Here is a 72,089-nt window from a genome sequence, read left to right on the forward strand (position 1 = left end):
AGGTAGAGGATACCTATTCTTGGTAGTGACCTTGTTCAACTGTCTGTAGTCAATACAAAGTCTGAGGGATCCATCCTTCTTTCTAACAAAGAGCACGGGAGCACCCCAAGGTGAGGTACTAGGGCGGATGAAACCCTTATCTACCAAATCCTGCAACTGCGCTTTTAATTCTTTTAACTCTGCTGGCGCCATCCTGTAGGGAGGAATAGAGATAGGTCTGGTACCTGGCAGCAATTCAATTTCAAATCCTATCTCCCTATCAGGTGGGAGTCCTGGTAAATCGTCTGGGAACACATCGAGAAACTCTCGGACTACTGGTACTGCGGCTGGTTCCCTCACCTGACTGTCTAGCTCTCTCACATGAGCTAGAAACCCCTGACAACCCCTCCTAAGCAAACGACGGGCCTGAAGGGCTGAAATCATACCTCTGGGTGTACCTCTCCTGTCTCCTCTGAAGACACACTCGGACCCATCCTGGTCCCTGAGACTAACTATCTTCTCTCTACAGTCCAAGGTAGCACTATATGCAGATAGCCAATCCATCCCTAGAATGACATCAAAATCGGTCAAGTCTAGAACCACAAGGTCAGCTGGAAGGCATCTACCCTCTATGAACACTGGACTGAAACGACAGACTGACACTGCCACTTATGGGTCACATTTAGGTCCACTGACCCAGAGAGGATACTCTAACTCAGAACTGATCAAACCCAATCTCTCTATGGCTCTCGAAGCAATAAAGGAATGAGAAGCACCGGGGTCCATCAAAGCATACACATCTGAACACCCAATGATGAGATTACCTGACACCACTGTGTTCGACGTGTTAGCCTCCTCCTGTGTCACAATGAAAATCCGTGCTGGGGCTACCGGATTTCCACCTCGGGAACTTGCTGCTGAAGTAGAGGCTGTCCCTCTCCCTCTACCTCTGCCACTACTCTGAGGCATGACTGGAGCTGCTGGCCGTACAACTGGCTGTACCCCACTGCCTGAACTCATCTGCTGGGATGGTGCAAAAGTCACCTGAGGACAATCCCGAGCAATATGCCCTTCCTGTCCACATCTAAAACAAGCTGTAGATCCCAACCGACAAACTCCTCCATGTGGTTTTCCGCATCTTCTGCATACTGCAACTGTGCCAGAGCTTGAGCCACTACCTATTCCCAGACCTGACTTGACTTTACTCCAGAACTTACTCTTTGTTCCTTTTGCTCTATCCCATCTCTTGCTGCCTGAACTGGGGGCTTTAGAACCCGAAGCCTGTTCCTTTGACTGTTTCTGAATATTGGCACTAGCTTCCATTTTCCTGGCTGCGTCTACTATAGTGTGGAAACTCTCCTTTTCTGCTGGAAGAATCAAGGAAGAATACCTGGGATGCAATCTCATAGTATATCTCCTTGCCTTCTTCTGATCAGTATCATAGGCTTGACCCACATACTGAAGCAAATCCAGGAACTTATATACAGATGGACTCAAATGAGGGACCAAACTAACTCAAGACCACCTTTATTAAACTCCCCAAGAATCCCCTGAAACTCACTCTAACATCCATACAAAGCATGCAAAGGAAAACTGGACAGGACACTTTCGGCGGCAGGTTCGGCGGCCGAAAGTCCTCTCCAGAGACGAAACTCAAGCACCTTCGGCGGCCGAATCTCTACTTTCGGCAGCCGAACCCTTTCGGGGGCAAGTTTCGGAGGCCAAAAGGCACTCCAGAGACGAAAGTCTCTAACCTTCGGCAACACCTTCGGCGGCCGAACTTCCCTCCAGAGCCGAAAATCCAAAAGCTCGGGGGCAAGCTTAGGCAGCCGAAGCTACCTCCTCATGGGTTCATCAGCAGATGAATGTACCTTCGGCGGCCGAACCTGAGTTCATCAGCAGGGCAGAAACTTGCCCTGCCTCTCGCCAAATGCACCAAACTCCTCTCCAACTTCACACCTCACTTCCTCAACTTGCATACACTCATGTATATGCTCAAAGGGGTCAGAAACTACCTTAAAACCCCAAACACACAACAAAAACAATACAGAAACAAGCTCTATGCACAAAATCATCAAACACTCACAACTAACCCTATTCATGCACCTCTCTCCATAAACCCCATAAAACCTTCAGAAAATATAAAAACAAGCTCAGGATCTTCACTTACCTCTTGAAAACAAGTAGATGAACGATCCTAACGTGGAGTTTTGGAGCAACACGCCTTCAAACTCGCCAAACTTCACAACTTTGAGTTTTTAGCTTAAAACCTTCAAAATACCATAAAAACTAATCAAATCTTTGCATGATTCAATGAAAACTTGAAGAAATACTCACAAAGGACAGGGTTTCACCTCAGAAGACAAAAGAAACGGTGCTTGCACCGCTTCAACCGACTGAGGGCCATTTATAGGTGGCTGGCCAGACCACCTTCGGCGGCCACACGTGAAACCGAAAGCCATGCATTGTAATACCCGGCTAGACTCCGGTATCGGAATTCCTACCGTCCGGTGGAATCTCGGATGTCGGAAACCTCTAGAAGGGTAAAACCATGTTTTATAAAATGTTTTTAATGTATTTTATGTTTTTAAGCAAAAAGGAAATTGAGTTTTGAATGAAAAAGACCAAAGGAGGCTTTGCCAGGTTCGGCCGCCGAAAGTGAGGATCGGCCGCCGAACATGGTGGGGTTTTGGGAGCGCTTTAGGCCTCCGAAAGCCTTGTTTGAAAGACTCAAGGTTCGGCCGCCGAACCTCATGTTCGGCCGCCGAACATGCATGAGATGTGGGGGCACGTTAGGCCGCCGAAAGGTGACAGAACCTGCCCTATAAGAGACCCCGTGACCGAAACAGGCGAGGTTTTCTCTCCCATTTCGGCCGACGGTAAGCTTTAGCCCTCCTATGGTCATTTTAAGTGTTTTCCCTCAAATCCTTTAGATCTTAACAAGTTACATCTTGTTTTTGAAGAGTTTCAAAGTTTAAGCAAGTTTTGGAGCTTTGAGGTTCAAGAACTCGAATCTCCCCATCTTCGAGCTAGGATCGTTTCTCTCTCGATCTTCAAGAGGTAAGAGCCGATCTCTAGTTCTATATGTGTTTTAAGTAAGTTTTATGCAAGTTTTTGGGGTAGAAATGCATGAGTAGGCTTGATGGGTTTTTATGAAAAATCCATGGTTTTAATGTGTGTTTATGTGCAATGTGGCTTGCTTGTGTGTTGTAGTTGGGGTTTAAGCTTGTTGGAGACCCCTAGGAGCTTGTATGCTTGAGTATGCTTGTTGTAGAATAGGTTTATGCATGTTTGATTGTGTTGGGGGTTGTTTTGGGCATGAAGAACCAAGTTTCTGCCCTTTGGCAGAAACCAGGTTCGGCAGCCGAAGGTACTTTCGGCCGCCGAACCAGCTTGGGAGGCAGCTTTAGGCTGCCGAAGCTTGCCCCCGAAAGTTTGAGTTTCGGCCCTGTCCGAGACTTTCGGCCGCCGAAGGTGCCGCCGAACATGCATGAGTTTCGTCTCTGTCTGGGAGTTTCGGCCGCCGAAGGTGCCGCCGAACCTGCCTGACTTTGGCTCTGGAGGGACTTTCGGCCGCCGAAGGTGCCGCCGAAAGTGCCCTTCCCAGCCTTTTCTTGCATGTTTTCTAGGGATGTTTTGAGGTGTTTTTAGGAGGTTTTTGGGGGTATGTTTAGAGTTATGTTCTTGTTGTTTGGTGCCTCATTCGAGTCCACCTGTGTAGGTTCGGACCCGAGGACCCGAGACCCCCGGTTGTGAGATAGTCTTTCAGAGTCCGTCGTTAAAGCTTCGGTCACCAGGTGAGTGGGATCTTTCCCTAAGTTTTTAAGTAAAGAATAAATGAACAAATGAATGAATCTGATAGCATACTCATGCATCATTAATGCCATGCGATGTTTCAGGATGTTTGCATTAGAAATTCACGAATATGTTGCATTGCATAATTTGATGTTGATGTGGATGGTTATTGGGTGATCCATAGTCCTCTAATGTTATGTTATGATGATATGTTATGGAAGACCAGTGAGGCCCATTCTACGCCCCTGGCATTATGTAAGAGAAAGACCAGCGAGGCCCATTCTACGCCCCTGGCACTTTGGAACGTTATGTTATGTATGTTATGCAAGAGAAAGACCAGCGAGGCTCATTCTACGCCCCTGGCACTTGGAGATGTGAGGACTAATGGTGACAATACCATCCTTTATGTGATTAAATGTGATGTGTTGCATTTCATGAAAGCATGTAAAGTAAAAGTTATGTTATTTAATGTTATTAATAAAATGAATAATAATATACCTAAAAAGTGTGGAATTAAAGCAAATGCTAATATTAAAAATGGAGAATAAATTACCTAAAAATGGAGGAATTAATATCATGTTTTTACTTTTTGCTCACTGGGCTTTTTAGCTCACCCCTCTCCCCTAACCCCAGTCTTGCAGGTACCGTGTAGATAGAGGAGTCAGAAGAGTAAGAGAAGTTTATGTAATAGCATAGCTGTGGACATGGTTATTTCATAATGTAAAAGTATGTTATGTAATGTAATGTAAGTTTTATAGTGTGCTTGACTAGAGTCTGTTGTAATCCCTTAAATACATGAGATAAATGTTTTATGATGTTTATGTAACCCAAGCCTGCTATATGTTATGTACCCCATTGGAGTAATTGTTGAGAACTCCACTGAGGGGTTTATGTTATGTTTATGCATGCTCAGGCTAGGCTGGGTAAAGAAATGTATGAATGAAAGAAAAGTTTAAATTTTTATGTATGTTTTGGTTTATGTATGGGATTGAACAGGTTCACAGGATGTATGTTTGGCTTGCTACGGGTTCCGGCGGCCTTAAGCCGACCTGGATTCTAGCGCCGGTAGCGGTCCGGTTTCCGGGTTGTTACAGAATGGTATCAGAGCCCTAGGTTCATATGGTCGGACCTAGAGTGTCGGGCTCATAGATGTGATAGAATGGTCAAGCACAATAGGAAATCATGTCCACTAGGATAGGATGTAGAGTCCTGTCTTGCATGAAAGTATGTATGCCATGAGATATGATGTGTATATGATGTGGGTTCATGTGTGTCCACATGAACCATTTGATGCTAATGTTTTGTTATCTGTGCTGTTTTTCAGTAAACAGAATGCGAGGAACTCGTCGATCAGCTAGATTGACTAGAGTACCACCGGAGGATGAGGGCACGAGCGCCCGTCCCCCAGCATTGCCAAGAGCAATGTCAAGCAGGTCCAACAGGGACAGAGCAGTGAGGGACCCTAGAAGGTCTCTGGATCTGGGTAGAAGCAGATCAGTAAGGGGTACAGTTCAGGAAAGGATGTCAGTTGATGAAGAAGAAGAGATGGATGTGGAGCAGAGGAGGGATGGTAACCTTGGTGTAAACATGCCAGAAGAAGGCATGGGTGAGTCACAGGGAGGCACTCAGGCCTCGGGGTTTGTTCCTCCACCCCAGTACCCGCCTTTTTCACCATACCCCGGGTATTCGATGGGAAGTACATCGGATTACCCCAGTTTTAATCCTTACCCTTCTCATATGCCATATCCACCTTTCTACCCACAGTATCCACAGTACCCTATGTACCCACCTCCATCCTTCCATCCAGGCACGGCAAACCCTATCCCAGGGGATGTCGCACCTCCACCACCAGCAGAACCCACAGTTCCAGAAACTCAAAGACCTCAACCTACCTCATCTGGAGGGAGCAAGGCCAAGATGACCGACTATATGAAGTTGGGTGCTCCCCAGTTTGATACCGGTGATGATCCGTTTGTGTACCTGGAGAAGGTCAGAACAATTACAGATGAGATAGGTGCTGATGATAGTAGAGCCATTCAGATGGCTGGTTTCACCCTGAAATGCAAAAAGGCCCGTGAGTGGTTCAAGGGCTATGTGAAACCAAGGGTGGACAGTCTTTCATGGGAGGAGTTTGCGAATGAGTTCGCAGGATGGGCTTTCCCTGACAGTTCAAGGGAACTGAAGATGATTGAGTTTGAACAGCTGAAACAGACAGATGAGATGGGTGTCGATGAGTACACCGATAGATTCTTAGAGTTGTTGCCGTTTGCTGGGCAACATCTGGAAACAGATTCGAAGAAGTCGAGGAGGTATACCATGAGGCTCAATTCCAGGTATTCCTCTTTGATTCAGTCAGCCGATAGAGAAAGTTTCCATGCCATTATAGACATGGCCAGGAGAATGGAGGCTAGTGCCGTAATAGAGGGAAAAGTCAAGCAGTCAGTGGCACAACCTTCTGGTTCTAAGACCCCAAGTGGGGGAAGGATAGATCCTTCATCCTTGAGTTCAGCCAGTAAGAAGTGGAGCAGTACCACTAAGAAACCAAAGAAGAATAAGTTCTGGAGCAAGATCAAGTCAGGTCTGGGACTAGGAAGTGGCTCAAGCTCTGGTGCTGATAATGCAGTATGTGCAAGGTGTGGTAAGCTACACAGAGGGGTATGCCGTTTTGGGACAACAGCCTGTTACAGGTGTGGGCAGGAGGGACACATGTCCATGGAGTGTCCTAGAGCAGTTCCTATGGCGCGGCCCCAGCAGACTACTTCAGGTAGTGTGGCACAGCCAGCAGCTTCAGCCGCGACACAGGCCAGTGGCAGAGGCCGAGGGAGAGGGTCAGCCTCTTCTTCATCAGCTTACAGAGGGGAAGGTCCGTCAGCTCCAGCACGGATCTTCACTATGACACAGCAGGAGGCAAACGCATCCAACACCGTGGTGTCAGGTAATATCATCATTGGTTGTTCAGATGCTTATGCCTTAATGGACCCGGGTGCATCCCATTCTTTTGTTTCTCCGAGAGCGGTCGAGAGGTTGGGTTTGATGGTCTCTGGGTTAGAGTGTCCCCTATGGGTCAGTGGACCCAAGTGTGACCCGTCAGTGGCAGAGTCAGTCTGCCAGTACAGTCCAGTTTTCATTGAGGGAAGATGTCTATCCGCCGACCTTGTGGTTCTAGACTTGACAGATTTTGACGTCATTCTAGGGATGGATTGGCTATCTACCCATGGTGCTACCTTGGATTGCAGAGACAAGGTAGTTAAGTTCAGATGTCAGGATGGGTCAGAGGTTGTCTTTAGAGGAGACAGGGGGAGTACACCTAGAGGTTTGATATCAGCCCTACAGGCTCGTAGGCTGCTCAGGAGGGGTTGTCAGGGTTATCTAGCTCATGTGAGAGAGCTAGAAAGAGATGTCAGAGAGCCCGCCTCAGTGCCTGTGGTTAGAGAGTTCTTAGATGTTTTCCCAGACGAACTGCCAGGTTTACCGCCTCCGAGGGAGATAGAGTTCGAGATAGAATTGATGCCAGGAACCAGACCGATCTCTATCCCTCCCTACAGGATGGCGCCAGCAGAGCTGAAGGAGCTTAAAGAACAGTTGCAAGAGCTGGTAGATAAGGGTTTCATCCGACCGAGTACCTCACCCTGGGGTGCTCCAGTGTTGTTCGTGAAAAAGAAGGATGGATCCCTTAGACTTTGTATCGACTACAGACAGTTGAACAAGGTCACTACCAAGAACAAGTACCCGTTGCCTAGGATCGATGATCTATTCGACCAGCTAGCAGGAGCAGGTTGTTTCTCCAAAATAGATCTGAGATCTGGGTATCATCAGCTGAGGATCAGAGATGAAGACGTGCCAAAGACAGCTTTCAGAACCAGATATGGGCACTATGAGTTCCTAGTGATGCCGTTCGGGTTAACAAACGCCCCTGCAGCATTCATGGACCTCATGAACAGAGTATTTAGCCAATACCTGGACCACTTCGTTATTGTCTTCATAGATGATATCTTAGTGTATTCCAGGAATGCAGAAGAGCATGCCCATCATCTGCGGTTGGTCTTGCAGACTTTGAGGGAACATGGCTTGTATGCCAAGTTCTCTAAATGTGAATTCTGGCTGAGGAGCATTTCGTTCTTGGGGCATGTAGTGTCAGAGAATGGTATTGAGGTGGACCCCAAGAAGACAGAAACTGTGGCTAACTGGCCTAAACCCACTTCAGTGACAGAGATTAGAAGTTTCTTGGGTTTGGCTGGTTACTACAGGAGGTTCGTTCAGGACTTCTCAAAGATAGCAGCTCCTCTGACCAGGTTAACCAGGAAGAATCAGAAGTTTCTGTGGACCGACCAGTGCGAAGAGAGTTTTGAAGAGCTTAAGAAGAGGTTGACTTCAGCACCAGTTTTAGCTCTGCCATCTAGTGATGAGGACTTTACAGTCTTTTGTGATGCATCCCGTGTGGGACTGGGTTGTGTATTGATGCAGAATGAGAGGGTGATTGCTTATGCTTCTAGGCAGCTGAAGAAGCATGAGTTGAATTACCCCACACATGACCTTGAGATGGCAGCAGTAATCTTTGCACTCAAAATGTGGAGGCACTACCTCTATGGGGTAAAATGTGAGATCTTTACAGATCATAAGAGCCTGCAGCACATCCTGAGTCAAAGAGATTTGAATTTGAGACAAAGAAGATGGGTAGAACTGCTCAGTGACTACGATTGCAAAATCCAGTATCATCCGGGTAAGGCTAATGTAGTAGCTGATGCCTTAAGCCGGAAATCACTCGGCAGTCTATCCCACATCACAGCAGAACGAAGACCAGTAGTAAAGGAGTTCTACAAGCTCATCGAAGAAGGGCTGCAGTTAGAGTTGTCGGGTACAGGTGCCTTGTTGGCTCAGATGAAAGTGACACCCGTGTTCCTTGAGCAAGTTGCTCAGAAACAGCATGAGGACCCCGAGTTAGTGAAGATTGCCAGGACTGTTCAGTCAGGCAATGATAGTGAGTTCAGATTCGACAGTAAGGGGATCCTCCGCTATGGGAGTCGATTATGTGTACCAGACGACATAGGGCTAAAAGGAGACATTATGAGAGAGGCTCATAATGCAAGATACAGCATTCACCCCGGAGCCACCAAGATGTATCAAGGTTTGAAGAAAGTTTATTGGTGGCCAGCAATGAAGAAAGAAGTGGCACAGTTCGTGTCAGCCTGCGAAGTGTGTCAGAGGGTGAAGCTGGAACATCAGAAGCCAGCTGGAATGCTTAACCCGCTACCTATTCCAGAATGGAAATGGGAAAATATAGCTATGGACTTCGTAGTAGGGTTACCGGCGGCGTCCAACAGAGTGGACTCCATATGGGTGATTGTGGACAGACTCACCAAATCTGCTCACTTCATTCCTGTCAGGAGTGGCTATTCTGTGGACAAGTTGGCGCAGGTATATGTGGACGAGATCGTCAGGCTGCATGGGGTTCCCGTTTCGATAGTGTCAGATAGAGGGCCCCAGTTCACCTCCAGGTTTTGGCGGAGTCTGCAGAATGCCATGGGTACTAGGTTGGATTTCAGTACTGCCTTCCACCCCCAGACTGATGGACAGTCAGAAAGGACCATCCAGACTATCGAGGACATGCTCAGAATGTGTGTGCTGGACTTTGGCGGTTCTTGGAGGCAGCATCTACCTTTGGTGGAGTTTGCCTACAATAACAGCCATCATGCTAGCATCGGGATGGCTCCGTATGAAGCTTTGTACGGGAGGAAGTGCAGATCACCTGTTTGCTGGGAGGAAGTTGGAGAGAAGGCCTTGGCAGGGCCTGAGCTAGTAGAGATTACCAGCAGGGTGGTACCCATAATCAGGGAAAGAATCAAGACTGCTGCAAGCAGACAGAGGAGTTATGCAGACATCCGCAGAAGACAGTTAGAGTTTCAGGAGGGGGATCTGGTATTGCTTAAGGTGTCTCCAATGAAGGGAGTGGTTCGCTTCGGGAAGAAAGGTAAAATAGCCCCACGATACATCGGACCCTTTGAAATCTTGCAAAAGATTGGGAATGTGTCGTACAAGCTAGATTTACCTGCTTCAATGGCAAGAATCCATCCGGTCTTCCATGTTTCGATGTTGAGGAAGTTTGTGTCAGATCCGAGCAAGGTTCTTAGTGAGCCTGATGTGGAGGTCCAAGAGGATCTCACCTATGTTGAACTGCCAGTACGGATCATAGACACGCAGATCAGAAAATTAAGAAACAAGGAAATCCCAATGGTGAAAGTCCTGTGGAACCACCACAACTTGGAAGAATGCACTTGGGAGACACGGGAGTCTATGCTCCAGCAGTACCCTCAGCTCTTTTAAGGTTAGATCCCTATGTGTTGATGTGCTTAGTATGTATGTTATATGTTTGCCATGTTATGTGTTGTTTGGTGAACATTCGGGGACGAATGTTCTTAAGGGGGGAAGAATGTAATACCCGGCTAGACTCCGGTATCGGAATTCCTACCGTCCGGTGGAATCTCGGATGTCGGAAACCTCTAGAAGGGTAAAACCATGTTTTATAAAATGTTTTTAATGTATTTTATGTTTTTAAGCAAAAAGGAAATTGAGTTTTGAATGAAAAAGACCAAAGGAGGCTTTGCCAGGTTCGGCCGCCGAAAGTGAGGATCGGCCGCCGAACATGGTGGGGTTTTGGGAGCGCTTTAGGCCTCCGAAAGCCTTGTTTGAAAGACTCAAGGTTCGGCCGCCGAACCTCATGTTCGGCCGCCGAACATGCATGAGATGTGGGGGCACGTTAGGCCGCCGAAAGGTGACAGAACCTGCCCTATAAGAGACCCCGTGACCGAAACAGGCGAGGTTTTCTCTCCCATTTCGGCCGACGGTAAGCTTTAGCCCTCCTATGGTCATTTTAAGTGTTTTCCCTCAAATCCTTTAGATCTTAACAAGTTACATCTTGTTTTTGAAGAGTTTCAAAGTTTAAGCAAGTTTTGGAGCTTTGAGGTTCAAGAACTCGAATCTCCCCATCTTCGAGCTAGGATCGTTTCTCTCTCGATCTTCAAGAGGTAAGAGCCGATCTCTAGTTCTATATGTGTTTTAAGTAAGTTTTATGCAAGTTTTTGGGGTAGAAATGCATGAGTAGGCTTGATGGGTTTTTATGAAAAATCCATGGTTTTAATGTGTGTTTATGTGCAATGTGGCTTGCTTGTGCGTTGTAGTTGGGGTTTAAGCTTGTTGGAGACCCCTAGGAGCTTGTATGCTTGAGTATGCTTGTTGTAGAATAGGTTTATGCATGTTTGATTGTGTTGGGGGTTGTTTTGGGCATGAAGAACCAAGTTTCTGCCCTTTGGCAGAAACCAGGTTCGGCAGCCGAAGGTACTTTCGGCCGCCGAACCAGCTTGGGAGGCAGCTTTAGGCTGCCGAAGCTTGCCCCCGAAAGTTTGAGTTTCGGCCCTGTCCGAGACTTTCGGCCGCCGAAGGTGCCGCCGAACATGCATGAGTTTCGTCTCTGTCTGGGAGTTTCGGCCGCCGAACCTACCTGACTTTCGGCTCTGGAGGGACTTTCGGCCGCCGAAGGTGCCGCCGAAAGTGCCCTTCCCAGCCTTTTCTTGCACGTTTTCTAGGGATGTTTTGAGGTGTTTTTAGGAGGTTTTTGGGGGTATGTTTAGAGTTATGTTCTTGTTGTTTGGTGCCTCATTCGAGTCCACCTGTGTAGGTTCGGACCCGAGGACCCGAGACCCCCGGTTGTGAGATAGTCTTTCAGAGTCCGTCGTTAAAGCTTCGGTCACCAAGTGAGTGGGATCTTTCCCTAAGTTTTTAAGTAAAGAATAAATGAACAAATGAATGAATCTGATAGCATACTCATGCATCATTAATGCCATGCGATGTTTCAGGATGTTTGCATTAGAAATTCACGAATATGTTGCATTGCATAATTTGATGTTGATGTGGATGGTTATTGGGTGATCCATAGTCCTCTAATGTTATGTTATGATGATATGTTATGGAAGACCAGTGAGGCCCATTCTACGCCCCTGGCATTATGTAAGAGAAAGACCAGCGAGGCCCATTCTACGCCCCTGGCACTTTGGAACGTTATGTTATGTATGTTATGCAAGAGAAAGACCAGCGAGGCTCATTCTACGCCCCTGGCACTTGGAGATGTGAGGACTAATGGTGACAATACCATCCTTTATGTGATTAAATGTGATGTGTTGCATTTCATGAAAGCATGTAAAGTAAAAGTTATGTTATTTAATGTTATTAATAAAATGAATAATAATATACCTAAAAAGTGTGGAATTAAAGCAAATGCTAATATTAAAAATGGAGAATAAATTACCTAAAAATGGAGGAATTAATATCATGTTTTTACTTTTTGCTCACTGGGCTTTTTAGCTCACCCCTCTCCCCTAACCCCAGTCTTGCAGGTACCGTGTAGATAGAGGAGTCAGAAGAGTAAGAGAAGTTTATGTAATAGCATAGCTGTGGACATGGTTATTTCATAATGTAAAAGTATGTTATGTAATGTAATGTAAGTTTTATAGTGTGCTTGACTAGAGTCTGTTGTAATCCCTTAAATACATGAGATAAATGTTTTATGATGTTTATGTAACCCAAGCCTGCTATATGTTATGTACCCCATTGGAGTAATTGTTGAGAACTCCACTGAGGGGTTTATGTTATGTTTATGCATGCTCAGGCTAGGCTGGGTAAAGAAATGTATGAATGAAAGAAAAGTTTAAATTTTTATGTATGTTTTGGTTTATGTATGGGATTGAACAGGTTCACAGGATGTATGTTTGGCTTGCTACGGGTTCCGGCGGCCTTAAGCCGACCTGGATTCTAGCGCCGGTAGCGGTCCGGTTTCCGGGTCGTTACATGCATGTTCAGCGGCCGAACCTCAACTTCGGCGGCTGAACCTGGCTTTTCTGCCTTGGTTCATTTCACTCAAAAACTCATTTCCTTATGCTTTAAAACTTGATAAACAGATCAAAACATGATAGAAAAACATAAATCTAACCCTTCTTAGAGACTTCCGACATCCCGGACTCCACCGGAAAGTAGAATTCCGATGCCGGACTCTAGCCGGGTATTACAACTGGCCTTCATTTTCCGGGCCATATCCACTATGGCATGGAAGCTCTCCCTATCTGCTGACTGGATCAAGGAGGAATATCTGGAGTGGAGTTTCATGATATACCTCCTTGACCTTTTCTGGTCTGAGTCAAGGTTTTGCCCTGCAAATGGCAACAACTCCAAGAATCTGTCTGTGAACTCCTCTACACCCATCTCATCAGTCTGCCTCAACTGCTCAAACTCTATCATCTTCAGCTCCCTTGAACTATCTGGGAAGGCCCATCCTGCAAACTCGTTTGCAAATTCCTCCCAAGACATGCTATCCACTTTCGGGTTCACATAATTCTTGAACCACTCTCGTGCCTTCTTGCACTTGAGTGTGAACCCAGCCATCTGAATGGCTCTACTATTATCAGCCCCAATCTCATCTGTGATCACTTTGACCCTCTCAAGATACACAAACGGGTCATCCCCTTTTTCATACTGGGGAGCACCCAACTTCATGTAGTCGGTCATCTTGACCTTGCTCCCACTGGCTGAGCTAGGTCTAGAAGGTTGAGCAACTGGGGCTGCTGGTTCAATAGGTGATGGAGGTGGTGCAACATTTTCTGAGGTAGGGTTTGCTGGATTTGGATAGTAAGGTGGGGGTGGATACATTGGATACTGTGGGTATGGTGGATAATAAGGTGGGTATGGCATCTGTGTGGGATAAGGGCTAAAGCTATGGTAATCCGATGTGCCTCCCATCGAATACCCAGGGTTTTGTGAGAAGGGTGGGTAGTAAGGTGGCTGAACAAATCCCGAGGCCTGAGTGCCTCCTTGGGATTCTCCCATTCCTTCTTCTGACATGCTAACTCCCAGACTGCCATCCCTCCTCTGCTCTACATCCATATCATCCCCCATGTCCTCTGACGCTCCTCCCTGAACTGTTCCTCTGACTGATCTGCTTCTACCCAGATCCAAAGACCTTCTAGGGTCTCTTACTGCTCTTTCTCTGTTAGACCTACTAGACATTTCCCTAGGCAATGCTGGAGGACGGGCGCTCGTGCCCTCATCCTCAGGTGGTACTCCAGTCAATCTTGCTGATCGATGAGTTCCTCTCATCCTGTTTTCTAAAAAAAAATAGTACACATCACATAAACATTAGCATCATATGGTTCATGTGGGCACACATGAACCCGCATCACATATCATAGCATATCATTAATGCACATGCATATAATCATGGCATTTCACATCATCATGTAAGACAGGACTCCACATCCTATCCTAGTGGACATGATCTTCCTATTGTGCTTGACCTTCTATAACATCTATGAGCCCGACACTCTAGGTCCGACCATATGAACCTAGGGCTCTGATACCATTCTGTAACGACCCGAAAATCGGACCGCTACCGGCGCTAGGATCCAGGTCGACTTAAGGTCGCCGGGACCCGTAGCAAGCTTGACATGCAATCAGTAAGCCTGTGTAATCCCATACATGATCAACAACATACATAAAAATTAAAACTTTTCTTTCATTCATACACCAAACTCAACCTGTGCATGCACTGAACATAATCATAAAACATGATCCCTCTGTGGGATCTCATCAATGCCCCAAAAAGGGCGATACAATCTATGTTGAGTTGGTTTACATAAACTTCATAAAAAGATCTAGGATCATGCATTAAAAGGGATACCTTACACATAGGGTCAAGCACAACCTCTAATCCTCAATATCATTACATTACATAACTATTCATAACTTTACAATTTTATCATGTCCACATTCTATCTATTGCATAAAAAAAATGACTTCAATACTCTTGCTGACCTCCTGGTCTACCCTGTACCTGCAAACCTGGGGAATTTGGGAAAGGGGTGAGCTACTAGAGCCCAGTGAGCAGAATAATAAAACATTCAAAAACATATGATAACATGAAATGCATCACATCACAACTAATCATATCAAGGATGAACTTGTCACCATCTAGCCCTCTACATATTCCAATCATGCCAGGGGCGTAGTGCATGCCACACCTGGTCTTTCTCTTATGCATAACATAACATACATAATCCATAGTGCCGGGGGCGTAGTGCAGGACACGTTCGGTCTTTCTCTTACATAGTGCCAGGGGCGTAGTGCAGGCCACACCTGGACTTCCATACTATATCATCATGTCATAACATATGAGGGCTAATGGATCATTCAACATTCATCCACATCAACAACATATTATGCAATGCAGCATATTCGTGATTTCTAATGCAAACAACCTAAAATATCACATGGCATCCGTGATGTATGAACATGCTCAAAACCGATTTATTTTACTTGAAACATAAGGAGTTATTCTACTCACCTCTGGCTAGCTCTGACACTGACTGAAGCAACTGAATCACTGCTGAGGTCCTCGGTTCCTAGGGTTCCAACCTACACAGGTGGACTCAAATGAGGGACCAAACAACTAGAACATAACTCTAAAAACATCCCCCAAAAACCCCCTAAAACACCTTAAAACAATCATGCAAAACATGCAAAGGAAGGCTGAACAGGGCAGGTTCGGCGGCACCTTCGGCGGCCGAAAGTCCCAGACAGAGACGGAAGTCTCTTTTCGGGGGCAACTTCGGCAGCCGAAAGGCCTGCCTCCCAGGCAGGTTCGGCGGCCGAAAGTCCTTCGGCTGCCGAACCTGGTTTCTGCCAGAGGGCAGAAACTTGGTTCCCTTTGCACAACAACCTCTCCTTCTCATTCCAACATGCATATAACTCATTCAAATCATGCAAATAAACATACATTGGCTCCTAGGGGCTTCAAACTATCTTAAACCCCAACTACAACACACAACAATAACACATTGCTCAAAATCACCATATAAGCTCATAAACCTAACCATAAGCTAAACATGCATTCTACCTCATAGATCTTACATAAAACTTACTTAAAACATGCAATGAGCTTAAGATCGGCTCTTACCTCTTGAAGATCGAGAGAGAGACGACCTAAACTCGGAGATGGGAGAGATTTGAGTTCTTGGACCTCAAAGCTCCAAAACTTGCTCAAAACTTGAAAATCTTCAAAACAAGATGAAAACTTGTGAAAATCGTGAAAGATTTGAAGGAAAAGCTCAAAGATTGGTGAGGAACGGCGGAGAGCTCACCTTGGCCGACAATGGGGAGAAAACTCGCCCGTTTTCGGCTAAGGGACCCTTTTATAGTGGCTGGCCAGGCCACGTTCGGGGGCCGAACGTGCCTCCGCATGCAAGCCATGTTCGGCGGCCGAACTTGAGGTTCGGCGGCCGAACCTGGACTTCCCTCACTTATGCCTTCGGGGGCCTAAGGCACACCCGAAATGCCTGCATGTTCGGCGGCCGAACTTTGAGTTTCGGCGGCCGAACCTGAGTTTTCCTCCAAGGTTGTTTTCATGCAAAAACTCATTTCCTTTTCACTTAAAACCATGAAAAACATTAAAACATTTTATGAAAACATGTTTCTACCCTACTAGGGGCTTCCGACATCCGAGATTCCATCGGACGGTAGGAATTTCGATACCGGAGTCTAGCCGGGTATTACACCAAAGGATGCCACAGAGGCCCAAAAGGACAAAAGATAGATTAAAGCAATGGAGATCGAGATGGATGCGTTGGAGAAAAATAAAACCTAGGAGAAATGCTGGCTACCCAAGGGAAAACGACCAGTGGGATGCAAATGGGTGTTTACTGTAAAGTATAAGCCAGATGAAATGGTGGATAGATATAAAATCTGACTGGTAGCAAAAGGATACACTCAAACCTATGGAGTTGACTACTCCGAAACGTTCTCTTCAGTAGCAAAAATTGATACAATACGGGTCCTATTCTCCCTTGCTGCAAACCTAAACTGGTCACTTCACCTATTTGATGTGAAGAATGCTTTCCTGCACCCAGTGACCTGAAAGAGGAAGTTCACATGGATGCTCCACCAGGGTTCACGAGTGGATATAGACGGGGAGAAGTGTGTTAATTAAGGCGAGCCTTGTATGAGTTGAAACAATCTCCCAGAGCATGGTTTGGGAGATTTACCCAAGCAATGAAGAAATATGGATATCGGCAAAGTAACTCCGATCACACCCTATTCTTGAAGAGACGAGGAAGAAAAATCACGTGTTTGATTATATACGTAGACGACATAATTATAACAAGAGACAATGTGGACGAGATCAAAAGGCTGAGGGACAACTTATTCCAAGAATTTGAGATGAAAGACCTGGGGGGTTAAAATACTTCCTTAAGATTGAAGTTCTCAGGTCAGACCAGAGAATCCTGATATCACAGAGAAAATACATCCTTGATCTGTTAGCCAAAACAAGAATGATGGACTGCAAGCCAGTTGATACTCCAGTAATGGTCAATCATGAGTTGAGCAAAGATTCAGAAGAAGGACCAGCAGATAGGGGGAGGTACCAAAGACTGGTAGCAAAGCTGATTTACTTATCACACACCAGACCAGACGTGGTGTATGCTGTGAGTTTAGTAAGTTAGTTCATGCACGATCCAAAACAAGAGCATATGAAGGTAGCATTGAGGATTGTTCGATATCTGAAAGGAACAGCTGAGATGGGCATGTTGTTCAAGAAGAATGGTCATCTCAGTATCAGTGGATATACAGATGCTGATTGGGTAGGAGACCGTGCCGACAGACGATTCACTTCAGGATATTTTACCTTCGTTGGAGGTAACTTGGTGACATGGAAAAGTAAGAAGCAAAAGATGGTGGCATTGTCCAGTGCTGAAGCAGAATTTAGGGGAATAACTAAAGGATTTGCAGAGCTACTATGGATCAGAAAGTTGATGTTTGAAATTGGATTTCCATCAGGGGATGTAGCTGAACTTCGTTGTGACAATAAGGTAGCAATCAGCATTTTCAAAAATCCTATTCAACATGATCGAACAAAACATGTTGAAATAGATCGACATTTCATCAAGGAAAAGTTGGATAATGGTTTGATATCATTACCGTTTGTTCGATCGGAAGATCAGTGGGCAAACATCCTAACTAAAGCAGTTGCTGGACTAATATTCCATAAAGTTTTGGGCATGTTGGGTATGTTGGATCCACATGAACCAACTTGAGAGGAAGTGTTGGAAAGAATATTCTGTCATAATTATAATTAATCAGTGATTAACATTACCGCAGTTAGCATAATCCTATCATGATTCTAGGCGATAATTGATAGTATAATCATAGGCATAATTGATCATATCTTATATTACATAATCCTTGTATTATTACACAGAAAGCAAGAAAATAAAAATATTTTTCTTCATATAATTTTAAAATCAGAACAACAAAAGTTTTAATAAATTATTTTAGTAAACAATTTGAAAATTAATTGCATTATTCAAATTTCTGCTTAATTTTTGTCCTTCAATCAACCGGTTATAGTTGACGATTTTTAGGAACAATTTATTAAACTTCAGTCTAAATCTTTGTTTATAAAGTTTATGTCTTCAAATGTTATTACCAAAATATAAGATGTGCATCTCATTAATAAATAATAATAAAAAAATACATTTAATAAGCTTTAATACATTATTCTTTAATAATTAGAAATTTTCATTATAAATGTTTTAATAAAATGAGAAAAATATTGAACCGTGCAATGTTACTACTTCAATGATAAAACATTTAGTCTTTGCACCAAAAAACTAAATAAAAGAACAGATTATGAAAATTAGCAGAGAGCATAAATCGGTTTGAATCGAAAAATCGAATCAAACCGATTAATTTCGGTTTAATGGTTCGATTAATCAAAATATTTGATTTGGTTCGGTTAGTATTTTTCAGCTTATTCGATTTTCAGTTCGGTTCATTTTAAACGTATTAAATAACGGACAAACCGAATAACCGATTTTATACATACTTTTAGTATGTGAAACACTAATTTTATATGTATTTTTAAATTTTACATGAATTTATATGAATTTTTTAAGTATTATCATTAGGATTTAGACAATATTTATTGATAAATTTATGTGAAATATTTATTAAATTATTCCACTGAAATTAAAAGCAGAAAATTAAAAAAATTACAGATTTCGGTTTGAAACAACCGAATCAAACCGAATCGATTTTTATCAATTCGATTCGATTCGATTATATTTTTATAATCGATTTTTTCAATTTTTAATATTTTTACAATTTGGTTTTTGATTTTTTCGGTTCGGAACCGAACCGACTGATTAATAAAAATACATAGTACACTATGTTTCGTACAAAACAATACCAATTACCAACCAAACACCTTAACTCAAACACAATCTTTTAAGTGTTGCACATGATATGTCAATATATTCTTTTAAGCAGCAAAATGATATTGTTTATTAATAAAAATTACTTAATCAATTTCATTCAAATGGCAAAATAAAACTCCAATTTCTTGACTCACTTCAATTCAAATGAATGCAAGTCGAGCGAATGCGCTTTCTTTTGCTCACTTCGACTCATATAAATGCAAGTTTCAATAATGCGTTTTCCCTTCTCATTTCAATTGAAATTAATACAAGTAATCTAAATACGAATTTATTAACTCAATTCGACTCAGATGAATGCAACGAATTCAATAAGAATATTTTATAATTTGAATTGTAATTTATTTTAGGTAAAATTAGAGATTTTAGGCATGTTTTAGCCTTTTTCTATAAGTGTGCCATGTGTAAGCTTTTTTCCATAAGTATTGAATTTTTTTTAATTTAATAAATATTTTATTAATTTAACATGTTGTTCACACATTTCTGCTATTGGGTGTAGGAGGACTTAATTAAATGAGGACAACTTAAGTGTTTATTGAACGAAAATTTCAAAGTAAACTTATTTAGCCCTCCATCAATACTACATGAACTTATTTAAATTTATTTTTATTTAAGAATTAGCTCAAAAAAATAACTTATAATTTAAGATGGTTAAAAAGATAATTTCTCGATAGGCTGAATATACACCCGGTGCAAGAATTTTCCTATATCGGGAGATGAAATGATAAAATACTAGGGAAGCGTGCCTATTAGAAAAGTAGAATAATTGCTTGCCTTATTTAACTAAAACTCCAAACTGGTCCCGCCCCTTTTGTCTCCTTCAGCAGATAACTACCACCGCCTCTTGCCGCGTAAACTTGACCTTCACCTCCACCTCCACCTCCATCTCCACCTCCTCGCATTTTGAAAAAGAAAATCCCCACTATGGCAAGTGATCGGAGAATAGGCGTTCTGGCCAGACACCTTGGTGTGGAGATGGACTCTCAAAGCCACTCCGCTAATGTCATCTCTGCTTCCCCTACTTCCGGCTTTCAAGCCAACTCTGTTTTCTCTCATGTTGTTCGGGCCCCTGAGGACCCCATCCTCGGTGTATTTCTCTCTCTCTCTCTCTCTCTCTCTCTCTCTCTCTTCGCTTCTGATCGGTTAAGAGCTGAGAGCTCTAATGATCCGGTCAATGATCTCTCTTTTGAATAATTTTTGTTTTGCTGGCTCTTAATTTGTTTTAACGTGCTTTCTGTCGTGGTGGTTCTGATGAATAGGTAACCGTCGCGTATAACAAAGATCCCAGCCCCGTCAAGCTGAATTTGGGAGTTGGCGCTTATCGAACTGATGTTAGTTTTCCTCGTCTAATTTTTGTTTTATATCATGTGCGTTCGATCACGCCCAAAATTAAACTTACAGGCGTTGATTTACTTGCTGGAGTTTTTAAGAAGTAGAAAGAACCAATTTGCAATTGGTCAATGAGATGTGAACAAATCATATATATATATATAATCCTTGGTTGTCCCTATATTGATCATGTCATGTATACAATGCATGGGTTTGGCAGTAATTGTCAAACAAATCTATTGGCAGTAATTGTGGAACAAAACTATCTACAATGACAGTGGGTTATTTTTGTGTTGTGCAATAGGAAGGAAAACCTCTTGTTCTGAATGTAGTGAGAAAGGCTGAGCAGCAGCTTGTTAATGACAGGTGAGCTTTGTTAAATATTTTTAGTTGCCTTTTGCATTCACAACTCTATGTTCATCCATGTCCTTATTTACCTCTAGTGTTACCTCTTTTATTTAGGTCACGTGTAAAGGAATATCTTCCTATTACTGGATTGGCTGACTTCAACAAATTGAGTGCGAAGCTTATTTTTGGTGCTGACAGGTGCAAATCTTTAACTGCTTATGTGATATGTTTTTGTCTAATTTCGATTTCTCCACAGTTTGTGCCACATTGGATTTTACTTTTCATGCTAAGTGTTTTACTGATTGCTTGCTTTTTCTTGCTTCAAATTAGCCCTGCTATTCAGGAGAACAGGGTTACTACAGTTCAATGCTTGTCTGGCACTGGTTCTTTGAGGGTTGGAGCTGAATTTTTGGCCAGACATTATCACCAAGTAATTATTTAATGTTTCACATTCATTTGTATTGAATATCTTAACTGAAAATGATATACTCCTTGTCCTTACTGGTTTGCACTTGTCATGTTCTGCAGCGCACCATATACATTCCCCAGCCAACATGGGGAAACCACCCTAAAGTTTTTACTTTGGCTGGGTTATCTGTAAAAACTTATCGCTACTACGATCCAGCAACACGAGGGCTGAACTTCCAAGGTTTGGAACTTTCTATTATATAATCTAGTAACCATTTAACCCTTCATTTTTCTGTTCTATGAAGCATGCAATTTTAGTTTTGCATCTATGACTGAATATGAATTTTCTTTGTACGTCCTGTGATTCTGCTTTCCTGAGTCACAACTGATTAATTTTCAAGAATTTGTTGTTTTTCTTATGTATGGTATTTATTTTAATTTGGTTGATAGGCTTATTGGAAGATATTGGTTCTGCCCCATCTGGAGCTATTGTACTTTTGCATGCATGTGCTCATAACCCCACTGGCGTTGATCCTACTCTTCAACAATGGGAAAACATCAGGAAATTGATGAGATCTAAAGGGTTATTGCCTTTCTTTGATAGTGCCTATCAGGTAGACTACTTTGAATGCAAAAACAATAGTATGCTTACTAGGCTTTAGTTGGCAAAATGACATTTCATGTGAAGTCATGATACTAGTTTAAATTATTTTCTTGGCATCCTAGGGTTTTGCAAGCGGAAGTCTGGATTCTGATGCAAAGCCTGTTCGCATGTTTGTTGCTGATGGCGGTGAACTCCTTGTAGCTCAAAGTTATGCAAAGAACATGGGCCTCTATGGGGAACGAGTTGGTGCCTTGAGTATTGTACGACCCTGAACTCTGAAGATCAGTTTCTATGAAATGAATTTTATGTACTTGATTTTTCTGAACTCTGAAGACCTTTTCCATAAAGAGAATTCTTATTACTTGATTGTTCTGGCAAGAATTGTTTCTACATCCTTTTGTGTTCACTGCATATATTAAATCTACAGACAGGTGTATAAATCTGCAATACAACAAAGGTTTCCAAATTTTGTGGATGAATAGTATCTATATGTAAAATTAAATGGCTAATCTTTTACTTTATTGGTACCTAATTTTTATCTTCTGTATGGGATTCATAATTTTACAGGTTTGCAGGAATGCTGATGTTGCAGGCAGGGTTGAGAGCCAGCTGAAACTTGTGATTAGACCCATGTATTCAAACCCACCTATTCATGGTGCATCTATAGTGGCCTTTATCCTAAAAGATAGGTAACAATGTGATACATTATCTACTGGCTGCTTTGTGCAAATCTGGGAAGGTTTTATTTTTATGATTTGTTTCAATACAATTCCTTCCTAACCCTTGATTCAAAGGAAGAACTAACAGAGCCCTAGGCACTGGAGGTGGATTTAATGCTCATAGTATATTTGTGGATTGCTGCAGGAATTTGTACAATGAGTGGACCATTGAGCTGAAGGCAATGGCTGACCGCATTATCAGCATGCGCCGGCAACTCTTTGATGCATTACGTGCTAGAGGTTTCCCTGTTTGATGATCTCCTTATGTTCTTCTTTTCTTGATGTCCTTATCTAGTTATCGTTCCACTAATTATTAATATTTTTGTTAATTTGGGGCAGGTTGTGGTATTGAGTGTTAATTAGCTCTCACTTGGTTGATTTTGACCTTGGTGTGTAATTTCAATCTACTGCTGCCCCTGGCAACAGTTTTGTTGGGCCTCAAATCTCAGGGGCGTATGGAACATTTCTTACTCATGTGAATGAACTAATTAATGCCTGGTTGCGTATGCCTGATTATATCTGCATGTGCTTTCCAGGGCATGCTTTCTAATGTGGCTCTTACTGAGCTTGGCCATTTCAAAAATTATTAGATGGGAGCTAATAACCTTGTAGTTGGAGAAATTAGGAAGGGATGAATAAACTTTTAAAATAATACTAAAAAATTTTGTATATCTTGCTCAATCTTGGAACTCAAAATGGGAGTTGCTGACTTGTTGGGAGCATGCATCTTATGGCACGTTTATGGCTAATTTTCCATGCTAGGTGTAGCTAAACATATTTGAATAAGTGGCATTATTCTTGAACAGAAATATTATGTTCATATCCATTTCATTTTCTCAATTTGGCAGGGACACCTGGTGACTGGAGTCACATTATTAAACAAATTGGAATGTTCACTTTCACTGGACTGAATTCTGCGCAAGTTGCCTTCATGACTAAAGAGTATCACATCTACATGACATCTGATGGGTAATGAACTCTGTTCCTTTTATAAAACAATAGGAATATTTGTTATGGCACTGCACATTTATAGTTATGAAATCATTTCTGGGTTCATCATGTGAACCATGGATTTTCATAAGATTTAACAGATGTGGACTTGAAAATTCTGATAAGAATGCGAATGTTGTATGCAGGAGGATTAGCATGGCTGGTTTGAGCTCGAAGACTGTTCCTCATCTAGCAGATGCAATACATGCTGCTGTAACTCGAGCTGCATATAACTAGAAATCTGGCACTTCGTTTTAGTTTGACTTCTGTCTGGAACATCAAATTGGTGGATTTTCTATGCGTTTTTTAGCTATTGTGGCATAATAATTGTAGTCCCTTCATGTAGAGGATGAAAACGAAAAGCCTTTTTCAAATAATTTTACCTGGGGCCGAGATATTCACAATCACAGAAAATTTGTGTTTTTGAACTTTACGTGAAATATATTTTAAGAAGTCATTTCTGCAGATTCTATGGCTTCTTCCCTCCATAAACTTTGTGGAACTTAACGGGGTGATGAGATAAATCTGCGTTGCGGTGGACAATTCTAGTAACAAGTGTACAAACAATTCTTCTTTACACAGATCTGTTGTTTAGATGATGAATCTCATCGTTCCATCATCGGCAGGCTCAGACTTCCATAAAGGGAATTGTTAAAATTCCCTTTTTAGTGTTTGTGTGTTTATAAACAAGGTCATCTTCGGACACATCTCTCGCTTTTGTTTTTCTCCACTCGATATGAAGCCAAAAATTCATGGTTTGGGGCTGGAAACAAAGATGTCGCTCATGGTGCCAAAAGCACCAAACGAAACATGTTAAAGAAAGCTATGTGAAATAGCACCAAAAGCACTCCAACTCTCTGCCTTGCTTCTGAGAATAATGCGCCTTAGCACACCATTGTAGCGGTAAAAACAAGGCATCCGCGAAAATCTGTAAAAATCATCATAATTGAACTTGATCTAAACTAAATTTAAACTCATTTTATAAACCATTGGAACCCAAACTCAGATGTTACTCTCAGAATACAAAAAGTGTAAAATTTTATATATTTTAATTAATAATTTATACAAAATATATTTATAATTTTAATTTTAAAAATAACATTTCTAAAAAAATAAATTTTAATTTTTAAATAAATATAAAAATTTTAAAATATAATTTTTATATTAAATTAATTATTTATATAAATAAATTTAAATAATAAATATTTAATCTATAAAATTTGAACTCATATGTATATTAATTAAAGATTTCAAATATATTAAATCCGGTTATATATTATTCAAATCTATTCTAATAGAATTTAATTGGATGATATTTAAAAACGCCCCATTCCTTATCATCCTATTACATTCACGTTACCCTAAAATCCATTGATGGTTGACAGGTTGAGGACTAGAGTTGGCCAAATATTCCATGGCGGAATCAGTTGTCTCTGCCTTTATGCAAGTCGTGTTCGAGCAATTAGCCTCTCCAATTGTTGAAGAATTTGGATTGATTCATGGCATTGAAAAACAGCTCAAGAAACTTTCTCGAATGCTTTCAAGGATTCGAACTGTGATCAGTCATGCAGAGCAAAGACAGCTTCGTGAATAGGCAGTGGGATTATGGCTCAACGAGCTTAAAGAAATCGCTTACGAAGCTGACGATATTCTAGACGAGATGTCAACTGAAGTACTGCGTTCACATTCACAGGTACAAGGGTTCTTCTCTTCCTTCATACCTAGTAAAATTCTTTTTCAATTTGAGATTGCATCAAGAATTGGTGAGGTTATAGAGAAGTTGGAGGAAATAGCCAAGGAGAAGGAAGATCTTCATTTGAAAGAAGAAGATGTAGTGATGGGTCATAGGGCTAGAAACGAGAGATTACAGACTGGCTCTTTGGTTGATGAACACAGTGTGTGTGGAAGAGCCGGTGATAGAGAGAGACTAATTTCTCTATTACTGTGTGATGGTAATAATGAAACAAGGCTGTAATTCCTATTGTTGGATTGGGGGTGTGGGAAAGTCCACAATTGTTCAACTTATTTATAATGACAAGAAGATTGAGAAGCATTTTGAGTTAAGAATGTGGGTCTGTGTGCTTGAGGAATTTGATCCGAGGATGATCACAAAAGCAATCATAGAGTCTGCAACTGAGGCTAAATGTGATCTTTTGGACATGGATTTGATGCAGCGACGTCTTCAACGAGTGATCAAGGAGAAGAAGTACTTGCTTGTATTAGATGATGTGTGGAGTGAAAGTTGCAGTAAATGGGATGTTCTTCGGGTTCCTTTATATGCTGGGGCTAGTGGAAGTAAGATCATAGTCACTACCAGAAGTGAAGTGGTTTCTTCAATTATGGCTGTAGGCAATATTCCTGCATATCACTTAAAGGGTTTATCAGATAGGAAGCGTGGTCATTGTTTAATAGTCGTGCATTTCGACACTCAAGTTCTGATGTGCCACAAAATTTGGTGAAAATGGCCAAGAGTGTTGTAAACAAATGCCAGGGGTTACCTTTAGCTTTAAAGGCTCTGGGTGATCTTCTAAGTGCTCTCACTGATGAAAATGAATGGGATACTATCTCAAAAAGTGAAATATGGGAGTTACCAGAAGACAAGATTGACATCTTGCAGACATTGAAATCGAGTTATCAACATCTGCCATGTCATCTGAAACAGCGTTTTGGTTATTGTTCAATTTTCCCTAGAGATCATTTATACAAGAAAGAAATCTTAGTTCTGTTGTGGATGGCGCATGGATTTATCCAACCTAAGGGACTAAAGAAAATGGAGGACATAGGAAGAGATGCTTTTGATAGTCTTTTGTCCAGGTCATTCTTTCACTTCCTTCATGTCGATCCTTTGGATGGCCAACCAAGGTATAGAATGCATGGTCTTATTCATGATCTATCACAGTTGGTAACTCAAGGTGATTGTGTTACAATAAAGGCAAACATGGTCTGCTTCATGTCTAAAAAGGCTCATCATATCTCTATTTTATGTGATTCTCCTCATCCAATAGATTTTGCATTTGTAACTGAATCTAGGACAGCGCGAAGTTTGCTGTTTTTTGGTGAGTATAGATACACAATCAAGAAAATCCCTCAAGAATTATTCTTCATTTTGAAATCTTTACGTGCATTGGATTTGAGTCATACTTGCATCACTGAGTTACCAAGTTCAGTTGGGAATTCAAAGCATTTGCGGTTTCTGGACCTCTCTTGGATGTATGTCCAGAAACTTCCTGAAACCATTGGTGGTCTATGCAATCTACAGACACTGAACTTAATAAAATGCCTTCAGCTCCGTACTTTGCCTGAAACTATGAGCAGCTTGATTAATCTACGGCACTTCAACATTTCCCATAGGACAGCTTTACTAAGGATACTTCCATTCGCTGATCGAAGGCTTTTGGACTTGCCCAAATCCATCAAGAATGATATTAATCTTCGTGATATTGATATTTCCTGTGGAACAAGATTTCTGAACATCCTGCCTTTCCCTGAAAAGTATTCTTGTATAGATTCTCTCTCTTGAATGATTTCTTCACCACCAGGGATGGGAAAATTAACACACATACAAACATTATCCAATTTTGTGTCAAGTAAAAAGTGTGGATGCGGAGTGGAAGAATTAAACAGTATGGTGGATCTTAGAGGATCACTTTGTATCTCAAAGCTTGAGAGTGTGGCATCTACTGTAAAGGCCAAGGAGGCTGATCTGAATGGCAAGCATCGACTTCATGAATTGAAATTTCAATGGAGTGAAGAAAGTCTATACAGCATGCAGAATGAGACGCTAGCGGAGCAGGTAATTGAATACCTTCAACCTCACAAGAATCTTGAAGGCTTGAGGGTTTCTAACTATGCTGGTCGGAGGTTACCCAGTTGGTTGAATTGTGTTTCACTCTCTAATTTAGTCTCCATTTGCTTGTTCAAATGTCAGAAGTGTGAATCTCTTCCACCCTTGTGGCAGTTTCCATTGTTCAAAGATCTAAAAATCCATGGATTTCATTGTTTGACGCATATAGGTAGTGATTTATATGGCGAAAGAGGCATTGTAGGATTCCCATCTCTAGAAAAGCTTGAAATAAAGGATATGACTAGTTTGGAGTACTGGTCAGGAGCAGAAAAGGTAACCTTCCTTGCCTTCATGAGCTTACTATGTGGGATTGTCCAAAAATCAATGAGCTGCCAAACCTCCCTTGCACTCTTACAGTTTTGGAAATAGCCAACTGTAGGGGATTTGATTCTCTTCCAACTATCAATTCGATCCAGAACTTAGTGTTGGGCCAATGCAATGGTGCCATATTAAATTTAATTTTCCTAAATCATGAAAAAATAACTAAAATTGTGTATTAAATAAAATAAATGATATGATTCTAACTTTTGCTAGGGCCGTAAAATTTTTTAGCTGTTTATTTGTACAATTACTAATAAACCCTTTAAAGCTTTTAAAATACTATCCCATCAAAATCTAGCAGCTCAATAAAAACATTAATGTTGAATTAGAACTAACCATATCCTGCCTATCTTGGCCTTTTCATACAATTTTAATGGTTGTACTATATAGATTGTTTTCCATGACAAATTAATAAAAATCAGATAAATAGATAAATATATTTTAAAAAGTAGATTATTGAATTCTAGAAAAAAATATAATTGATTAGCAATTTTTTTAATGAAAAAAAATTATTTTTTATATAAATGTCTTTTATCTTATTAGTTTGTTATATTCTACGAGCAATTTACTTGATACATCATACAAGTAGAGCTGATTAATTTCAATTTTGGTATTATTTTTATTAAGGATCAGAACCGGAATTAAACTTCTTTTTTTTTTTTTATTTTACAAACTATATTTAAAAATAAAAATAAATTTCAGTGTGGTTTTTAAATGATTTTAGTACGGTTTTATTCGATTTTGATTTTTATTTTTTTACTTTAATTTTAATTTTAATTTCAATTTTATAAATAAAATTATAATATTTTTATATATTTTTTAAAATAGTAAATAATAAATATTGAAATAATAATAAAAATAATAATACTAACAGTTAAACAATAATAATATCAATATTAATATATATCAGATATAAGAATATTGTATTATTTTATATATAAGTATTAATTATATATTTTTAATAAAAAATGAATGTGTAATTAATATAAAAAATATATTATATTACTAATATATGATTTAGTTATATAATATAATTAAAAATTATAAAGTGATTAATATATATCTAATCTATTTAGATAGAATAATTTATGATTAACTAATTAAATTATTTAAATTATATTGTTAAAATTTTTTAATAATTAATTAAATTATATAATTATTTTAAAATATTTTTAATAATTATTTAATATTTAAGAGATAGAGTCATATTTAAATTATATAAATAATTTATAAAATTTAAATTTAAATTCATTAAATAAAATTCTATAATTTTAACAATATAAATTAAAATATATTATTAAAATTATATAATATAATCATAATATTATTAAAATCATTTTTATATATATATATATATATATATATATATATATATATATATATATATATATATTAATTTTTTAGTACCGTTCAGTACGATTTTAATATGATTTTGATACAATTTTTTATAATAAATCAGAATCAAAATCATAAAAATAAATAAATTCGGTTCGATACAGTTTGAATCTTGAAACATTAATTATTTTTCAATTTCAATATAATTCAATACAATTTTTTAATTTGATTCGAGATTTAAAAACTGTACGGAGCTGAATAACACTCTATTTTTTTTTTTTTAACCTAGATTTATCTCCCTCCTTAAACCTTCTTGCCCCGTAGTGACATGATTCTTATGGAAGCTGAAAATTGTTCAAAGTGGGAAAATTTATACCTTGTGTTTGGATTGTTCAAATTAATGATCGGATCAATTACACTGCTATTACTATTTATGCAATTATCAACTATTCACTAGTTGTTACCAATTTCTCCTCATAACATTCATCACAACTTAAAAATCAATGTCATCCTCAATATAACCCTCAGTTTTATATGAAAAATTTTATAAGAATTTAATTTAATTATTTTTACAAAAATTTAATTTAATTATTTTCTTTAACAAGTTTTTTGTTTGGAATGAAGAAATTCATTTTAAAGAAAATTAAATTTTTCTACAATTCTATAATAATTTTTTTAATTTTTTTTTTTATAAAATAAATCAAAATGTAAAAAGTTCCATGAATAAAAAGAAATAGCTTCTGTACAAACATTTTCAATGCTAAGGCTGAATCTACACTTGACGGTTTTATTCAGTTGAAGATGTTCTGTAGCCCCACCATAAAAAATAAAAAAAATAATAATAAATAAAAAAGAAATGTTCTGCAGATATATTCCATCTCCAACTATTGAACTTGTAATTTTATTTTATTTTGTTTTTATTTTTTTGCCATCTCTCCCACTGTCCTGTTTGAGAAGTAAAACCTCAGAGGAACCCAACGACTCTTAACAAGGGAACTCAAAAGCAACCTCCTCATCAACCTTAGTTGATGCTGAGCCAGCTAGCTTATGCCACGTGTTAAAAGAGACCATATGCAGCAAAAGTAATGCCCAGAATGCTTATGCACCATAGTTGCATGCAAATGAGACATCAAGTGTACCTAACTGTCATTACTCTCTTGGTTTGCTGATCTACTTTGATTATTCTCTTCACTCTTGATGACCGTTGTGCCTCTAACACCCAGACTGAAGTTGTGTCCTAAAAAAAAGACAGGTCCAAAATCTATTAAAGCCCACTACGCAAACTGACCCATCAACACACCATCCAACCTGCTATTAAAGCAGGTCGGGTTGAACGAGGGTCCGGGCTCGCCAGAAAGGAGCCTAGTTCATTTAACGTGACAGGGAGCAAAAAAAGCAAGCCCAGCTATGCCGCGACCCTATCAGTATGGGCACCGAAGGGGAATTAAATGACCGCCTGATGAGGATGGGTAGACAAGTATGCCCGTATGTACGACTCTACGTGACAAAGACAGGTGGCACTATAGCAGGGTGGCGGTTATGCATCACTAAAGAATAAGAGAAAAAGGAATAAGAGGGGGGGAGCGTGACCCCTTCAAACTAAACTTTTCTATATACACAGAAACCCTATTCCTTTTTAGATCTCAGATCATCAATTGGCGTCGTCTGTGGGAAACGAAAGAGTTCTTTCCATCACCGGCGAAAGAGCGAAGAAGCTGACAGGGAAAATGAGCCTGTGGTCAGAGCAAGAGGCCGGATAGTAAGGGAGCTCATCGAAAACGATGAAGTTGAGAGCTATTCCGCTAAGCCAACGAAGAGGTCGGAAAGCAAGGAGTTGGAGAGGGGATACTGCCTAGAAAAAAGGCCGAGGCAGGAGGATTACGGATGTGGACCAGAAGCTGGAGAGATTGAAAGAACAACTTTTGGCTAAATTGGGGGCATGAGACAACAGTCACACCCTCTTGCCTACATCCTCACCTTTCTCAATATGGATACAACAAGATGTCATCTCCAAGAAGTTCATGATGCCGCCAATGACAGCCTATGATGGTACGGAAAACCCAAGGAATACATCTTGAACTACAAGACGTTCATAGAGCTCCAAACTCACTCAGATGCCTCGATGTGCAAAGTCTTCCCTACCACCCTCACAGGGCCGGTTCAGGCATGGTTTAACAGCCTAGAGGCAGGAAGCATTAAAGGCTTCTCAGATCTAGCAAACATCTTCATCAGCCGATTTATTGTAGGGGTCCGAGATGGTCTGGCAGAGGAGGAATGAGTCTCTAAGAGAGTACGTAGCCAGATTCAACTCGGAGGCCCTACAAATCCCCAATCTAGACGTAGCGAGGGTCGTGAAGGTCATGTAGAAAGGGACTACATCCCCTGAGTTTTTTGGATCGTTGTGCAGAAAGCCACCTACTACCCTAGCTGAACTGATGAAGCAGGCTGAAAAGTATATCAGGCAGGATGATGCCTTGACCACGAGCAGGTTTGCCAGGGAAGCAGGGGATAGAGGGAAGGTAGTGGAGGAGAGAAGGCCTGAGAGGCAGGAGACGAGGCAGAATCGAGGCTAGAGATGAACAGACAGCCCTAGGAAAGGAGAGAGAAGAAAGCATATCATCCCCGGATCCCTGAGGTAATCACTCCTTTGAATGTATCTAGAGCCAAGGTGCTCATGGCTATACGCGACAAAGACTTCATACAGTGGCCTAAATCCATGCGAGCCGAGGCCGGCCGAAGGGACCCAATCAAGTCCTGTCAGTACCATCAGATACATGGTCACAACACCAATAGTTGCTACCAGCTAATAAACAAAATAGAAAGACTCATCAAGAGGGGGCACCTCAGGAACTCCGTGAAAAAACCAGAGGGAAAGAGGCCTCAGCAAAATGCAGTGGTGGAGAGACCTTGCAGACAGGGGGCAGGGCCTGTGAATGACGGCTACAGCGAGACGATTAAAATGATCGTGGGGGGAACTAGAGGACGGATGAGTAGGAGAGGAAAAAAGAGGAACCGAAGCAGAGAGGGGAGCAGCAATGAAGTCATGCAAATAGTGGAACACTCTCCGATGACCATCTCTTTTTCCCCTGAAGATGCTCATGGAATTCAAATGCCTCATGATGATGCCCTAGTCATTGAGGCCGTCATTCACAACTTCCGGATCCACAAGATCCTGGTGGATGATGAGAGTAAAGTAAACCTGCTACCCTACAGAGTCTTTCAACATATGAACATTCTAGAGAAACAGCTGGTTAGAGACCAGACCCCAGTTAAGGGGATAGGGGGAACCCGTGGCGGTGAAAGGAAAGATAAAGGTGGCCTTGACACTGAGAGAACCACCCATGTTGCGCACCCACTATGCGATATTCCTTATGGTGAAACTGCCCTTGAGCTACAATACCACACTGGGAAGACCGGTGCTATATGATTTTGAAGCAGTGATCAGTATCCAGTACCTGAACATGAAGTTTCCCACTGAGGCAAAGGTAGGTGTAATCCGAGGAAGGCAGGAGGAGGCCCAGGCAGTATATCTAGCCACAGTGGCAGAGCCAAGCACAGTTTCAGAAGAGGTGAATCCGAAAGTCATGGAGATCCGGGAAGAGGAGTCGGAGTGAAGAGGGGAGCAGCAATAAAGTCCTGCAGATAGTGGAGCACTCCTCAGTGACCATCTCCTTTTCGCCTAAAGATGCTCTCAGGATCCAGATGCCTTATGACAACACCTTAGTCATTGATGCCACCATTCACAACTTCAGGGTCTGCAAGATCCAAGTGGATGACGAGAGTAAAGTGAAACTGCTACTCTACAGAGTCTTTCAGTAGATGAACATCCCGGAAGAGCAACTAGTTAGAGATCAGGCCCCGGTCAAGGGGATAGAGGAAACCCCTATGGTGGTAAAAGGAAAGGTAAAGGTGGCCCTGCACTAGGAGAACCACCCCTGTCATGCACTCACTATGCAATCTTTCTTGTGGTGAAGCTCCCCCTAAGCTACAACACCATTCTGGAAAGGCCGGTGCTGTATGATTTTGAAGCAGTAACTAGTATCTGATACCTAACCATGAAATTTTCGACTTAGACAAGGGTGGGGGAAGTTCGAGAGAGACAAGAGGAAGCTCGGGCAGTATATCTGGCCACAGTGGCAAAGCCAAGCATAATTATAGAAGAGGTGAATCCGAAAGTCATGGAGGTCTAGGATGAGAAGAATGAAGCCAAGACGGAGCCCGTTGATGAGCTAGAGACATTCCCATTATCTGAAGAAGTTGACAAAGTCTTCAGCATCAATGCGAACCTTGACAAGGATCAGAAAGAGACAGTAATGGCTCTTATCAGAAGACATGTCTCAAGTTTCACCTGGAAGCCTTCGGACATGCCGAGAATAAATCCTGAAGTGATGACACACAAGCTGAACGTCCTCTCCGGAGCCAAACCAATAAAGCAAAAGAAGAGAGTATTCGGAAAGGAGAAACAACAAGCCACCAGAGAATAAGTCCAGAAGCTGGAGGAGGTTGGTTTTATTAGGGAAGTTATGTTCCCGCAGTGGTTAGCTAACCCAGTTTTAGTTAAAAAGGCCAACAGAAAATACAGGATGTGTATAGATTTTACTGACCTAAACCAGGCCTGTCCTAAAGATTGTTATCCCCTTCCCGATATAAAGAAAATGGTCGATTCTACGGCCGGTTTCGATTATATGTCGTCCCTTGATGCTATGTCTGGATATCATCAAATTTCCATGGACAAATCGGATGAAGAGAATACCTCATTCATAACTGAGGATGGGACATACTGCTATAAGGCCATGCCCTTCGGGCTAAAAAATGTAGGGGTGACATATCAACGACTAATTAATAAAATTTTCAAAGGCCAGATAGGGAGGAACGTAGAGGTGTACGTCAACGACATGGAGGTAAAGAGCCAAATCTTCTAACAGCACTTGACCGACCTGAAGGAAGTGTTTGGAGTGCTACAATAGTACAGAATGAGGCTAAACCTAGCAAAGTGCGTCTTCTTTATCAGGGGAGAAAAATTCTTGGGATACATGATCAGCAAGAAAGAAATTGAGCCAAACCCAGAGAAGGTGGAGGCCATATTATGAATGCTAGAGCCAATCTGCGTAAGGGATGTTTAGAAGCTCACAGGAAGGGTGGCGGCACTTAATAAGTTCATGTCAAAATCTGCAGAAAGGTGCCTGCCATTCTTCAAGAAACTGAGGAAGGTTCCCAACTTTGAATGGATAGAGGATTGCCAGGAGGCCTTCAAAAACCTCAAGCAATACCTCAGTTCAACCCACGTGCTCAGCAGCTCTCTGACCGGGGAAGAACTCTTGATATACTTGGCCGCCTCAGAACAAGCCATAAGTGCTATGTTGGTAAGAGACGAAGCAGGGGAGCAGAAGCCTATCTTTTACGTCAGCATGGTGCTCAAGAATGCCGAGATTAGGTACATGAACATAGAGAAATAGGGATTTGCCTTGTTGCTAGCAGTGAGAAAATTCAGAGTATACCTTGAGTGCCACCAAGAAGTTGTAATGACAAACTAGCCCTTGAAGAAAATTCTATATAGACTTGAAACTTCAGGATGGATATTGGCTTGGTCTGTAGAAATTAGCTCATACTTTCTCATATACCGACCTCAGACGACCATTAAAGCCCAAGCCCTAATTGACTTCATAGCCGAGTGCTCTTTCAGCTCAGAACAACAAGAATAGAGTGAAGGGTTACCGAGCTCGACTAAAAGAAGGGACGGGGACCAACAACTCCAGGAGTTCAGCTAGAACTTATTTGTAGACGAGACATCCAGTGTTGGGGGCGGAGCAGGAATACTTTTGAAAGGCTCGGAGGGATTCAGGGTCTGCTATGCCTTGCGCCTGGAGTTCACAGTATCTAATAACATGGCTGAATACGAAGCTCTCATAAACGGGATGCATATAGCGTTGGAAGGAGGGGCAACCGACCTCAAAATAAAAAGTGACTCCTTGCTGATAATTAATCAAATAACAAGGGCATACCAGGTAAAGGACCCTGTCATGCAAAAATATTTGGCCAAGGTACGAGCTGTGGAAGTCGAGCTCTACTCAGCAGGTTGTCCGAAGAAGAACTGGAACAGCTCCCAGATGAAGTGTACATACAACACATCAATATCCCTACTTTTGAGAAACCATCCACTATGATGCAGATCGAAGAAGGGCAAAGTTAGATGACCCCATATTTAGAATACTTGGAGACCGAAAAGCTGCCAGAAGATAAAATAGAAGCAAGAAGAGTCGCGGCTAAGGCCGCCAATTATCAAGCAATAAGAGGAACCTTGTATCAGAAGGAAAGTCTAGCCCATGGCTAAGATGTGTGGTCCTGAGAAGGCGACCAGGGTAATTTAGGAGGTGCACCAGGGAATTTGTGGAGCCCATAAAGGGGCAACCACATTGGCAAACAAAATTTTTAGGCAAAGGTACTACTAGCCTACGGTTAAAAAGGAAGCAGAAGAGTTTGTCAGAAGATGTGACGTCTGTCAAAGGTTTACCAATGCCATCAACAACCCCGCCACACCACAGTCCAGTATATCCAGTCCCTGGCCGTTCTTACAATGGGGAATCGACATCTTGGGCCCTTTCCCAAAAACTACGGGGCAAAAGAGGTTCGTGATAATCGCTGTGAAATTTTAAGTGGCCTGAAGCAAAAACTGTACCCACAATCACAATTTGCAAAGTGATAGACTTCGTCTGGAGCAACATTATATACAGGTTTGGGATACCGAGGACACTCATATTGAATAATGGCAAACAGTTTGACTGCAAATCCTTCAAGGATTTCACGAGGAATATGGGCAGTTGGCATAAGTTCTCCTCAGTTGCTCATCCCAAACAAATGGCCAGACGGAAGTGACGATCGGGCTATCCTTCAAGGACTGAAAAAGCGGCTGGATGGAGCAAAAAAGAACTAGGCAATCAAGCTCAATAGCATCCTATGGGCATTCCGGATTACACCTCGGACACCAACAAAGGAGACACCGTTCACACTAGCATTTGAAACTGAGGCAGTAGTCCCCATAGAGTTGCAAATCCCCTCTCACCTTGTCCAATTCAACAACAAGGATACCAACAGGGAGAAGTTGAGAAGCAACTTGGACGCCATGGAGGAAATCAAAGAAGAGGCTTAAGTACACACCGTTGGTTATCAGCAAAAGGCAGCTCGATACTACAGTCAGAAGGTTAGAGAAAGGAGCCCAAAAGTTGGGAACCTGGCCTGAGGAGATTGGAAGCGACTGGGAAGAGAGCAACAGTGGGCAAACTAACACCAACCTGGGAAGGACCCTTCAGTATAACTAAAGTCATCAAACTGGGGTATACCGGATCGAAGACCTACAAGGGAACCCGGAGCCTCACGTATGGAACATCCAACATCTGAAGAGGTATTTTCCTTAAGGAATGTGCAAGTAAAACTTTGTACTTTAAAATATAAATGAGAAATGCAGTCTCTATTCTCCCTATCTTGAGTATCCCTGAAGTAGGTATAGAAGCCTTCAATAAGGTAGGTGACCGGTCTCGGAAAATGACTGCCAGCACCATAAAATCGGCTGAGAGGATGAAGCCCTCAGTGAGGTGGGTGACTAGTCTTGAAAGATAACCGCCGGCACCATAAAACCGACTGAGAGGAAGAAGCTCTCAGTGAGGTGGGTGACCGGTCTTGAAAAATAACCGCCGGCACCACAAAATCGGCTGAGAGAAAGAAGCCCTCATTGAGGTAGGTGACCGATCTCAGAAAATGACCGCCAGCACCACAAAACCGGCTGAGAGAAAGAAGCCCTCAGTGAGGTGGGTGAATGATCTTAGAAAATGACCACCGGCACCACAAAACCAGCTGAGAGGAAGAAGCCCTCAGTGAGGTGGGTGACTGGTATCGAAAAATGACCGCCAGCGCCACAAAACCGACTGAGAGAAAGAAACCCTCAATGAGGTGGGTGACTGGTTTCGAAGAATGACCGCCGACACCACAAAATTGACTGAGAGGAAGAAATCCTCAATGAGGTGGGTGACTGATTTCGGAGAATGACCGCCGACACCACAAAATCGGCTGAGAGGAAGAAGACCAACGAAGAAAGAATAAAGGCCTTGAGCCTCCCCTCAAAAGAAAAGCTAAGTTAAACAAGCAAATAACTGCCTTAAAATATAGCCAAAATAAGGCTCAGCAAGTAAGCAAAAAATCGGGCCCGACCTCACAAAAGAGCTCGAGGTACCAAAGTGTAGAAAGCAAATATCCAAATCCCCAAACTCGTAGCACGGATAGGCTCACAGGCTATAAGCACGCAAAAATAGCCTAAGTATGAAAAATAATAACCAAGCTCGCAATTCGGACAAGCTCACAGCCTATAAGCGTTTGATAAAATAAGCTGAGTATGAAAAATAATAACCGAGCTCACAGTTCGGACGGCCTTGCAACTTATAAGCGTATGATAAAATACGCTAAATATGAAAAACAATAACAACCGAACTCGTAGATCGGACGGTCTTGCAGCTGATAAGCATATGATAAAAATAGGCTAAGCATAAAACGACCGAGCTCTCAGCACGGACGGACTCTCTAATAAAAAACGCATGAAAAACTAACTAAAGTTTGATATAATCGAGCTCGTGGCCCAGAGGAGAGTGCAAAAAGATAGCCTAAGTACTCCTATAAAAATAGAGAAAGGCTCGCAGCCCGAACATATCCATTTGGTGGATTGCGCAAAGGACAGCTTAAATTCATTAACACAAGATAAGTCAGCCAAGCAAATTAAGCTTACAAGCGTAACACAGCTCGCAGCCCAAATATATCCATTTGGTGGATTGTGCAAAGGACAGCTTAAGTTTATTAACATAAGATAAGTCAGCCAAACAAACTAAGCTTACAAGCGAAACACACAACACAAAGCACAAGCTCGTAAGCCAAAATAACAAAGACAGTTCCATATATAAGCTTAGTCAAACCAAGTCCCAAAAGACTAAACAGCTTGGAAGAGCCAAAGAAGGTCACACAGTTGAAAAATTGTGTAAGTATACAAACAGAAGTAAGCATGATCAAATCAGATCCAAAAGGACTAAACAACTCAAAAGAGCAAAAAAGGTGACGCTGTTAAAAAATTATTTGAGTATACAAATAGAATTAAACGTAATCAAACCAAATTCTAAAGGACTAAACAGCTCGAAAGAGTAAAGAAAGTCATATATTTAAAAAATAGTCTAAGTATACAAATGAAAATATAATAAGATGGAATATACAAAGTTGTCAACATCCACATATTGTTATTCACAAAGATACAAATCAGAAAACAGGAGGAAAAACACAAGGAATAGAAATGACGATAGGTACACAATAAAGATATTTTTATTCATTTATTCATTGGAATTACAGATATAACAGGGGAAGGGGAGCCTGAACTAATAAGATCATTCAAGGGCTTATCTACAGTATCCTCTCCTTGAGGTCCAGCTGGCGGGGGAGGAGCTCTCCAGGGTAAGGGATTGTCGTCCTCTCCATAGCGGACCTCCTCGCCGTCAGAATCAACTTTAGGGGCAAGCAAGACCGCTAACGGAGTGGAGAGGCATCTAGCTGCCTTCAAACCTTAATTGTAGCCGGAAGCATACATACGGAAGGCCTCACGATATACTCTCTCTTTCATTTCGTCGAAGGCCTTGTACTCTTCAAGGAGAGCTTCGCAAGCTTATTGAATATTGGCCTTTAGCTCAACAGAGTCTTTATACTCCTGAAGATGCTTCTCACAGGCCAGCTGGGTCCTATCCTCTACAGCCCGAGCATTTTTCAACAGGGCAGAACATCTCTCTTCCAGAGCACTGACCTCTTGGCGAAGTTGTTGTTGTTGAAGGTAACGACCCGAAAATCGGACCGCTACCGGCGCTAGGATCCGGGTCGACTTAAGGCCGCCGGGACCCGTAGCAAGCCTAACATGCATCCTGTGAACCTGCTTAATCCCATACATGATCAACAACATACATAAAAATTAAAACTTTTCTTTCCATATACATCAACCATACTCAACTTGTGCATGCACTGTATATAACATTGATCCCTCTGTGGGATCTCATCAGTGCCCCCAAAATGGGTGACATAACATATGTCGAGTTGGTTTGCATAAACATCATAAAAAAAAAATCTCTAAGATCATGTATTAAAAGGGATAACAACAATCTACGGTCAAGCACACCTCTAACATCCATATATATCATCTCATTACAATACAATTCGATCATGTCCATTGCTAGCTATTACATAAACATGACTTCCTTACTCTATCCGGACTCCTGCTCTATACTGTACCTGCAAGCCTGGGGGTAAAAGGGAGAGGGGTGAGCTAAAAGCCCAGTGAGTAGGACTATAAAACATATTAACACTATGCTCCAATGGAATGCATCATAACACAGACAATTCACATAAGGGTTGGGTGAACTTGTCACCAATTAGTCCAAGCTAACATTGTGCCAGGCCGTAGCATGGGGTCCTGGTCTTCCTATCATAACATACATTACTTACCATTGCCCCAGGGCCTCCTCTGGGCTCCTGGTCTTCGAGTCCCATAACCGTGCTAGGCCGTAGAATGGGGTCCTGGTCTTTCCTTACATTGTGACAGGCCGTAGAATGGGGTCCTGGTCTTTCCTTACATAGTGCCAGGCCATAGAATGGGGTCCTGGTCTTCCTGTCATGGACTAATTGGGTCATCCAATATTCACCCACATCAACAACAATCGATGCAATGCGGCATATTCGTGGAAACTAATGCAATCATCCTATTGCATAATCATGATGCATGAAACATGATAAAACATTTAATTTAAAAGATTAAGGTTAGTTCCACTCACCTCTGACTGACTCTGACAACACCGAAGCAGCTGAACTCACTGCTGGGGTCCTCGGTTCCTCGGGTCCGAACCTACACAGGTGGACTCAAATGAGGGACCAAACATACCTGAACATAACTATAAACTACTCCCCAAAAACCCCCTAAAACATCATGAAACAACCATAGGAAAACATGCAAGGAAGGCCTGGACAGGGCACTTTCGGCGGCAGGTTCGGCGGCCGAAAGTCCCTTCAGAGCCGAAAGTCAGGCAGGTTCGGCGGCACCTTCGGCGGCCGAAACTCCCAGACAGAGACGAAACTCATGCATGTTCGGCAGCACTTTCGGCAGCCGAAAGTGCCAGACAGAGACGAAAGTCTCCCTTTCGGGGGCAAGCTTCGGCAGCCGAAAGGCTGCCTCCCCAGCCATGTTCGGCGGCCGAAAGTCCTTCGGCTGCCGAACTTGATTTCTACCAAAGGGCAGAAACTTGGCTCCCTTTGCACATTTCGCCTCCAAACCTTTTCAACATGCATCAAACCTATTCTACCACACACAAACACAAGCATACATGTTCCTAGGGGCCTCAAACCAACATAAACCCCATCTACAACACATCAAGCATCCACATTGTTCAAGAACGCACATTTATACCCATACACATAACCATAACCTAAACATGCATTCTAACCCATAAATCTACTTAAAACATGCAATGAGCTTAGGATCGGCTCTTACCTCTTGAAGATCGAGAGAGAGACGACCTAAACTCGAAGTTGGGAGAGATTGGGTTCTTGAACCTCCAAGCTCCAAAACTTTGCTCAAAAGCTCAAATCTTCAAAACAAAGTGAAAACAAGTGAAAATCTTGAGAGATTTAGAGGAAAGACGTCAAAGATGGGTGAGGGACGGCGGAGACTCACCTTGGCCGAAAATGGAGAAAAAGCTCGCCCATTTTCGGCTAAGGGACCCTTTTATAGTGGCTGGCCAGACCACGTTCGGGGGCCGAATGTGCCTCCGCATGCATGCCATGTTCGGCGGCCGAACTTGAGGTTCGGCGGCCGAACCTAGACTTCCCTCACTTATGCTTTCGGGGGCCTAAAGCACACCCGATGTTCGGCGGCCGAACTTGAGGTTCGGCGGCCGAACCTGAGTTTTCCTCCAAAGCTATTTTCATGCAAAAACTCATTTTCTTTCATGCTTAAAACATAAAACACATTAAAACATTTCATAAAAACATGGTTTTACCCTACTAGAGGCTTCCGACATCCGAGATTCCACCGGACGGTAGGAATTCCGATACCGGAGTCTAGCCGGGTATTACATTCTCCCCCCCTTAAGAACATTTGTCCCCGAATGTTCCTCAACTAGCACAAGCATAAAGTCATCACATCATACACATAAAACACATGAAACATATAAGAAACCAACCTTAGAAAAGATAAGGGTACTGCTGGAGCATGGACTCCCGTGTCTCCCAGGTGCATTCTTCCATATTGTGGTGGTTCCAAAGGACTTTCACCATCGGGATTTCCTTGTTCCTTAGCTTCCTGATTTGAGTGTCCAGAATCCGTACCGGCTGCTCAACATAGGTGAGATCCTCTTGGATCTCCACATCAGGCTCACTAAGAACCTTGCCCGGATCTGACACGAACTTTCTCAACATAGAAACATGGAAAACCGGATGGATTCTCTCCATTGAAGCAGGTAAATCCAGCTTGTACGATACATTCCCAATCCTTTGCAGGACTTCAAAGGGTCCGATGTACCGCGGAGCCAGCTTACCCTTCTTTCCGAACCGAACCACTCCTTTCATTGGAGACACCTTGAGCAATACCAGATCCCCCTCCTGGAACTCTACTTGCCTTCTGCGGATGTCTGCATAACTCTTCTGTCTGCTTGTAGCCGTCTTGATTCTTTCTCTGATTAAGGGTACCACCCTGCTGGTGATCTCTACTAACTCAGGCCCTGCCAAGGCCTTTTCCCCAACTTCTTCCCAGCAAACAGGTGACCTGCACTTCCTTCCATATAAAGCTTCATATGGAGCCATCCCGATGCTAGCATGATGGCTGTTGTTGTAGGCAAACTCCACCAAAGGTAGATGCTGCCTCCAAGAACCGCCAAAGTCCAGCACACACATTCTTAGCATATCTTCTATGGTCTGGATGGTCCTTTCTGACTGTCCGTCTGTCTGTGGATGGAAGACAGTGCTAAAATCCAACCTGGTACCCATGGCATCATGCAGACTCCGCCAAAACCTGGAGGTGAACTGGGGTCCTCTATCCGACACTATAGAAACAGGAACCCCATGCAGTCTGACGATCTCATCAACATACACCTACGCCAACTTGTGCACAGAGTAGCCACTCCTGACAGGGATGAAGTGAGCAGATTTGGTGAGTCTGTCCACAATCACCCATATGGAGTCCAATCTGTTGGACGTCGTCGGTAACCCCACTACGAAGTCCATAGCTATATTCTCCCATTTCCACTCTGGAATAGGTAGCGGGTTAAACATGCCAGCCGGCTTCTGATGTTCCAGCTTCACCCTCTGACACACCTCGCAGGCTGACACAAACTGTGCCACTTCTCTCTTCATAGCTAGCCACCAATAAACCTTTTTCAGATCCTGATACATCTTGGTGGCCCCGGGGTGAATGCTGTATCTTGCATTATGAGCCTCTCTCATGATGTCTCCCTTTAGCCCTATGTCATCTGGTACACACAAACGACTCCCATAGCGGAGGATCCCCTTATTGTCGAATCTGAACTCGCTGTCTTTGCCTGACTGAACAGTCCTGGCAATCTTCACTAACTCTGGGTCCTCATGCTGTTTCTGAGCCACTTGCTCCAGAAACACAGGTGTCACTTTCATCTGAGCAACTAAAGCACCTGTACCAGACAACTCTAACTGTAGACCTTCCTCAATGAGCTTGTAAAACTCCTTCACCACTGGTCTCCTCTCTGCCGTGATGTGGGATAGACTACCTAGTGACTTCCGGCTTAGGGCGTCTGCCACGACATTCGCCTTATCCGGATGATACTGAATCTTGCAATCATAGTCACTCAGCAGCTCTACCCATCTCCTCTGTCTCAAGTTCAAATCTCTTTGACTCAGGATGTACTGCAGGCTTTTATGATCTGAGAAGATCTCACATTTTACCCAATAGAGGTAGTGCCTCCACATCTTGAGTGCAAAGATTACTGCTGCCATCTCAAGGTCGTGTGTGGGGTAATTCAACTCATGCTTCTTTAGCTGCCTAGAAGCATAAGCAATCACCTTCTCATTCTGCATCAGTACACAACCCAGTCCCACACGGGACGCATCACAAAAGACTGTAAAGTCCTCATCACTAGATGGCAAAGCTAAAACTGGCGCTAAAGTCAACCTCTTCTTAAGCTCTTCAAAACTCTCTTCGCACTGGTCGGTCCACAGAAATTTTTGATTCTTCCTGGTTAGTCTGGTCAGAGGAGCTGCTATTTTCGAGAAGTCCTGAACGAACCTCCTGTAGTAACCTGCCAAACCCAAAAAACTCCTGATCTCCGTCACTGAAGTGGGTCTAGGCCAGTTAGCCACAGTTTCCGTCTTCTTGGGGTCCACCTCTATCCCATTCTCTGACACTACATGCCCCAAGAACGAAATGCTCCTCAGCCAGAACTCACACTTGGAGAACTTGGCATACAAGCCATGTTCCCTCAAGGTCTGTAGAACCAACCTCAGATGATGGGCATGCTCCTCTGCATTCCTGGAATACACTAGGATATCATCTATGAAGACAATAACGAAGTGATCCAGGTACTGGCTAAACACTCTATTCATGAGATCCATGAATGCTGCAGGGGCGTTGGTTAACCCGAACGGCATTACAAGGAACTCAAAATGCCCATATCTGGTCCTGAAAGCCGTCTTTGGCACATCCTCATCTCTGATCCTCAGCTGGTGGTACCCAGATCTCAGATCTATTTTGGAGAAACAGCCCGCTCCTGCTAGCTGGTCGAATAGATCGTCGATCCTTGGCAAAGGGTACTTGTTCTTGGTAGTGACTTTGTTCAACTGCCTGTAGTCGATACAAAGTCTAAGGGATCCATCCTTCTTTCTCACGAACAAAACTGGAGCACCCCAGGGTGAGGTACTCGGTCGGATGAAGCCCTTGTCTACCAGCTCCTGCAACTGCTCCTTCAACTCTTTCAATTCTGCTGGCGCCATCCTGTAGGGAGGGATAGAGATCGGTCGGGTTCCAGGCATCAGTTCTATCTCGAACTCTATCTCCCTAGCAGGTGGTAAACCTGGCAGCTCGTCTGGGAACACATCTAAGAACTCTCTAACCACTGGCACTGAGGCGGGCTCTCTGACCTGACTGCTAAGCTCTCTCACATGAGCCAAATACCCCTGACATCCCCTCCTGAGCAACCTACGAGCCTGAAGAGCTGATATCAGACCTCTAGGTGTACCCCTCCTGTCTCCTCTGAAGACAACCTCAGACCCATCCTGACCTCTGAACCTGACTACCTTGTCCCTGCAGTCCAAGGTAGCACCATGGGTAGATAACCAGTCCATCCCTATAATGACGTCAAAATCTGTCAAATCTAGAACCACTAGGTCGGCGGACAAGCATCTTCCCTCAACAAACACAGGACTACACTGGCAGACTGACTCTGCCACTGATGGATCACACTTGGGTCCACTGACCCAGAGAGGACACTCTAACCCAGAAGTCATCAGACCTAACCTCCCCACGGCTCTCGGAGCAATAAAAGAATGAGATGCACCAGGGTCCATCAAGGCATACACATCTGAACAACCAATGATTAAGTTACCTGCCACCACGGTGTTAGATGCATCTGCCTCCTGTTGTGTCATTGTGAAGATCCGTGCTGGAGCTGATGGACCTTCACCTCTGAAACCCGCTGAAGAAGAGGCTGCCCCTCTCCCTCTGCCTCTGCCACTGGCCTGAGTCATGGCTGGAGCTGCTGGCTGCGCTGCACTGCCTGAGGCTGTCTGCTGGGACTGAGCCATCGGGACTGCTCTTGGACATTCTCGAGCCATATGCCCCTCCTGACCACATCTGAAACAGGCGTTCGTCCCAAACCGACATACTCCCCTGTGTGGCTTACCACACTTCGCACAAACTGCATTATCCGCAGCAGAGCTTGAGCCACTCCCAAATCCCAGACTGGACTTGACTTTATTCCAGAACTTATTCTTCTTACCCTTGGGCTTACCCCATCTCTTACTGCCTGAAGTTGCTGCACTCAAGGTAGAGGGATCTAACCTTCCCCCACCCGGAGTTTTTGAACCAAAAGATTGTGCCACTGTCTGTTTAACTGTCCCCTGAATGATGGCACTGGCCTCCATTTTCCTAGCCATATCTACTATGGCATGGAAGCTCTCCCTGTCCACGGACTGAATCAAGGAGGAATACCTGGAATGAAGTTTCATGACATACCTCCTTGACCTCTTCGAATCTGTGTCCAGACTCTGCCCAGCAAAAGGCAACAGCTCCAAGAATCTGTCGGTGTACTCCTCTACACTCATATCCTCTGTCTGCCTCAACTGTTCAAACTCTATCATTTTCAGCTCCCTTGAACTATCGGGAAAAGCCCAACCTGTAAACTCGTTTGCAAACTCTTCCCAGGACATGCTGTCCACTCTCGGGTTCACATAATTCTTGAACCACTCTCGTGCCTTCTTGCACTTAAGCGTGAACCCAGCCATCTGAATGGCTCTACTGTCATCAGCCCCAATCTCCTCTGTGATCACTTTAACCCTTTCAAGATATACAAATGGGTCATCCCCTTTTTCATACTGGGGAGCACCCAATTTCATGTAATCAGTCATCTTAACCTTGCTCCCACTAACTGAGCTAGGTCTAGATGGCTAAGCAACTGGGGCTGCTGGTTCTGTAGGTGGTGGAGGTGGTGCCACATTTTCTGAGGTAGGGTCTACTGGATTTGGATAGTATGGTGGGGGTGGATACATTGGGTATTGTGAATATGGTGGGTAGTATGGTGGGTATGGCATCTGTGTGGGATAAGGAGTGAAGTTAGGGTAATCCGATGTACCTCCCATCGAATACCCGGGGTTTTGTGAGAAGGGTGGGTAGTAAGGTGGCTGAACAAATCCCGAGGCCTGAATGCCTCCTTGGGACTCTCCCATTCCCTCTTCTGACATGCTAACTCCCAAACTGCCATCCCTCCTCTGCTCTACATCCATCTGGTCCCCCATGTCCTCAGACGCTCCGCCCTGAACTGTTCCTCTAACTGATCTGCTCCTACCCAGATCCAAAGACCTCCTAGGGTCTCTTGCTGCTCTTTCTCTGCTAGACCTACTAGACATTGCCCTTGGCAATGCTGGAGGATGGGCGCTCGTGCCCTCATCCTCAGGTGGTACTCCAGTCAATCGTGCAGATCGACGAGTTCCTCTCATCCTATTTTCTGAAAAACAGAACACATAGCACAAACATTAGCACCATATGGTTCATGTGGGCACACGTGAACCCGTATCACATACATCACATATCATAGCATATCATCATGGCATTTCACATCATTATTCAAGACAGGACTCCACATCCTATCCTAGTGGACATGATCTTTCCTATTGTGCTTGACCTTTTATAACATCTATGAGCCCGACACTCTAGGTCCGACCATATGAACCTAGGGCTCTGATACCATTCTGTAACGACCTGAAAATCGGACCGCTACCGGCGCTAGGATCCGGGTCGACTTAAGGCCGCCGGGACCCGTAGCAAGCCTAACATGCATCCTGTGAACCTGCTTAATCCCATACATGATCAACAACATACATAAAAATTAAAACTTTTCTTTCCATATACATCAACCATACTCAACTTGTGCATGCACTGTATATAACATTGATCCCTCTGTGGGATCTCATCAGTGCCCCCAAAATGGGTGACATAACATATGTCGAATTGGTTTGCATAAACATCATAAAAAAAAATCTCTAAGATCATGTATTAAAAGGGATAACAACAATCTACGGTCAAGCACACCTCTAACATCCATATATATCATCTCATTACAATACAATTCGATCATGTCCATTGCTAGCTATTACATAAACATGACTTTCTTATTCTATCCGGACTCCTGCTCTATACTGTACCTGCAAGCCTAGGGGTAAAAGGGAGAGGGGTGAGCTAAAAGCCCAGTGAGTAGGACTATAAAACATATTAACACTATGCTCCAATGGAATGCATCATAACACAGACAATTCACATAAGGGTTGGGTGAACTTGTCACCAATTAGTCCAAGCTAACATTGTGCCAGGCCGTAGCATGGGGTCCTGGTCTTCCTGTCATAACATACATTACTTACCATTGCCCCAGGGCCTCCTCTGGGCTTCTGGTCTTCGAGTCCCATAACCGTGCCAGGCCGTAGAATGGTGTCCTGGTCTTTCCTTACATTGTGCCAAGCCGTAGAATGGGGTCCTGGTCTTTCCTTACATAGTGCCAGGCCGTAGAATGGGGTCCTGGTCTTCCTGTCATGGACTAATTGGGTCATCCAATATTCACCCACATCAACAACAATCGATGCAATGCGGCATATTCGTGGAAACTAATGCAATCATCCTATTGCATAATCATGATACATGAAACATGATAAAACATTTAATTTAAAAGATTAAGGTTAGTTCCACTCACCTCTGGCCGACTCTGACAACACCGAAGCAGCTGAACTCACTGCTGGGGTCCTCGGTTCCTTGGGTCCGAACCTACACAGGTGGACTCAAATGAGGGACCAAACATACCTGAACATAACTATAAACTACTCCCCAAAAACCCCCTAAAACATCATGAAACAACCATAGGAAAACATGCAAGGAAGGCCTGGACAGGGCACTTTCGGCGGCAGGTTCGGCGGCCGAAAGTCCCTTCAGAGCCGAAAGTCAGGCAGGTTCGGCGGCACCTTCGGCGGCCGAAACTCCCAGACAGAGACGAAACTCATGCATGTTCGGCGGCACTTTTGGCGGCCGAAACTGCCAGACAGAGACGAAAGTCTCCCTTTCGGGGGCAAGCTTCGGCAGCCGAAAGGCTGCCTCCCCAGCCATGTTCGGCGGCCGAAAGTCCTTCGGCTGCCGAACCTGGTTTCTGCCAAAGGGCAGAAACTTGGCTCCCTTTGCACATTTCGCCTCCAAACCTTTTCAACATGCATCAAACCTATTCTACCACACACAAACACAAGCATACATGTTCCTAGGGGCCTCAAACCAACATAAACCCCATCTACAACACATCAAGCATCCACATTGTTCAAGAACGCACATTTATACCCATACACATAACCATAACCTAAACATGCATTCTAACCCATAAATCTACTTAAAACTTACTTAAAACATGCAATGAGCTTAGGATCGGCTCTTACCTCTTGAAGATCGAGAGAGAGACGACCTAAACTCGAAGTTGGGAGAGATTGGGTTCTTGAACCTTCAAGCTCCAAAACTTTGCTCAAAAGCTCAAATCTTCAAAACAAAGTGAAAACAAGTGAAAATCTTGAGAGATTTAGAGGAAAGACGTCAAAGATGGGTGAGGGACGGCGGAGACTCACCTCGGCCGAAAATGGGGAAAAAGCTCGCCCATTTTCGGCTAAGGGACCCTTTTATAGTGGCTGGCCAGACCACGTTCGGGGGCCGAATGTGCCTCCGCATGCATGCCATGTTCGGCGGCCGAACTTGAGGTTCGGCAGCCGAACCTGGACTTCCCTCACTTATGCTTTCGGGGGCCTAAAGCACACCCGCAACGCATGCATGTTCGGCGGCCGAACTTGAGGTTCGGCGGCCGAACCTGAGTTATCCTCCAAAGCTATTTTCATGCAAAAACTCATTTTCTTTCATGCTTAAAACATAAAACACATTAAAACATTTCATAAAAACATGGTTTTACCCTACTAGAGGCTTCCGACATCCGAGATTTCACCGGACGGTAGGAATTCCGATACCGGAGTCTAGCCGGGTATTACAGAAGGCGAGACTCCTCCGCTGCCAAGGTCATGCCTTTCAGGTCCTCGACGTGTTTATTAAGCTCCTATTGAAGGACAGCAGCACGGGCTAAAGCCTCGTCGCGCTGGGCTCGGGCCTCATCACGCGGGCGGCAGGACTCCTCCAAAGTAGACAACTGCGCTAAAGCCTCATCTCGTTGAGACTCTGCTATAGAAGCCCGCTTAGAAGCCTTGCCGACCTCTTCCCGCATATCTCCCAAGCGTTTGGTGAGGTCCTCGATCTGATTTCGAAGCTCGATGATGTTCCCACGGGCCTCACTAGTAGCCAAGATGTTCTCCTCATGGTGAGCTTCATCGATGTGTTGGTCCATCGAGTTCTGAAGGGATTGATCCTGAGCATCGATCTCTGTGAATATGCCTAGCACCTGTCAAGAAAAGACAGCAAACAAAGATTAATCAGAGAATAAAAATAAAATACGCCTAAGGAAAGCAAGATGGCTCACCATGAGGAGCATCTCTCTGAGGCTATCTCTCAGGTCCTCCCGAGACCACGAACGGAAGGCCACCTGCTGTTTGGTAGAGCAGGCTAAATGGCTGGCGAAAGCAAGGAAGCGCGGATCAGAAACATCATAGACCCCTCCGAACATCTTCTCACGCAGCATCTAGGCCAAAGAAGCCGCCGCGGACTCAAGAGTCACCTCGGCAGCTCTGAAGAGCTCGTTGTCGGGAGCCGAGGTTAGCTGCCCCATAGTCTGCTTCCCTTTGTCTGTGGGGGAAGGAAGAACAGTCTCTGGAGGCCTGGCCGCGCGTGCCTTCTTAACAACCCGGCCCTCAGGGGAGGCCTCAAAAGTCTGGGCTCGCTTGCTGGCAACACCACTAATTACAACGGCAACAGTAGCCTAGCGAGACTGAATCGCCAAAGGAGCGACCTCAGTCTCCCCCTTGGAGACACTCTCTGTGAACTCATTAATGGTGATAGGCTCCTAGAAGCCCGGATTGAAGGTGGATTTGGGCTTCAAAGCCGCCGGAGACTTGGAGGAGCCCGGAGCCTTGCCCTGAGTAGAGGCCCTAGAGGCCGCAGATCGAAAGCCTTTAGTCACGGGCACCAGCGCCCGGGAAGAAGCAGGGGCAGCAGTCCAGCCTGCCATGGTGGGAAACGGCATGAAAAAACTCACAGGTCACGTCCGCAACTGATCGACCGGCCTTGAAGGCTTCTAAAGTGGCCTTCATGCTTTCCTTGGACATGGTAAAGTTCTTCGGAGGCTTATTTTGTCCATTGACACGAAGCCGAAAAAACAAAAACAACTCAAGTCAAGGCCAAACAAAAAAGAAAAAAAAGGGGAAAAGAAAAAGACAAAAGAACAGTCATTAATGAGTACCAGCTTTCTGGCAGTTCCGGAAACTGGACACAAATATGCACTTCTCGACATCATACTTCCTTTGAACAGAGATCAGTCGAAGAAGGCAGATCTAGTCCAGTAGGGACAATCGAGAAAAGTCATTACAACTGTGGGGAACCTCCTTCCAGGAGAGATCAACATCCCAGTTGATCCTAGAGCCCTCCTTCAGCTCTACCACCACAAAGGCCTTAACCCAGCCTTTTATTGAGTCTTTGTACCCTGCGAAAATGGACAACTCTCCCCAGAGAGCAAAGTAGTAAAATCCGTGGTTTACCCGAACCAAGCGAAAAAAGGTAGAAAATAGAGCGACAAAAGGGGCAAAACCCCGGCATAGACTGATTGACTCGAAAAAACACATGAAGAGGATAGAATTTTGAGAAAGCATGCAAGGGGTCACTCCGAAGTGACGAAAAACCTCGATAAAGAAATGAGAGAAGGGGAAAGTTAACCCGAAGTCGCGTTGCTTGATGTAGAAGATCAAGCTGCGACCTTACTGGGGTCCATCAAATCCGCCGGCGGAGATAAAGGAAGAACAATTCTCTCATTGCAGTACGGAACCCTAATACTATAGATGGAGGTGTCTATGTAGTCAGCAGAAAAGAAATTGATAAGAGTGGAAGAGGTGACAGTGGACCTCAAACCTATAACATCGGGAATTCTAGCTGTGGCCATCAAGAAAAGGGAGACATACCTGGAAAAACTTTGCAGAAAGGGAGAAAGACGGAATAGAGGAATCAAAGCAAGAGAAATAGTCTAGAGAGAAACTGAAAGCACGAATTTGAAATGAGTAAAGGTAGAGAAGAGACATTTTGACAAGAGTCTCCCTAGGGCCGCGCAATCATAATTGAGACCTAGGAATTTACCCCTCATTAATTAAATCCCCTTCATTAATAATGGAATAACTAATGAGGAGGTAAATGGGGCACTTGATGATCGCTGGGCCTTTGGCACCCAGACTAAAGTGGAGCCGTGGAGGAAGAGACAGACCCAAAATCCTTTAGAGCCCACTACGCAAGCTAACCCATCAATACACCATCCAACCCGCGATCAAAGCAGGCCGGGCTGACCAAGAGCCCGGACTCGCCAGAAAGGAGCCTAGCTCATTTGACGTTACAAGGAGTAAGAGAGCAAGCCCAACTATGCTGCGACCCTATCAGCACGAGCGCCAGATCAGCACGAGCGCCAGATCAGAATTAAATGGCCGCCTGACGAGAATTGACAGATAGATACGCTCGTACATACGACTCTGCATGACAGAGACAGGTGGCACTATAGCAGAGTGGCGAATATGCATCACTAGAGGATAAGGAAAAAATGAATAAGAGGGAGAGCATGACCCCTTCAGACTAAGTTTTCCATACACACAGAAATTCTATTCCTTTCTGGATCTCAGATCATCACCTGTCAATGGTTTAGTGATAATAGATCTATAGATCTATTTTGAATCCCTTTAAGTTGTTGCTCACACCTTCTCCTTTCAGTAGTCACTATCAGAATACAACATAAGTGGTTTATTTTCATTAGAATACATCAAGCTATTAAGTTCATAAAAAATTAATAAATGAGCCATTTTAATATGCTACTTCACAAGACTAGTTATTGAGCCGGCTCCTAAGTTTGTGAGTTAAATCACTAGTATCAATGAATTAAGTATTGATAGTGAGCTCAACACTCAACTTATTTATTATGTGTCTAAAAATCTATTGGACTAAAAAGTTCAATACTATTTAGAAGTGTACTATTTGCAAGCACATCATCTGTAGCAGCACCATTACAAGCAATTGGTCTAATTATCAAGGTAATGTATTGAATTTAAATTGATCAAAATTAATTTTATAATCTAGCTATAATAGCAAATAATTGAGAAGGTCATATACAAAATTAGATAGTCATCCTATAAGTGTGAAAAAACTTCTTGGTCCCAAAAAAAAATGAAAAGGGTAAAATCGAGCCAAGTTTTTATTGATAGAACCCTTTGCAAATAGGCTAACTTATTTACAAAGTATCAATTTGTTAGAGAAAGACATAGTGATTTGTAACTAATAGCATCATGACTAGAAAAAACTGAACCAGCATTTGATGAATAATACCTATGTAAATATGATTTCCTCAATGTGTGTGTATATATATAAACTGAAGCATAAAAGAATTTTAGATTCAGTATGTATACATGTTAATATCAACACATACTGCTCAGAATTTAGAATCAACATACAATGTTTTCTTTTTCCAATAAAAAGAGCCCTGAGCCCTTTTGAAAGGCAAAACATATCAGGGAGCAAATAATTCAAATATATATCGAAAGATGACAACCCAACAATAAGTATGCGAACAACTTCAACTCTTCTGACATCAAATTAGTGACCTTTAAGGACTTGAGCTTGTTATTCACCTCTTCCTCCTCAAATCTGATTCATCCTCTGTAACCTCTGTAAGCTTTTGTTAATCCCCTATAATCAACAAATTATGCATTTGAATGTCCTGATTGGATATAGATTTGGATGTGATCGTAGCATAAATTATAAGATGTGAATGTGATCTATTGTTTGTTTAGTTAAATATAAGAAAATGGCACATTCATTTTGTCATAATATTTCAAAGTCTCAGCACTTAAATTAGGTGGTTCCCACATGTATTAGTTTAACATACTCAAGTTCATGACTAATAAATTTTTCAAAAAAAGAAAAAGAAAAAGAAAAAGCTTGTACATTTTCTTATTAAATCTTACCTTCTATAATTCCTCCTAAAGATAGTGTCAGGTTCTTCCATAGTAACATCAAGTTCCTGTACAACAAATTGAAGTTCTAAAGAACAATGCCCAACAAAAGGAAAGCATGCATGCAGTTAAAGAAAAAAAGGAGTTCCCATATATAAGAGAAAGTTTGGATGGGGACAGAGAATAAGATCTACTAGAAATAGATAATACCTCTTTTTTCATGTAGAGTAATTGACTCATTGTTGCATTAAGGTCTGGAGATCCCGTTAATTGATGAAACCCGTAATTTATTTTAACTTCCTTTAGCTTTGGCATGCTTAATGATCCATAAGAGAATGTCTTCATCCCATTACATACCCAAAAATTCAGAATTTCTAATAATGGAAATTCAAGAGCATAAATTCCATTGTAGAAACTCTTAAGATTAGGTAAATTTCGAAGTCGCAAAGACCTTAGTTGAGGGAGTACAATTTTTTCCTTGTTTGATTGATCTTCTTTTTCATCCTCTTCTGCAACTATTATCTCCTCCAACATATTGCAGCTCTTTATATCTAGTTCTTGGAGTTGTACAAGACCCTTGGCCACAATAACTGAGAATATGTTCCTCAAACTGCCACAAGTATGAAATTGTAGCTTTATCAGCTTCTGAAAGCCAATGAAATTTTCTGGAATTTTGTTGAATATGTGCATCAGTTTTGGTAGGTCTGCCAGATGGACTTCTTCAAGGCAAGGGAATGTTACAAAATTTCCTCCCTCAGTATCCATTCCTTGGTACTCAAACATCTCCATCAACGAACCACAATTGCACACGCTAAGCTTTTCCAACTTTTGGAGGCACTCTACAAAATTGAACGGAATCAAATTCACCAAATTTTCACATTTTTCTACTTCCAGAACACGTATGTTGCTTAAATGGCCTTCTGATTCTTGGCCATCCTCTGTCCTTCTCAGAGTTTTCTTGCAATGGGTGAGTATTCTTGTCAACATCTGCAGTGAAACACAAATATCCATTACTATAATTTGGGAATGTGAAACGTTTAAGTATTTATTTACTTAATTATGCCAAATTACTACTTCTTCGAAAGGTCTTTGGCCTACTGGTAAGTGGTGTGGAGACTTTCCTAGTTTCACATACCATAATTTTATTTAGTGTTGTGTGAAAATTAGCTCTTAATTGGTAATTACACCCAGATGTTACCTCCTAGCACTATGTCCTAAAATCATAAATATAGGAACTTAAAGAAAAAGTGATTTTCCACAAATCAATTCTGATTTGTATTAAGCTGACAAAAGCAAGTTAGCTAAAAAGATAAGGGGAGTTGACAACCTGTAATGAGACTAGAACTATAACTATTCAAGAGTGTTGCAGAAAAAAGTAATAAGAAAAGAGAACATACCGCTTTTTTCACAGTTGCATTAAGGTCTCCTATTAATGGATAGTTCTCATCCCTTATTTTTAGTTTCTCTAGCTTTGGCAATTCAAGAGCATAAGTTCCACTGTAGAAACTCTTGAGATTGGGTAAATTTGCAAATATCAGAGACGTTAGTTGAGGGAAAACAATCTTGTCCATGTTTGCTTCTTGTTCTTCTTCATCCTCTTTCGCTATAATTTCCATCATCCTTTGGCAGCTAGTAACCTCTATTTGCTGCAGCATCACTAAAAGTTTGACCAAGTAAGGTGAGAAAAGATATGTTAAATTGTCACAAGAGATTATCTTCAGCACTTGTAGGTTTCGAAAGGCTGATACTTCCAGTGGAATCTTGAACCATATATGCATTAACTTCGATAAACTACTTAGCTGCAACTCTTTTAAAGAATTGAGGATTCCCGTAGAAGTATGGTACTCCTGGAGAATCAACCCCTTAAATGAAAATATCACTTCCAATGCATCTGAATTCTCCACTCTAAGGTTTTCCAAATTTGGAAAACCTTCAATCAATTTGGAAGGAAATGCATAACATGCCTCTCTCTTCTCATCAATATGGCTAACAGATGGATCCTCCTCCTCGTTCTTGATTAGCAAAACCTTCCAAATCAACATATTATATTACCAGAAAAAACTTTACAATAGTAATTCAGATACCCATTTATGTCAGATGCTCATTTATTTGAATAGACTGTAATAGTGATGCAGCATATCCTTTCCATGCGTACTTCTATATTCTAAATGATTAGTAATTCGACATACCTCGTTTCTGGAAACATATTTTTGCTTCCTTCCTCGTCTTAGAACACCTCGAACTATTGAGCTACATATAGGCTTGCCATCAAGTCCATTGTTAGAGGGGATATGATCAACACTTCCATTCAAAACTGTTGAGCTTGGAATCGCAAAACACAACGTCTTCATATTGGGACAACTATACAAGTTCAACCTTTTTAACAAGGGACAAGCAAAAGAAACATGAACGTCAGGGCAAAAAGCCACCAGTTTTGGTAGTCTTACAAGTTCAATTAAAGAGAGGTTAGGAAACACTATTTTATTTGTGCCCTTGTTTTTTTCTTGTTCTTCTGTTTCTGCAACAATATATTCCACCGCAGAACACATACGAATATTTAAATATTGAAGCTGCACCAATTGTTGGGCTACAGAGGGAGGAAAAATCACTTTTACTGAATCACATGCACCCAAATGAAGCATTTGCAAATTTTGCAATCGTAGCCGATTTGACGGAAGTAATATGGAAATCATGTCCACTGGTTCAATACTTGAATGAAGGTTTTCATTGTTCATTTGAAATGTTCCTGGCTGATAGATATCCTGCCAATAATTATTGTAACACAATTAATAATACAGATATGATTCAACAAGGCATACTTTGATTGCTATTGTTAGTGTAATATCACAATGACAACAATATGAAAATCAATGCAAAATGACAGTACTGATAAATGTGCTTCAAAAGTACGAAAATGATAGTTGTCACATTGAGATTTGGATCAAGAATTTAAATATTCATTTTGAGTGGAAAATTGAATTAAATTGTAAGATTTGATAAAATTTCTCAAACTTAACTAAAAATTAGGGTAAACTATAATTTAGTCACTATTTACTAAAACCTACATAAATTAGTCCCTATGTTTTTTGAAGCCATCTATTTAGTCCTTATAATTATAAAAAAAAGAAAAAAACAACAAATTAGTCCTTATACACCAAAACTCATTTATTTCATTCACAATCTAGTCCCTGTAATTTCATATATTCTAGTAATTTAGACCCTGTATTTTAAATATATACATCAAATTAGCTTTTTAAAATAATATAACAATTGTGATTATACTATATTTTTTCATAGCCCCTAATTTGTTGATTTTTGTTTTTAAATTACAAGAATTAAATAGCAGGCTTTTAAAATTAAAGGGACTAGCATGCAGGTTTTACTAAACTACAAGGACCAAATTGTAGCTTACCTTTACCCTAAAAAATATATATTTTAAATAAATAAAAAATATCACAATAATACTCTTTGATGAATATATAATTATCGTCAAGCTAATGAGAATGATGCTTTATAATAAAACCAAAACTTCTTATCATGTTATGTGATTTTATATAATAAACAAATAATTAAATAATAATGAGTTAAATTAAAGTGTTAGATTAATAAAAAAGGACAAATAATAGCTAACTATATAAAAAAAAGGGCTATCTGAAGATTTTATGTATACTTTCAGAATAAAAATGAGGTGAAATATTAAATTTTTAAGCTATAGGACAACCCTCAAGAAAAAGAATCAGCCGAATTGGTAAATTCACATTGAATTGGTACAATTTGATTTCAAATCATACAATTTGGTCACGATTCAAACACATTTAAGATTCACAATATAGTTTCGAATCACTAAAATGAAAAATCAAATAAAAAATTGCAAGATTCTAACAACAGTGTGAAAAATGCAAGAATTTAATTCTAATAAAATTTATCTGATAATGATACAGTTTAATTTTTCAAATTACAAAAAACATGTTTAAATAAAGAGAGAATTATGTCAAAAGAGATAAATTGTATGATTTAATACACTTAACAGAGACCGCTATTAAAATTAAACCCATGGAACTCCTATACATAAATAAGGAAAAATCTTAGAAAGTAAATATTCAAATCTATAATATATATATATATATATAAATGTGGAAAGGTGGGGGGAAATCATGTGATTGCCAAAAACCACCTTAATTTTTAAAATTATTTAAAGATTTTTTTTATCATTTTAATTACTTTTATAATGTATATAATTTAAAACTCTTCAACCTATTTTTATGTAACTTATTTTTTTAATTTGCATTTAAATTGTAGCTAAACTCTTGATTGTTTAAATTTAATTATTCAATTATTAATTAACAAAAGTTAACAATTCAAGTATTACATCTTTAAAAATATTTTTTTTATAAATTTATAGTATTTGATCTTATTAATAAGTTAGCTATTTGTTTATTTTCATACTTTTTTTGCTTAAGCATTAAGAACTTTGAACACTATGGATTTTTGAAATTTCCTTTGTGTTTATAATATTAATATTAATATTTTAATTTGAATAATTACACATCATTTCTAATATAAATGCTTTATAAATAAAATAAAATTTGATTTTAAATTCTTTGATATAGGTACTCAAATATTAGTATTATTAGCATCTAAAAATATGAATAAGGAGGCAAATTACTTATGATATTAAATCTTTTTGATATTATATATAATGTTAAATTTAACTTGGTAAATATTAAGTGTTTAATTTTAATAATCATATTATGACTCTGTTCAAATTTTAATACTATTTATTAATTAATATATTAGATTTAATAAGAAACTTTTAGACAATTTATCATAAAATAAATTCTTCTGCTTTAATAATTCTATTATAACAACCATCAAATTTTACCACTGGTAGTGTTTTTGAACAACTAAAATTTAACACTTTAATCTAAAACATTAAAATGAAAAAGCTAAATAACTTTGAGTTGATCTATTTGCAACACAATACATTTATTAATTTCTATACATGCAAAAAATATTCTTAAAATAAATTTAGTCAATTTCTTATTTTTATTATATTAGATTCATAACTTGTCCAAAAAATAATATACATTAATAAAAATTAAAATTACCATTTATTTTTAATGGTTCTGTTATAACATCAATAAAATTTTAATTCTATCATACCTTGAATTGTAATGTTAATTTGATAAATTTTAAGCTAACAATTATGCAATGCTATAAAATTTTTTAAATTTTCATACATGTAAAAAAATATTTTTAAAATAAGCTTTGCCAACATTTTTTTTCAATTTCATTACATTAAATTTCTTTTTAAAAAAAAATTACAACAATATAAAATTAACATAATAAAAGAATATGTAAAAAACCATCTTTAAATTTTGATAATCATATTATGATACTAATAAAACTATAAAATAATTTTATTTAAACGTGAAGAATTAGGGGGAAAAAATTCCTTTAATTTTTTAGATCTTTATTATTGTAATATCAATAACACTCTAATAACATTAAGTATATTAGATAAACTAAAATCATAATGAGAGAATATAACACTTGCTTAATAATATTAATAAGATGTGTCAATTATAAAAGTTAATGTGAAAATTTTTCTAACATTGCATATAAAATATAATAAATTCCGAGTACATAAAATGAGTACACACACATGCAATGCACATAATAAAAATACTAGTACTTCTAAATTTTTTTACACAATGATATTGTAATACATTATTCCAGATAGAACCATAATATCTTCCACAATTTTTATTGCGCACACATACACAAGCATTCATATGGGTTTGATTTTTATTCTTCAATTTTCTTATGAAATATTATAATTTTAAAAACCTCCAAGGTAAAAATTCAAACACATACCTTTCTGCTGGAAAAGTTTTGTTGCTCTCGTCCTCTTCTTACCAATGCTCGATTAAATGAGCCTCCTGGAGGCATGATTTTCTTGCCACCAATAATGTCACTTTGATCAAAACTCTTATTCAATGTTGATGAGCTTGGAATTGTAACACAAGTAGTCTTCATTTCAGGACAACAAATTAATCTCAGCTCTTTTAATGAAAGCCAGTCAAAAGAAATATGACTATCAGGACAAAAAGCCACTAGCTTCGGTAGCTCATGAAAATCAAGCAAAATTAGGTTAGGAAACACTATTTTGCTTATTCTCTTGTTTTTCTCTTCTTCTTGTGGTTCTGCAACAATATATTCCATCTCAGGACATCCACGTATAATTAACTTTTTAAGCTGCACTAGCTGTTGGGCTACAGAGGGAGGGAAAAGTCTTGTTAGCAAACCACAACTATCCAAGTTAAGCTCCTGCAAATTCGGCAGTCGTGGACAAAGTGATGAAAATAATGTAGAAATCATTTCTACCAGTCCAGTCCTTTCTTGATTTTGACGATACTTAGTTTCTGTCCTATTATCCATTTGAGTTGTACCTGGCTGTTCGATATCCTGTTTAACAAAATACGTTATTAACATAATGGATGCTAAAGTTTTATTTGGCAATTTCTCATGTGTGACATATTAGAATTAAATTCCTTTAAATAAAATATGATTTTACAAAAAATTAATGCACATAATCGAAAGAGCTATTAAAACTCATTAACAAACCCTATTTATAATGGTCCTGCTTCATCCCATCCTTCCCTAGTCGCATCCCATATTTAAATTTTAACATTTCAAATTAATATAAAGATGGCCATTTTTTTAATCCATCTACAACCTCTAAACTCTCTGTTCTTAAAAGAAAATTAAAATATCTCTCTCTTAGTCTCTTTAAAAGAGACTGCCCCTATTTGAAGTAAACTTGTTTATTTAATCATATAATTTAAGGGTAATTAAGTACTTAGAAAACTGATGACATACTATGTGAATTTCAGTATTTAAAGCCACATATTGACTATGCTGATCTAGATTCTAGCAAACAAGATTTTTGGAAAAATAAAAGCTTACCTTGGAGGTCAATGATGGATTGATGATGAAACCAAGGAATTTTGGAAGGTGATCCAGCTTCAAAGCCACAAGTTCAAGAAACTCAATCTCATCATCCACTTCAGTTTTGTGGAAAACTGCCTCCATCTCTTTACACCCTGCTATGAGTATTCTATGAAGCTGGCTCAATCCTCTAGACATGGATACTGGAATGAAGTACTTTAACTTACCACATGATCGTATATTTACTTCTCTCAAGTTCCTGAAATATGAAAGCTGAATTTCTCGTGATCGTGGAACAATCTCTAGTGCATCAACTAAGAATTCTTGTCCAACACACTCATGAAAAGGTGTTCTCTTCATATCTGGAAAACCATAATCTTCTAGCTCATAGAGAACTTTCTTCAAATTCTGTACTTCTATCAAATTCAAGACTTCAGCTTTCCTCATCAACCAAGCACAGATCTCAGTTCCTTTGATATCACTTGCATCTCCTTCAAGATGCAACACATTCACTGAATCTCTGCCAATTAATGATCCGTATGCAAATTTGTGACCTATAAAAATTTTAAATCTTATTAAGTTTCTAAACACCAAATCTTTAGGCAAAATGGAGGCTTTTGGTACAGTAATTTCTAATGCAGTTATATGATGAGTCTCTAGCTCGCTGAGGCTTGCATTGGTTGTTTTTCCATCTTCCTTGGATTGCCACTTCATCATGAACTTGTCCGTCACATACAACTCTTCTAGTCTGGACAGCCCTAATAATAGGCCTGGTGGAATGTATCTCAGGTTAATGACGCCCCTCAAGTCCAGCAACCTTAGATTTTTCAGAAGTCCTATTTCTCCAGGCAACTCCTGTAAATAATAAGTAGCAATTTCGAGTATTTCTAGCTTCACTAGAGTGCCAATGGTATGCATCTCTTCTGACTTAAACTTCTCCAGACGCAAGGTTCGAAGATTCTTCAATACATCAAGTGATGATGGCAGTGATGGGATGCCCAAAGCCAAAGCTAGAACTTTGAGTTCTTTCATCCCTTCAAAAATGTTGTTTGGAAGGCTTTGTGATTGACAATCGTACAAAAGTTGTAAGAGTTCAAGCTTCGGACACTCAAAATCATTAGGGCGTTCAATGAATTTTTCACATACAAGAGAAATTGCAGTGCAATTTTTGTACCCAGCTTTCTCTTGCCACTCTTTTATTCTAGCATCGGTTTGTAACATGTACCATTGCTCATCTCTGGAGGCAATTGATATGGCTACATCACGGACAATATCATGCATTTTTACTGACTCATACCGTTTGTGATCACCTTCAAGCAATAAAAATGATTCTTTAAGTTCATAAATAAGCGCATAGACCCTATCTCTTGCTTGGTGCACATTATCAACATTTTTAAACAACCGTAGGCCCATTCCATATCTAACCAAATGTTCAACCCGAATATTGAAATCTTCGGGGAACAAGCTACAAAGCAAAAAACATAACTTGGCCTCTTCATGTTCCAAAAACTTGTAACTTAATTCAATTTTTGAAAACACATCTCCTGATACACCTTGCAGGTTAGAATTCTTTAGCTGCTGGAGCGCATCATCCCAAATGTTTCTCATTTTGTTTTTTAACGCCTTTGCAACAGTCACAATAGCAATAGGTAAGCCTCCACATTCATTGGCAATCTCAGTTGCCGTTTGATGCAAATCCTGGTCAATGGAAATGCTTGCAATCTCTCCAAAAAGATCCCAAGCTTCTTCATTTGTTAAAACATCCATAGGGAAATTCTTTTCACTTCCCAGTTTATTGCATACATCTTTGTTACGTGAAGTCAACATAATTGTGTGTCCCTTTCTCTCTCCCCTAGGTGGAAGTCCTATTCTTTCAAAATCCAACTCACTCCAAACATCATCCAATATTAAGAGAATCCTCTTACCACAGTTTATAAACCTCTGACGAAGCTTGCCTGCACTTGTTAACTCACTCTCATCGCACAATTTCAAACTCAAGCAAGATGCAATATCACATTGTATCTTTTTGATATTAGGAGTTTGGGACACTACTGCCATCGCAACCTCATCAAACAATTTCTCTCTTTCGATTCTTTGCACAAGCTTTTTTACCATTGTGGTTTTACCCACACCGCCAGTTCCACATATACTGATCATGGTGAGCTTGTCATCCTTCAATGCCTCCCAGACTTCATTCTTAATTGATTCCCTTGATTCAAAATCCCTAATGCCTTCAGTGATAAAGATGGATCCTATTTTTTCTGGAGGACCAGGATGGGCTATTTCACCGAATTTTGCAGCTTCCTGAAGCAGAGCAAGAACCTTTTTTGTCATCTTCTTAGCTTTCCTACTCAAGGAATAACGCAACTTTGGATCTGGACAGTGCCCGTTGAAACACTTGCCGATCACTTCGATGTCATTTTCAAGAAATTCTTTGCCCTTTTGACTGATTTCATCCACCTCCTTTTGCCACCAAATTACAGACGCAGAAATAATTTCCAAGTTCCTTTCAGCCTCACGCACACGAGGGTCCACCTCGATTGCCTTCTTATCAACCAGTTTCTTAAGCTCCTTTTCCAGCTTTTTTGTGTCAGTATTATAGGAAAATACGTGGCCAATCGATCCAGTGATTGGAGCCAGCAAAGTTTTTGCAATTTCACCTGCAACAGCACTTCCAATTGCAATACAGTACTCCATTTCTCTCACCCTTTCTCTATCTCTAGATCTGAAACATTTATGCAAATCTACAACAGTAAAATATGAGGAAAAAAAATTTGCAACTGCAGAAAAGCTAGTAAATCAAACGTATAGATAAATGGCTTTATCAAACAAGTGCAGCAAGAACAGTAAATCAAAGGATGAAAATAAGACATTGAAACCAGAGAAAAGTAAGAAAACTAAAACTTACAAATAGAGAAGAAAATGGCTTTATTGACAAAGTTTGTGTCTTCTTGATTAGCAAAGATGCAGTGATCTTCAAGAGAAATGAGAGGATTACTGAATGCATAAAAATCAAGCATACACATAAAGCAAGAGTCAAAGACAATACCTAGAAGATGTGCGAAAGGGGATCGTTCATTTCAATGCAGGATTAGACAAGGCCTTTGTCTACAGTTACAAATTGAAATATATAATATATATTGCAGGCCAATTGAATAAAATAAAATGTCAACATAACATATTTTTGCATTTTAGTCCAAACATTTCAATTTTTTATTTATTGTCCCAACTTTCAATTTGGTGCAATTTTAGCCAATTTTTCAAAATCAACATATAAACTTCAATTGTGGACATAAAACTCAATTATCTAATGAACCATAATTCAAATTCAATTTATTTAATTGAATTTCATATATACAAATATTTCCATTTAATAACTAATTTCACTAAAATTGAAATTCATATGTTGGTTTTAAAATTTAGCTAACATTTCAACCAATTAAAAAATTAAAATACTTGAATTAAAATGCAAAAAGTTGTAAACATTAGAGCTCAGTTTGTTTGTGGAAAACAACTTGTATTTGGAAAATATTTTCCATGGAAAACATTTTCCCCATGGAAAATATTTTTTAATAAAATAACTTATTTTTCATTAATTAATTTTAATTTAAAAAATAAAATTTATTAACAAAGTTATAGATAGAGGTCCTAATAAGATTTTCAAAATGCTTTTAAAAAAGAGCAAGTCATTTTCCATAAAATTACTTAAAAGAACATTTTTAGTAAAACAAACAGAGCCTAGGTCTTTTGTTCATTTAGCCTATATTGCATTATTTCATTTAAATAATACTAAAATGCAATGAAAATTAAGAGAGTAATAGGCTAGAAATCTTAATTAATATTGAAGAAATTGAGTGAAAAATCATCAGTATAAGAAACCAGACAGCAACTTCAACCCAAGATACCTAAATAGGACAAACCCCTAAACCCTTCACAAGAGAGAACATACAACCAAAGAAAACAGAAGAAAAGTTAAAATGCCTATTCAGCAAGAGAATCAACAAGATGTATAGCCACATAAGGGAAAAGGACCAAGAGACACTAGGAAAGAACCTGCAGTAAAAAGAGAACTCTTATGAAGCATCCGTACTTCAAGGACCCATAACAGCAGAAGGAGATCAAAATTTCCAGAAGCCATAACCCTCAATTGAAGAAACGGAGAGGCAATGTCCCTTGAGAAACAGAGAATCAAAGCTCCACCATTGAAGCAAACGTGCATATTCATCTCCTTCATATATCAGGTATTTGTATAAAATAAAAACTGAGACTCCTGCTCCACAGGAAGGCTTTTCTTCCTCCTTGTCAACCTGTCCTGGTGGGTTTTACTGCCAAATTAGGTTTTTTGTTGGCCCGCGCACTCACCGTATAGTATTTAGGATAAATTACAAAAAAAAAAAATATCAGTTTTGCGCCTTTTTCAAGAGAGGTACTATCCGTTAGCCTTTTCTCTCTAACGCGTCTCGCATTTAAAAATCAATTAAAATAATTTATAATTAAAATAAATTATATTTTAATTCTTAAAATTTATAAAAAAATATAATTTACTCCGTATATTTCTAAATTTAATTATAAAAGTTTATTTTATAATAAATAATTCTTTAATTATAATTCATTCTTATATTTTTATAAATTTATTTTTAAATACATAATTTATATTTTTTATAAACTAATATCTCATGTTTATTAAATTTAATGTCTTATATATTTTCACAATAATTTAATAAAATAAAAATTAAATTAAGCGTATCTATAAAGTCAAGAAATTTTTTCATTTAATTTTCTCTTATTAATGATTTATTTATTTTTATTAAATTAGGATAAAAATGATAAATTTATTATTTAATTTTTATTTTATCATTTTTCATATATATATAAATTTAATAAATAAAAAGATTAATTTATAAATATAAAAAATCTATTAATAATTATAATATTTAAAGACTAATTAATAAAAATATAAAGATTAATTTTAATTAAAATATAAAAGTTTAATTAAGAGATTATTTTATTAAATAAATAAAATTTAAAAGGTTAAATTAAAAAATATAGAGACTAATATATAATTTTTATTTAACATTAAAGAGTAAATTATAATTTATCAATAATAAAAAATTTATTTTATTAACAACATAAAAATATATAAATCTTTTTATTATAAATTAAAATATAAAGTTTTATTTAAAAATATGATAAATTATAGGGTAATTTTTTATAAATATTCTAAATATTTAAAAAAATCGTATTGTATAGTATTTAATTGAATAAAATATAATTAATAGTCATAAAAATAAAAATAAAGCAAATGGCTTATAAATTGTCCTTCATCTTCTTCTAATTTTTTTTTAATTACTATTGCCTTTAATTAGCTTTAATTTTTAAAAAAATTACAATAATTTATGAAAATATCTTTTAAATAATCATACTTTTTTACATATTAATATTAAATAATTTAAAAATTAATAAAAATATATATGAAAAATAAAAAATTAATGTTTTATTATGGAAAGAAAGCAATAAATATTATTTGATAGATTTGAGATAATCTTAGTTAAATGCACCATTTTTATGTCATTTCATGAGCTTTTTTAATTTTTAATTAAGTGATATTTTATTATTTTAATATGCCATTAATTTTTTTTTAATTTATTTTTTAATAAATAAAATATTTTTATATAAAATCATAATTTACGGATTAGGAATATTCAATTCAAATCGAAAATATCAATCCGAAAATTTAATTTGATTTTTTATTTAATTTAATTTGTTTTAAATTTTAATTTTAAAAATTTTAATTATTTAATTTTAATCGAAAAAACTCAAAAAAATTAAACAGAACTTTATGATAATAATATATTATTTTCAATAATATAGAGATTATATCGTTGAAATATTTCAATTAAATTTTAAAATACTAAAAATATAGTGTAAAAAATAAAAAATTTATTAAAAATTTAAACTGATCAAATCAAATTAGATTGGTTCGATTTAATTTGATTTCTAACTAAAATCAATTCGATTTGATTTTTATAAATACTAAAATTTTAATTTTTAATTTATTCAGTTCGATTCAATTTTAAACTGAACCGACCAAATGTTAACTCTAACTCCTCTGCATATTTATTTATTATCTATATATATTTAAAGCTAGAAAAAAAAACTCTCTTTATTTAATATTTTATTTTTGCAATTTTAAAAAAAATTGAAATTTATTTTGTTTTTCTTGATTATGATTGGATCAACATGGATTTCTTAAGTCTAAAGTATTAATATAAATTTATTTATCATTACTTATAACTTTGGAAAACTAAATTCACTGCACTTATATTTATAAAGAATAAAAAATTAAATAAATAAGATAAATAATCAATCTATTATATTCTTGAATATCAAAAACACAATATATACATATAATCCTTTAATTTTTTTAAGAAAAATATATTCAATCCATTGATTTTTTATTTTAAAATATTTAAATGCTACTTATTTATTCAACAATTAAATGTCATAATAATGAATATTATCTACTTGTTTAAAATGAATCAATGGTTGGATATATGATAAAAGAATTAAAATAAAGTGCTATTTTTCTTTTGAAATATATTTTTATTTAAATTAAAATGCTATTTTTTTAAATATATGAAATTTCTCTAATTTAATAATAAATAGTCTTAATCCATGTGTATTGCAAGTTTGATATTCGTTATAATATAAATAAATTATATTTATGAATATATATTTATTATACATATGTATTCACAGATTTAATTTGGTGGTAAGTTCATTTGAGTAAATTTAAGAAATTTTAAATTTTACTCTCTCAATTCGCAATTCCCATATATGTAATTATTATTATTATTTAAAAATTTTATATATTACTTTTTATTCTTTTAATATTTAAATGTGTTATTTTAGTATTTATATATAACTCAAAATTTAAATTTTTTACTAACGTTAAATTAATTTAAATAATAAAATAATTATCTACTTAATTTATTATTCACTATAAATTTAAATTCAGTTATAAAATTATCATCTACTTATAAATTTAAATATATATAAATTTTAAATTTTATTCACTTTAAATTAATTTAAATAATAAAATCATTATCTACCTAAATTTTAATTATATACTTAAATAAATATAGATTTTACATATTATATATTCATAATTAAATTTTTTAAATGTTAAAATTTATATTAAATTCAAAATAAGTTTATAATAATTATTACTTATAGCTATATTAATATTTATATTATTTTAATTTAATTAAAAAATATTTTTAATTTTTATTATAAATTATAGCTCATCAGTTATTATAATATATATAAAAATAGCTGTAGTAGATAAATCATAGTCACAAAATCTTAATTACAAGGAAATATCTCAATTTTTCTCAAATTGAATTTATGTATTTTTTGTTTTTTCAAACAATAGCATTAAAGAATTCAAATTCATTTAAAACGTGTGATGACATATTTTAATTTTTTTTTAATTTAATTCATACAATCTATTAATTTTAAATTTAATATTATAAAATATATTTATAATGTATTTTTCAATTGTAATATAACTATACTACAAAATAAACTTTGTATCTTATTATTTCCTTTTATTTTTGAATATTAATTTTATTTTCTTTTTATTTTAAAATTATATTTTATTAATAAAATTAACTTAAATAAAAAATTTAAATTTTAAATAATATTATTATTAATTATAAATTTAAGGGCATTATTGATAATTTTAATATTTCCATCTCTTTTCACATATAGAATAAATATATATAACTAATTGTTATATTAAAAGAGATTATTTTATTAATATAATTTTCTTTTACAGTAAAATAAACTATGTACTTACATTATATTATATCATTAAATCATAAATTAATAATTTTTTAAAAATTATGTTTCAATAAAATTTAATTAATTACATATATAATGATTAGCTTAACTTAAATTAATTTAAAAATAAATATTATTTAATAATAAATTTTCAATTTAAAAAAGACATCAATCTAATCGATTCAAAATTTATTTATTTTAAAAAAAAAATTGTTATCTAATCAAAATAAAGGTAAATATATTATGATCATATTCAACAAAAAATCTCTTATTCCCCTCTTTCAATTAAAATGTATATTTTACAATTTCATAATAATATATTAAAATTATAATATCACATATGAAAAAATAAAAATATAGAATTAATTTAATCAATTTCTAATTTATTATTTATATATAATAAATTAATTTATGATAATAAAATTTATAAAAATATAAAAAAATTATTGAAAAAATAATCAATAAAAATGTAATATTATAATCGATAAATTTTTTATATTTTATTATTAAATTTAATTAAAAATCAATTAAATTAAAAGTAAATTTATTTTTAAATTTTTTATTTAATTAATATTTTTAATTTTCAATGATTAATTTTAACTTCATATTTTAATTTCTACTTAAAATATGAATTTATTGTTTTAATAATTATCTAATACTTAAACATGTTATTTTAATAATTTTAATTTTAAAATTAATTTAATTATATTTTTATTAATTTAAATAATTCTTTTAAATTTTTTTAGCAAACTCTAAAATTAATTTAAATAAAAAATTATCATCTATTTCATGTGCTTATTGTAATATCCGGCTAGAAACCGGCATCGGAATTCTCACTTTCCGGTGGGATCTCCGCTGGAATCTGGAATTCTAGGATGTCGGAGTGTCCTAGAAGGGTAAAAGAAAGGTTTTTCTAAAATGTTTTTAAATGTTTTAATGTTTTGATTAAGTAAATTGGAAGTTTTGAAAAGAAAAGACCAATGAGGCATTTGCCAAGTTCGGCCGCCGAAAGTTGCATGGTTTTGCTGCCGCCGAACGTGGTGGAGGTGCGGAAGCAAGGTTTGGCCGCCGAAAATGGTTGACCAAGCCACCTATAAAAGGCCCCTTGTCCGGAAAATGGGGGAGGTTTCTCTCCATTCTTGGGCTAAGGTGAGTTCATGCTCTCCCTTGGTTGTTTTCATGTTTGTTCTTTAAATTTCTCAAGGTTTTCATGAGTTTTATCCTTGTTTTGAAGAGGTTTAAGCTTTGAGCAAGGTTTTGGAGCTTGAATTCTCCATATCTTCAAGTTTGGGTCGCACCAACCATCGATCTTCAAGAGGTAAGTGTAGATCCTTAACTTTTATGATGTTTTAAGTAAGTTTTATGAAGGGAAAAAGGGTTAGGAATGCATGAGTTGCATGGTTATGCATGGTTTTGGCTTATGTTGATCATGAGCTATTTGTATGCTAAATGTGTTGTTTGTTGGAGTTTAAGCTTGTTTTAAGCTCCTTTATGCATGGTTAAGGGTTTATGCATGTTTTGGAGAGGTTGGATACATGTTTTGGGTGTTTGGAAGGTTTGGGAGGCTTGTATGCATAAGAGGCTGAGTTCTGGATGAACTCAGGTTTGGCCGCCTAACCTTGCCCCCGAAAGTTGAGTTTCGGATCTGGAGCAGACTTTCGGCCGCCGAAGGTGCCGTCGAAAGTGCCTGACTTTCAGATCTGGAGAGGGGCTTCGGCCGCCGAAGGTGCCCTGTCCAGCCTTCCTTTGCCCGTTTTTCCATGCATGTTTATGATGTTTTAGGGGGTTTTTGGGGGAATGTTTAGAGTTATGTTAGAGTGATTTGGTACCTCATTTGAGTCCTCCATTGTAGGATCGGACCCGAGGAACTAAGGAGGCCCTCAGTGTTAGTCGGTGCAGCGTTAGTCCAGTATCTGCTTGAGGAGCAAAGGTGAGTAGAACTGAACTATGTTTTTAAACAAATGACAGGTTTTAGCATGAAACATGCATCATGAATGCCATGTATATGTTAGGTTGTGTTGCATTAGTATTCACGAAGATGATGCATTGCATATTATGTTGTTGGTGTGGATGAACCAGACAAGATCCAATAGCCCAAGTCTGATATGAGATGTTATGATATGTTGCAGAAGTCCTGAGGAGCCCCTTTGAGAGCCGGGCACCATGATATGTTACAGAAGTCCTGAGGAGCTCCTTTGAGGGCCGGACATAGATCAGAGCGAGTTTTGGGTCATGTTCATCCGTGATGTGATTTGTTTGTGATGTGATGCATTCCATGATGGCATATGTTTATAACTTGTTTTTATTGTTCTGCTCACTGGACTTTAGTAGCTCATCCCTCTCCCAATTTCCCAGTTTTACAAGGCCTTACAGAGTTAGTTCGGGATAGCAGTTAGAGTGAAGTTTATGTACTAGTGGTAGTGGACATGTATTGTAAAAAAAAAAAATTATGTAAAGTCTTGTAATGTATTTTGGTGATAGAATTGTATTTGGCCCTAGAGTTGGTGGATCCTTTTGTACATGATCTGTATATTGTTATGTTTTATAATGATATATGATGAGAACCAAGCTTAAGATATGTAATGTGGACCCAACTAGAGCATTGATGTGGGCTCTAGTAAGGGGTTTTATGTTTACAGAGTTAATGTGCATGCACAGTATTAAGCTTGGTATGAGAAAAGTTTAAAGTTTTTATGTTTATGTTTGATTATGTATGGGATTATACCAGCTGTACAGGATGCATAGTAGGCTTGCTACGGGTTCCGACGGCCTTAAGCCGATCTGGATCCTAGCACCGGTAGCGGTCCGGTTTCCGGGTCGTTACACTTATTTAAAAATTTTAATATCAACATATTTTATATATATCTTTTAAAATTTTCTTAATTAATTATAAAATTAATTTACATAATAAAATTATTATTTATTTTAAATAATAAAATTATCAACTATAAAATAATTAAAAACTATCATAAAAAATAAAAACTGATATATTTAAAGATAATGATAAAATTGATCTGATATGAATAATTTAATTTAATTTAATCTATAGATTTTAAAGATTATAATCGATAAATTTTTTCATATATAATTATTAGATTTAATTAAAAATTAATTAAATTAAAATATCAAATAATAATAAATTTATTTTTAAATTTTGAATGAAAATTTGACTTATATAATTTTTAAAAAAATAATCGTAATGTTTGCAAAATTAATTAATTTAGTCTTACTCGAAAAAGAGTTCAATTACCTTAAAATTATTTGCTCTAAATTTTGGTAATTAAAATTAAATTATTAACCAAATAAATCAATTAAATTAAGTACAAAGGTAAATCAAAGCAACCTATTACTTAATATTAATTATTTCATCAACCTTAGTTGCTACCGAGCCATCTAGCTTATGCCACGCGTTAAAAGAGACCATATGCAGCAAAAGTAATGCCCAGAATGCTTATGCACCATAGTTGAGTGCAAATGAGACATCAAATGTACCTAACTGTCATTACTCTCTTGCCTAATCATGGCTGAACCACTCTGTTTACTCTCTTCACTGTCAATGGTTTAGCGATTACTCTCTATATGCTTGCCAGTCTTCTCAATAAGAATCCATCTATTTTGAATCCCCTTTAAGTTGTCGCTCACACCTCCTTTCAGTAGTCACTATCAGAATACAACGGACGAAAGTAATTTATTTTCAATAGAATACATCAGGCTAATAAGTTCATAAAAAATTAATAAATGAGCCATTTTAGCCTGCTACTTCACAAGACTATTTAATGAGCCAGCTCCTAAGTTTGTGAGTTAGATCACTAGTATCAATGAATTAAGTATTGATAGTGAGCTCAACTCTCAACTTATTTATTATGTGTCAAAATCTATTGGACTAAAAAGTTCAATACTATTTAGAAATGTACTATTTGCAAGCACATCATCTGTAGCGGCACCATTACAAGCAATTGGTCTAATTATCAAGGTAAATGTATTGAATTTAAATTGATCAAAATTAATTTTATAATCTAGCTATAATTGCAAATAATTGAAAAGGTCATATACAAAATTAGATAGTCGTGAAAAAAACTGGAGCCAAGTTTTTATTGATAGTATCCTTTGCAAATGGGCTCAACTAATTTACAAAGTATCAATTTGTTAGAGAAAGACATAGTGATTTGTAACTAATAGCATCATGGCTAGAAAAAACTGAACCAGCATTTGATGAATAATACCTATGTAAATATGATTTCCTCAATTTGTGTGTGTATATATATATAAACTGAAACATAAAAGAATTTAGATTCAGTATGTATACATGTTAATATCAACACATACTGCTCAGAATTTAAAATCAACATACAATGTTTTCTTTTTCCAATAAAAAGAGCCCTGAGCCCTTTTGAAAGGCAAAACATATCATGGAG

The 72,089-nt window shown here is 38.9% G+C and overlaps 4 protein-coding genes and 1 pseudogene across 8 annotated transcripts in view; 3 read left to right on the forward strand and 2 right to left on the reverse strand.

The window, feature by feature from the left end:
- The first annotated feature begins 19,841 nt into the window (after positions 1-19,841).
- LOC110612244 (aspartate aminotransferase, cytoplasmic) lies at positions 19,842-23,945 on the forward strand. Its single transcript, XM_021752973.2, has 12 exons — positions 19,842-20,171; positions 20,342-20,413; positions 20,716-20,777; positions 20,874-20,957; positions 21,090-21,189; positions 21,288-21,408; positions 21,618-21,781; positions 21,894-22,031; positions 22,339-22,460; positions 22,636-22,730; positions 23,339-23,459; positions 23,627-23,945. The coding sequence occupies exons 1-12, from the start codon at positions 20,007-20,009 to the stop codon at positions 23,715-23,717; spliced, it is 1,335 nt and encodes a 444-aa protein (XP_021608665.1). The 5' UTR covers positions 19,842-20,006; the 3' UTR covers positions 23,718-23,945.
- Positions 23,946-24,830: 885 nt separating this feature from the next.
- On the forward strand, positions 24,831-27,009 carry LOC110611055 (annotated as a pseudogene).
- A 4,645-nt stretch (positions 27,010-31,654) lies between these two features.
- On the forward strand, positions 31,655-32,407 carry LOC110611490. Its single transcript, XM_021751872.1, has one exon. The coding sequence runs from the start codon at positions 31,655-31,657 to the stop codon at positions 32,405-32,407; it is 753 nt and encodes a 250-aa protein (XP_021607564.1).
- A 19,889-nt stretch (positions 32,408-52,296) lies between these two features.
- Positions 52,297-64,211, reverse strand: LOC110611952. 5 transcript variants are annotated; one of them, XM_043955454.1, is made up of 9 exons: positions 63,883-64,211; positions 62,738-62,803; positions 59,848-62,573; positions 58,756-59,346; positions 55,068-55,640; positions 54,276-54,905; positions 53,089-53,865; positions 52,891-52,946; positions 52,297-52,612 (listed from the first exon to the last, which is right to left on the reverse strand). In XM_043955454.1, the coding sequence occupies exons 1-9, from the start codon at positions 64,061-64,063 to the stop codon at positions 52,576-52,578; spliced, it is 5,637 nt and encodes a 1,878-aa protein (XP_043811389.1). In that variant the 5' UTR covers positions 64,064-64,211; the 3' UTR covers positions 52,297-52,575. The 5 variants fall into 5 exon arrangements, with proteins under 5 accessions (XP_043811389.1, XP_043811391.1, XP_043811393.1 ...); XM_043955456.1 differs by having other exon boundaries at positions 59,848-62,554; positions 63,883-63,963; XM_043955458.1 differs by lacking the exon at positions 63,883-64,211 and adding an exon at positions 62,879-62,901.
- Positions 64,212-70,940: 6,729 nt separating this feature from the next.
- Positions 70,941-72,089, reverse strand: part of LOC110610434 — a 12,011-nt gene continuing 10,862 nt past the window's right edge. The window contains exon 8 of the mRNA XM_021750355.2: positions 70,941-71,334. The gene's annotated coding sequence lies outside the window, so the exon portion shown is untranslated. The remainder of the gene's footprint in view (positions 71,335-72,089) is intronic.

Source organism: Manihot esculenta, chromosome 3 (genome assembly GCF_001659605.2).
Source record: "Manihot esculenta cultivar AM560-2 chromosome 3, M.esculenta_v8, whole genome shotgun sequence".
Lineage (NCBI taxonomy): Eukaryota > Viridiplantae > Streptophyta > Magnoliopsida > Malpighiales > Euphorbiaceae > Manihot > Manihot esculenta.

Bases quoted from the DNA above. Each gene is read 5' to 3' on its own strand.
- LOC110612244 (XM_021752973.2), top strand. From the start codon at position 20,007: ATGGCAAGTGATCGGAGAATAGGCGTTCTGGCCAGACACCTTGGTGTG. The intron at 20,778-20,873 runs GTGAGCTTTGTT...TCTTTTATTTAG, and splicing joins CAGCAGCTTGTTAATGACAG to GTCACGTGTAAAGGAATATC. The intron at 21,782-21,893 runs GTAGACTACTTT...TTGGCATCCTAG, and splicing joins TCTTTGATAGTGCCTATCAG to GGTTTTGCAAGCGGAAGTCT.
- LOC110611490 (XM_021751872.1), top strand. From the start codon at position 31,655: ATGGCTATACGCGACAAAGACTTCATACAGTGGCCTAAATCCATGCGA.
- LOC110611952 (XM_043955454.1), bottom strand. From the start codon at position 64,063: ATGAAGGAGATGAATATGCACGTTTGCTTCAATGGTGGAGCTTTGATT. The intron at 62,804-63,882 runs GTTCTTTCCTAG...TTTCTCTTGAAG, and splicing joins GAGTTCTCTTTTTACTGCAG to ATCACTGCATCTTTGCTAAT. The intron at 53,866-54,275 runs GTATGTTCTCTT...GTTTCACTGCAG, and splicing joins ATGCAACTGTGAAAAAAGCG to ATGTTGACAAGAATACTCAC.